This window comes from Carcharodon carcharias, chromosome 6, assembly GCF_017639515.1.
Source record: "Carcharodon carcharias isolate sCarCar2 chromosome 6, sCarCar2.pri, whole genome shotgun sequence".
NCBI classification, from domain to species: Eukaryota; Metazoa; Chordata; class Chondrichthyes; order Lamniformes; family Lamnidae; genus Carcharodon; species Carcharodon carcharias.
The window spans coordinates 3874356-3946444 of NC_054472.1; the positions used below are offsets into that span (position 1 = coordinate 3874356).

At 44.7% G+C, this 72089-nt stretch overlaps 1 long non-coding RNA gene across 1 annotated transcript; it reads left to right on the top strand.

The window, feature by feature from the left end:
- Positions 1 to 3811: 3811 nt before the first annotated feature.
- LOC121278662 lies at positions 3812 to 29062 on the top strand. The gene is made up of 2 exons (XR_005943253.1): positions 3812 to 3935; positions 28804 to 29062. It is a non-coding gene; the product is annotated as an uncharacterized LOC121278662 (long non-coding RNA).
- Positions 29063 to 72089: the final 43027 nt, after the last annotated feature.

The window sequence follows — 72089 nt, forward strand, 5'->3', positions numbered from 1 at the left end:
CCACTGCAATCTGAGGCACAGGTCTCCAAGGCCACTGCATGCTGAGGCACAGGTCTCCAAGGCCACTGCATTCTGAGGCAGAGAATTCCAAGGCCACTGCATTCTGAGGCACAGGTCTCCAAGGCCACTGCATTCTGAGGCAGAGAGTTCCAAGGCCACTGCATTCTGAGGCACAGGTCTCCAAGGCCACTGCATTCTGAGGCACAGGTCTCCAAGGCCACTGCATTCTGAGGCAGAGAGTTCCAAGGCCACTGCATTCTGAGGCACAGGTCTCCAAGGCCACTGCATTCTGAGGCAGAGAGTTCCAAGGCCACTGCATTCTGAGGCAGAGAGTTCCAAGGCCACTGCATTCTGAGGCAGAGAGTTCCAAGGCCACTGCATTCTGAGGCAGAGAATTCCAAGGCCACTGCATTCTGAGGCACAGGTCTCCAAGGCCACTGCATTCTGAGGCAGAGAGTTCCAAGGCCACTGCATTCTGAGGCACAGGTCTCCAAGGCCACTGCATTCTGATGCAGAGAGTTCCAAGGCCACTGCATTCTGAGGCACAGGTCTCCAAGGCCACTGCATTCTGAGGCAGAGAGTTCCAAGGCCACTGCATTCTGAGGCACAGGTCTCCAAGGCCACTGCATTCTGAGGCAGAGAGTTCCAAGGCCACTGCATTCTGAGGCACAGGTCTCCAAGGCCACTGCATTCTGAGGCAGAGAGTTCCAAGGCCACTGCATTCTGAGGCAGAGAGTTCCAAGGCCACTGCATTCTGAGGCACAGGTCTCCAAGGCCACTGCATTCTGAGGCACAGGTCTCCAAGGCCACTGCATTCTGAGGCAGAGAGTTCCAAGGCCACTGTATTCTGAGGCACAGGTCTCCAAGGCCACTGCATTCTGAGGCAGAGAGTTCCAAGGCCACTGCATTCTGAGGCACAGGTCTCCAAGGCCACTGCATACTGAGGCACAGGTCTCCAAGGCCACTGCATTCTGAGGCACAGGTCTCCAAGGCCACTACATTCTGAGGCACAGGTCTCCAAGGCCACTGCATTCTGAGGCACAGGTCTCCAAGGCCACTGCATTCTGATGCAGAGAGTTCCAAAGTCACACAACCCTCTGAGAGAAAAAAAATTCTCCTCATCCCTGTTCTAAAAGGGCGACCCCTAATTTTAAAACAGTGCCCCCTAGTTCTGGACTCACCCACAAGAGCAAACACTTTTTCCAATATAACTGACCCAGATTCGCTTTAACTGAAGCTACATTACGAACATACAAACATAGAAATAGGAGCAGAAGTAGGCCATTTAGCCCCTCGTTTGCTTCGCCATTCATTAAAATCATTACTGACCTGTTTGTGTTTCGAATTCCACATTCCCATCTACCCCTGATAACCTTTGCTTCCCTTGCTTAACAAGAATCTATCTATTGCTGCCTTAAAAATATTCAATGGCCCTGCCTCCACCACTTTCTGAGGCAGAGAATTCCATAGTTGCACAACCCTCTGAGAGAAAAAATTCTCCTCACCTCTGTCCTAAAAGAGCCACCCTTAATTTTAAACCTGTGCCCCCTAGTTCTTGACTCACCCACAAGAGGAAACATCCTTTCCATGTCCACCTTGTCAAGGCCGTTCAGGGCTTGTATACTTCAATCAAGTATAATGTGTGGAATATAATGTGGGCAAATGTGGAATCATTCATTTTGGCAGGAAGAATAAAAAAGAAGCTTATTATCTAAATGGTGAAAGATTGCGGAGCTCTGAGATTCAGAGGGATCTGGGTGTCCTAGTGCATGAATCACAGAACGTACTGCAGGTAATTAGGAAAGCTAATAGAATGTTATCATTTATTGTGAAGGGAATTGATTACAGAAGTAGAGAGGTTATGCTTCAGTTGTACAGGGCATTGGTGAGACCACATCTGGAATACAGTGTGCAGTGCTGGTCACCTTATTTAAGGAAAGATGTAAATGTGTTAGAAGTAGTTTAGAGAAGGTTTATCAGACTAATACCAGGAATGGGTGGATTATCCTATGAGGAAAACCTGGACAAGTTAGGCTTGTATTTGCTGGACTTTAGAAGAGTAAGAGGCAACTTAATTGAAACACAAGATCCTGAGGGGTCTTGACAGGGTGGATGCGGAGAGAATGTTTCCTCTTGTGGAAGAATCTAGAACTAGGGGTCACTGTTTAAAAATAAGGGGTCAGTCATTTAAAACAGAGATGAAGAGAATTTTTTTCTGAGGGTCATGACTCTTTGGAACTTTTCCTCAAAAAGCAGTGGAAGCAGAGTCTTTGAATATTTTTAAGGCAGAGCTAGATAGATTATGGATAAACAAGGGGGTGAAAGGTTATTGGGGGTAGGCAGGAATGTGGGGTTGAGGTTACATTCAGATCAGCCATGATCTTAGTGAATGGCGGAGCAGGCTCGAGGGGCTGAGTGGCCTTCTCCTGTTCCTAATGCTTATGTTCGTATAGTCACTAATAAATCCAACAGGGAATCTAGGAGAAATTTCTTTATCCAGGGAGTGGTGAGACTGTGAAACTCGCTCCCATAGGGAGTGGTTGAGGTGAGTAGCGTTGAAGCATTTAAAGGGAAGTTGGATAAACATGAGGGAGATAGGAATAGAAGGATATACCGGTAAGGTGAGATGAAGAGAGGTGTGAGGATGTTTGTATGGAATGTTAGCACTGGGACAGGCCTGTTTCTGTGCTATAGATTACAGCTGTTTCCTTCTCTCCTCTTGAATTGAAATTCTTCTTCTCCTTCCCTTTTTCAGCAGCCAATCAAAGATGACACTGGGATTGAACCTCTGAAGCAGACCTTTTTTAATTGATCCACAAAGATGGCACTGGGTCCTGACTGGCTCCGGTATCCCAGAATCTTGTAAATCTCCTGTTGTCAACTGCTTTGTCAGTGACACCATAGAGCCATAGGCACAAGGCAAGGTCAGAAACCTACCTGGGCCTCAGTTCTACTCTCTCTCTATCAGTGGACTGCCTTTCCATATTACATCTACTCCATCCCGGTGTTTAGGCAACATGGTGGGCTGAATGGCCTCCAGTGCTGTAACCAATCTGTGATTCCAGGCGAACTTCCTCCCACCCTATTTCACTTCACCTCCTCAACATATCCTTCTCTTCCTTCTTCCCTTACGTGTTTATCCAGCTTCCCCTTAAATGTCCCTATACTATTCACCTCAACCACTCCCTGTGGGAGCGAGTTCCACATTCTCACCACTCTCTGGGTAAAGAAGTTGCTCCTGAATTTCCTATCGGATTTATGAGTGACTGTCTTATATTTGTAATCTCTAGTTCTGGTTTCACTCACAGGAAAATATCTTCTCTCTGTCTACACTATTAATCCCATTCCTAATTTCCAAGGCCTCTATCAGGTCACCCCTCAGCCTTTCCTAGAGAGGAGAGCTGCAGCCTGTTCCAAGTAAAGATCTAAAAGCCCAGACAGGCACTCTGGGAGTTTTCAGCTAAAGTCAACAAAAAAGAAGCTTTTAAGAGTCTGAATTAAAATTCACTTCCCAATGGATATGAACACAACACAAAGCCATCTGTAAATAAGCACTAACTGAGCAATATCAGTACAAGGCCATGAGGGTGGAATATGCTTTAAAAGGAACAGCACAAGTGCTGTGCTAGAGATTCCGATCATTTCAGCAGAAGACTATACTTTGGTTAATGGAGCACAGCTTATGTGGTTGTGAAGTGTTTCAGCTTCACAGTGAAACCAAATGTGTGGTGTGATCCTGCTGTGAGATAAATTTTGATACCAGGTGTGAAGACTGTATATCGAGGAGGTTGTCTCTCACTGTTTCAGATTTTCACTGACGGCAACTTACCATCAGTACAACTGCAAAGTCAACTTCATTAAACCAAAACCTGGGTTCCTGTCACTTAGAAATGGAAATACTGGATGGATGGAAGTTGAAGATGTATAAAGGAAAGGTAAGGAAAGCTTTGAAATTGTTCTTAATTCTATTAACAGATCCAGGCACTGTCTAATAATGTAGTCAGATACAAAAAGTCCCAGAAGGAGAGAAAGGTGAAAACTCTCAGGAGGCAGTTTGACTGTTATGGAGAATCTTAGTGTAAAGGACTTTCTGTCAGGAGAGTGGATAGCAATGTATGTGTAAAGGCATGGCGAGAGAAGCAAGAGAAAACTTTCATTTCTATAGCAGCTTTCATGACCCATGACATCCTAAAGCACTTTACAGCTAATGAAGTACTTTGGAAGTGTAGGTCAATGTCTGTCTGGACAAACCTACTCACTGATCATATCACTTTTCGAAGTTATTATAAACCTCTTTGCAAGTTTCTAGCTTGAACTTTTGAGAAGTCTCCCAAAAGTAACATCTTGTTGAAAAGAGGGGACACTTCTGGGCATTCTCGCCACTCAGGTTCTCGAGCTTTTATCTCTTTGCTTCTTCTTGGATGGAATTTTTCTCTTGGGGCTTTCTGCTTCTGCCTCTTTGCTTGAAATGCTGTGAAAATTCATGAATACATTTATAACGACTAAAATCTCAATAAATATTTAATTGAATGTCAAACACTGGGAATTGCTAAAGTTCCAATTTGGAGTGAGATCTTTAGAATATAAGGATTTACCCCAGGAAAACAACAGGTACCTTAATTACACTAAGTGTATATACATACCAGAGGATCCAGCTATCAGGAAGAACTGAGCAGGCTGGAGTTCCTTTCTCTAGAAAGACAAAAGCTGAGGAATGATCTTATCGAGGTCTTAAGCAGTTTGATAGGGTAAACGTGGGGATGTTTCCACAAGTGTGTGAGATCAGAACTAGGGGCCATCAATATAAGAGAGTCAATAATAAATCCATCAGGGAATTCAGGAGAAACTTCCTTACCCAGGGAGTGAGAATGTGAAACTCGCTGCCAGGGAGAGAAATCATGGGCCCTGGTGCACCTCTGGTTTCTAGGCCCCTTATTTCTCTCCCTCCCTCCCCCTCAATCATGCATAATTCTTTTCCCCCTTTCAAGATTCACCAATCAATTCACCAAACAATCACAGAAAGATCTTCATAAAATGATAACATCCATTGTTGGCATCTGGTTACAAATATCGTCCGATTATATATGCAGCGTGGGTCATTAATATTATGACAACAATAATATAATGCAGTGTTAGTTTGTGTGTGCCCCATAGGTGATGCCCACTGCAACTATTAAACAAACCAGAAAGTACAAATTTTACTTTATCAGCATCATGTAATATTATTAACTTGACAGGAAAATACCCCATTAGTTATGTATAAAACTGTGCAGACGATAACACTGATTTTGGTGACTGCCTCAGCCCTCATTAATATGTTCTACACATTGCACCATATGGACACGGTGACAGTAAATTCATATTTGAGAAGAAAGATTCAATACTGGCAACACAGCTAAACCACACAAGATCTTTTCCATTCTGTAGAAGAATTAGAAGACTTTCTCTGGGTGCATGAGATTATTCAATATAACTATTTCATACAAGGAGTGGAATTGAATTCTGTTTTATCGATAATCTCACAGGGTAGAAAGAACAAATGACTCCTGAGCAACAAAGTGGAATGATTGAGTAACATGGGTCTTTACTGTCAGTGAGAAGCATTGGAAATCTCAGGTATCTTTGTGTAACACAACTTTTAATAGGCCTGAGGACAAAGACTGAATGGTTTGCAATTGTATCCGTGTTTCTTGCTCAGCAAATCTGAAAATTCTGCTGATTGCTGTTTCTCACTACAATAGATTTTCAACATCAACTATGCAACACAACTTTATCATGATATTTCTATAGCTCAAAAATACTCAAAAAGCACCAAGATAGATGGGATAATAAATAAGCAGACAAAAGGATAACATTAAAGTCAATGGAAAAGACTCTTGAGAATCATGTGCTGCTTAAATAAGTTACTGATTCACTATGGGCCCATTACCCCTGTCCTGGCAATCTCACCCCTCAAAGCCCACTCACAGTAAACTTTCATTAGCAGCAAAATAATCAAAACTCCAGCCATGGTTTTACCCACCCTCTATCTGCAAGATATTTATGGATGACAAGGCCATTTAGCCCAGTTCATCTCATCCATCCCTAAATGACATACGAACATAGGTACTAGGAGCAGGAGTAGGCCATTTGGCCCCTCGAGCCTGCTCTGTCATTTGATAACATCACCTATATTACACCTGTGACTGCAACTCAAAAGTACTGAATTGGCTGTGAAGCGATTTGGGACATTGGGAAAGGTGCTATACAAATGTAGGTTTTGTCTTTCTTTCATTACATCTGCATGCAGTAGGCAGAGTGACTGTAACAATGGTGAATCTGGAGGCCCAGTGCCAAGTCTCTAAGGATTATTAATCACAGAACAAATCAACTGATGTTAGGAAAGTGGCTGCACAGAAATCACCACATTTACAAAATATAATTCAACTCTAATGAAGACAACCTTACTGTTGTGACCTGTCTGGTGCCAATCCACAATAGACCATAAATGGCACCTGCTCCTTTTAAGCTAATGACACTATCCCCAGGATTTGCCAATCAGAGAACCACCAACAGTTAGGAAACATCCACAGTGAATTGTTCATTTAAATTTTTCAGAGAAGAATAATAAATGGTACAAAATTCAATATGGTCTTAAGTCAAAACTGGTTTGTTTCTCCTTTCCCCAGAACTGTTGCACAAATAGTGTTGTACAGAGTGAATTTGCAGCCTATCTGGTGTGAACCTAGGTTGGAGCAGAGATTTGTAAAACCTTTCTTTAAGCAATCTCCTGGTGACAAATAAGGATTTCATTCCCAGGCTTTGCCAGACTAATAAAACTGGGCCTAGTGTCAACACCCTGTTTTGCATCACTCCCGCTTTTCAGTTCTTACATTTATTTTGATGAGGCCCAAGATTCTCAAGCCTCTGGTACATCAACACCCGTGTGATCAGTATTGTGTCTACTTTAGGGCATAATGAAAATTTAGGCTGCTATTTATATGCTGGCTCAAATTCAAAACAGAAGTTAAGGAAGACCACAAATTTTATGGCCCTAAACTTTTAAAGAAGCCCCCCTTCAACCCATCACCACCCCCTCACCCCCTCAACTCTCATTCCTTCCCTCACCCCACTGTGCCTCCCCACGGAGAGGGGACAGGAGACGTGAACAGGAACTGCTTCCGACCTTCGGGCAGCTTCTGGAGGGATTTTTGTTGTAAAAAGTGGGACCACAGCTCTGCCCGACAGTCGGAAACAGCAGGGCAGTTTAAAATTCCGATCTGGCGACCTTTTCGCATCAACCCAATTCTGGAATGAGCCCAGCTTCTCTGAATTCTCAGTATTAACTCACTGTAGAAGATAAGCTTTCTACAGGAGATATTCTGCCTTGATACAGTCGTTATGCAGAAATGTTTAGCTATATATTTGCAAGTCTCCCTTGCCATTGTTCTCAGTAAGTTGAATGATGTGCTGCTTCCTAAGACCGGGGTGGTTCAGTAGGTCACTCAGTGCATTGGACCAGAGAAATTTACAATACAGAAGGAGGTCATTCAGCCCCTTGTACTAGCTCTTTGGTAGGACATTCTAAAACTAATCTCTGTAGCTGCATCCTCTCCGTATCCTACACCTCCCTTTGTTTCAGATCTTTATCTAATATTTCCCCAAGCCATTTACTGTGGCAAAAACTTTCTCTTAAACTTTCCCCTCAGCCCCATTATAAATTGCCATTGACTCCACAACTGAAGGAAATAATCTCTTCCCCATTCCTTCTATATTTAAAAAACCTCCATTAAGTCATCTTTTAGCCTCCTTGTGTAAGTTGAGAAAAAATCCCAATATCTCGGGTCTTTCTGCATAACTGCACATCCTGATGAATCTACACTGTCTGTTTTACAACGAGGCTCCCATGAATGCGCAGTCTTTAACTGTATCTTAACCACTAGTTTCCTGTAAAAAATTATACACTTTGAGAGATTGAATGTAAGTGAACAGCCTTTAGATTTGTAAGGACTATTATTTACAGCTGTACTGAGCAAACTATACCCAGGCAATCTCATACATTGATTTTCAAACTAATGTCTCTTAACGAGCCCAATGTTTTCAGACCTGTATACACTCAGCATGAGATTTCTGGAATGCTTTGTATTGGTAGATATATAAAGGCAATTATTTCTGTAGCTGTATGAGGTTAACTTAATATCTAACAGAAAGAAATTAGGAGTTATGGTTGGGGGAGGGGCTGGGCTGGGAATGTGGGGAGGTGGGGGAGCGGTGGAGGGTGGGGGGGGTGGTGCGAATGTCCCAGGGATGGTGCCCGTGTTTGAGGTGTCTTGTCCATTCAGGGCAAATTTGATTAGCACTGAATCCCAGCAAGTTAACAGCAGCATTAACGCTGAGGCTATCAACAAAACTTAGTGAAATCCCAACTAGGTGCATTTTCCACACAGTTTTCAATTAAATTAAATGTGTGAATAATCCTTAAATTGCCAGCTGTACGAGATTTCCGGTACCCTTGGCAGCTGTAAATGGTTACTGAGATTTGAGAGAAGGTAGTGATCTTTTGAGATTTTTTTTGGAAGCTGAAAAGTCATGAATAGTTCACCTCGGTGCCTGGATTGAGATGGAAGAGGAGTAACAGAATGGCTGCCATACATTATAACACTCAAAGATAATTCATTACACCTGATTCTGTCTGACACTTGAGAGTTGTGAAGGTGTCAGTCGTGAGTTTCACCCTGTGGACCAGAGCATGGGGATAGCATGGTTTACATGACAAGAGCAATGTATAAAAGTCAGCATCAAGGCAACAGCTTGTTACCGCTTCCACATCACCCCCTCCCCCTCCAGTGTTGACCCTCTTTATCCTGTGCCATGCACTGTCCAGGAATATGGCAATTTGCCATTTTCTCTGTTGGTTAAAGAGTTTACTGGCCCTGGTTTCTCTTCTTACACTGGAAAAATGTCCCAATTCTGTTAGAATCTTTTATCCCCTTAACCAACATTGTGAATTCACCACAGAGCAAACTGTGCAGGATACCCTGCAGCTCACCTTCTTGTGTTAACAGCATACCCACGCCAACAAGACACTCAGTTATTCTTGGTAATGGTATTAATTTGTTCACCTTGGACAGTTTTACCTGAGCAGCAAGGTTTGATTTGTGAATTGAATCACTCCATCAGATTGAACAGTTCAGTTCCCCTTGACACAAAAGATCAATAAATAAACAGCACAAAGCAAGATCACGTTGTATCGAGAAAACACTAACCTCTCTCTCATCGATTTCTGAAACTCAGTTAACAATGAAACCAATAGTAACTGGAAAAGTGTGGAGACTATCGCAGGATCTTCTCTCAACTAATACAGGCATGTATTAATATTGCAATTACTCACTTTCATTCAGGCCCACATTGCACACAGTGAATGTTGCTGACATTTAATCAGAGCAGGTTTGAGCTGACTCTATTCAAGCTTTCAAAGAAAGGACCCTTTCATAATGGCTGCATTTCAAATAGTAAAGGAAAATTAAATGTAGAACATTGTATCAAAAATTAAGAGGTGAACTGTTCTCTGAAATATCACACGGAACTAAATGTTGATGTGAGGCCGAATTTGCTTTATTATTATCAGTTTCTTTCTGGCAGTTGGAGCACAGGGGGTTGAGAAAGTTAAATTTTGACAGGGCAGAACTTCAATTTTTGGAAGAGCTTCAATAATGCAAAGTGCCATCCAATCAGTATCACGGAAACCTGCAGCACTGAAGGAGGCCTTTCTGCCCATCCCGCTTGTGCTGGTTCATTGAAAGTGCAGTCATGCTTAGCACCATACTCTCACTTATTGTATAATCTTCAAGAAGCTGCCCAACTCCCTTTTAAAATTATTTATAGAATCAGCTTCCACCATCTTTTCAGGTAGAAGACACCACATTCCAACAACTGAGAGAAAAACAATCACTTTATCTTCCCTCCAGATCAATTTGCAATGATTTTAAATCCATGACCTCTGCTTGTTGATCCATTCACTTTAGAACATGAATATGGAACCCGCTCCCACAGAGAATGGTTGAGGTGAATAGTATAGATGTATTCAAGGGGAAGCTAGACAAGCCCACGAAGGAGAAGGAAATAGAGGAGTGAAGTGGTAGATTTAGATGAGAAAAGATGGGAGGAGGCTCGAGTGGAACATAAACAGTCATGGGCTGATTGGCCTGTTGCTGTTACTCCATCAAAACATTACATCACCGTAAACTTTTATTAAGTCACCTCTTAACCTTCATTCCAAGGACAAAGGTCAAACTTTGGATTGGGAGAGGAGGACATTGGGCTCCATGTGGGTGTTGGGTTGAGTTAGTCTGTTTGGGTTGAGTCAGGTTGGACTCCTACAGGCAGAGCTGAATGGGTGAAAAAGCCTTTTCTGGTCCTTGATCCTTCCTTGTCTTAGGATTACAAAGGATATAGGGCAAAGAAAGGCCATTCAGCCCAACCAGTCGATGCTGGTGTATATGCTCCATTTGAGCCTCCTCCCATTTTTCCTTATCTAACTCTATCATGGTAACTCTCTATTCCTTTTTCCCTCGTATGCTTGCCTATCTTCCCCTTATACCATTCACTTCCACCACTTCTTACGCGAGTGAGTTCCACATTCATGCCATAAAGCACTAGATGCACACCCACTGATGTCCTGTTGCCCACCCAAAAGTGTTTAGCGATTTAAAACTATTGTATTTCTGGGAGTGGAATTTTGGGCAGCTTTGTAACTGGATCTGGGATCAAATTTGGGAATTCCCCTCTTGTTTACTGCTCAATGTCCTTTCAGGGCAGCTCGTCACTTTCATCCAACTTATTCAATGCATTGTGAACACATCCATTAATCCAACAATATCCCCCGGCTTGGATTGTTTCTGAGTACTGAACATCAATACAGGCAGATATCAGAGCATGTATCTATTTGAATATCAGTACAGGGTGTATCTCTCTATTTGAACATCAATACAGGTGGATATCAGAGCATGTATCTATTTGAATATTACAGGGGTGTATCAAAGTGTGTCTCTATTTGATTATCAGAACAGGGTTATCAGAGTGTGTCTCTATTTGAACATCAGACCAGGCGGCTATCAGAGTGTGTCTCTATTTGAATATCAGTAGAGGAGTGTATCAGAGTGTGTCTCTATTTGAACATTAGTACAGGGTGTATCAGAGTGTGTCCCTATTTGAACATCAGTACAGGGTGTATCAGAGTGTGTCTCTATTTGAATATCAGTACAGGTGGATATCAGTGTGTCTCTATTTGAACATCAGTACAGGTGGATGTCAGAGTGTGTCTCTATTTGAACATTAGTACAGGTGGATATCAGTGTGTCTCTATTTGAACATCAGTACAGGTGGATGTCAGAGTGTGTCTCTATTTGAATATCAGTGCAGGGGTGTACCAGAGTGTGTCTCTATTTGAACATCAGTACAGGTGGATATCAGAGTGTGTCTCTATTTGAATATCAGTGCAGGGGTGTACCAGAGTGTGTCTCTATTTGAACATCAGTACAGGTGGATATCAGAGTGTGTCCCTATTTGAATATCAGTACAGGTAGATATCAGAGTGTGTCTCTATTTGAATATCAGTACAGGGTGTATCAGAGCGTGTCTCTATTTGAACATCAGTACAGGCGGATATCAGAGTGTGTCTCTATTTGAACATCAGTACAGGCGGATATCAGAGTGTGTCTCTATTTGAACATCAGTACAGGCGGATATCAGAGTGTGTCTCTATTTGAACATCAGTACAGGCGGATATCAGAGCGCGTCTCTATTTGAATATCAGTACAGGGTGTATCAGAGCGTGTCTCTATTTGAACATTAGCACAGGGTGTATCAGAGCGTGTCTCTATTTGAACATTAGTACAGGCGGATATCAGACTGTGTCTCTATTTGAATATCAGTACAGGTGGATATCAGTGTGTCTCTATTTGAACATCAGTACAGGGTGTATCAGAGTGTGTCTCTGTTTGAACATTAGCACAGGATGTACCAGAGTGTGTTTCTATTCGAATATCGGTACATGGGAATATCAGAGCATGTCTCTATTTGAACATCGGTACAGGGTGTATCAGGTTGTGTCTCTATGTGAACATTAGTACAGGCGGATATCAGAGTGTGTCTCTATTTGAACATTAGTACAGGTTGTATCAAGTGTGTCTCTATTTGAACGTTAGTACAGGTGGATATCAGAGTGTGTCTCTATTTGAACATTGGTACATGGGAAAATCAGAGTGTGTCTCTATTTGAACATTAGTACAGGTTGTATCAGAGTGTGTCTCTATTTGAACGTTAGTACAGGCGGATATCAGAGTGTGTCTCTATTTGAACATTAGTACAGGGTGTATCAGAGTGTGTCTCTATTTGAACGTTAGTACAGGCGGATATCAGAGTGTGTCTCTATTTGAACATTAGTACAGGCGCATATCAGAGTGTGTCTCTATTTGAACGTTAGTACAGGCGGATATCAGAGTGTGTCTCTATTTGAACATTAGTACAGGCGGATATCAGAGTGTGTCTCAATTTGAACATTAGTACAGGCGGATATCAGAGTGTGTCTCTATTTGAACATCGGTACATGGGAATATCAGAGTGTGTCTCTATTTGAACATTAGTACAGGTTGTATCAGAGTGTGTCTCTATTTGAACGTTAGTACAGGCGGATATCAGAGTGTGTCTCTATTTGAACATTAGTACAGGCGGATATCAGAGTGTGTCTGTATTTGAACATCGGTACATGGGAATATCAGAGTGTGTCTCTATTTGAACGTTAGTACAGGCGGATATCAGAGTGTGTCTCTATTTGAACGTTAGTACAGGCGGATATCAGAGTGTGTCTTTATGTGACCTGACAACAGACTGGCACCTTCTCAAACAATGAGAAATCCATCGAGTAAAGCTGTTCTCCCTGAATGCCAATCCAGTGACAAATGCACGACTGGTTTTGTCCCTGACCTTATCCAATGCCAGCTAACGGGATCTCCTTCTGTTTAGCTTTTTAATTATTTAAGTGAAATGTCTCCCACTTTCACAGCTATCACTGATCTATCTTTGCATGCGACACTGTCACGTCACTTGCACTTTGGTTGACTGCTCTCCCTGCTCGTTTAAGCTTTTATTGTCGCTTCTCCTGAGGATTTGAGGATGGACAGGAGCAACATTTTCTCGAAAACCTGTTAAGTTGGGAGTTATTGTCACTTCACTTGCATTTGAAATTCATTAACATGGAGTTATGAAGATGATTACATTTAGGACGGTTTCCCTGAATAAAACACAGCAAGCACATCAGTGTCTGATTATATTTTTGTAGTATCGTCTCTTGGCAAGTTTATTTATCTACAAAGTTTTCCCGGACAGCATCTACTTCACTGCTGTCATATTCCTGCAGATATCTGTTTCTTCTCTCTGGCTTCTGTTGAAAACTGAGTTGATCTTTTACCAAGTCCCACAACCCATCAGCAACCCTTATATGAGTCACTGCACAATCCTGTCTCTTGTACACCTCAATTACCAAACCACAAAATATAACATATTATACACAGGTATAATACAATATACATATAATACTATATATAAAGTATGCACATATACTGTATACCTATAGAGCACTATATATAAAATATACTCTATCTACTGCTGAAAGATTGTTGCATCTGGGAGATCTGAATGAACCTCCTCTTGCCAATCCTCAGCATTGGAAAGAAGGAACTTGCATTTCTATAGCACCTTTCACAACCTCAGGAGATCCCAAAGTACTCTAAAGCCAAAGAAGTACTTTTTGAAATGTAATCGCTGTTGTAGGAAACATGGCAGCCAATTTGCACACAGCAAGCTCCCACAAGCAGCAATGTGATAATGACCACATTATCTTTCTTGTGACATTGATTGGCTGGTAAACTCCCCTGCTCTTTTTTCAAAAGTGCCAAGACATCACTTACAGCTGAAAGAGCCTGGTTTAACATCTCATCCAAAATATGGCAACGTTGACAGTGTAGCACTCCCTCGGTATTGCACTCGAGTGTCAGCCTAGATTGTGTACTCATTTCCCTGCACTGGGATTCGAACCCACAGCCTTCCGGCACTGAGGAGAGGGTGCAGCCCACTGAGCTGCAGCTGACCAGCTCTCCCATGTCCAACATGCCCAGGTGTAGACCCAAGTAAATCCCCTGTCTGCTCTATTCTACACTGCGGCCACCTCTTCTAAGCTGTAACTGCAGCTCCTAACGGACAATGTCTCCCACTATTCTTTCTCAGGAAACTCCAATCCAGACTGGCATCTTACTGTAAATATGAAGTTGAGGCCAAGCCTAGAGTTGGATCAGCTGTTGTGTGAAATTAAACCTTGCCATACTCCCAGAGACTGCAGGCAGCAATTCAAGATGCCAACTGACCATTCTGAATTTGTGAATTTCACCTTCACCCTAGGGATGTGAGCTTCCCTGCTGAAGCTGCCACGTTTTTTGCCCATCCCCTAGTTCCAAAGTTGTCTGACTGGCGAGGCCATTTCAAAGGGTCAACCACATTGCTGTGGGTCTGGATTCACATGTAGGCCAGACCAGGTAAATACGGAAGATTTCCTTCCCTAAAGGATATTAGTGAACCGGATGGGTTCTATGATAATCCGATAGTTTAAATGAAGAATTGAGGAGAAACTTCTCTACCCAGAGAGGGGTGAGAATGTGGACCTTGAGGTGAATAGTGTTGATGCAGTTAATGTAAAGCTAGAGTAAAGGGTTAATTCTAATGATAGCCATCAGGCTTGTGTTTAAGGAGCTGTGTCACAGTGATACCACTCACTGAGAGGAGATGAATGTGAAACAGCTCCAAGTGTAGCTCCAGCTATGTTTTGGTCTTATTTAACACTTGTAAATAATTAGCATGTGAATAAATGTTTTTGAACACAATCCTATTGCCTCCAGCACTAGAGTAGAAGCCAGTGAATCCTGAGATAAATCCACAATAACAGGAAAACTTGAGGGAGAACGAATAGATGGATATGAACATAGGAACAGGTGGAGGCCATTCAGCCCTACAAACTTGTTCTGTCTTTCAATGAGATCATGGCTGATCTGTGACCTAACTCCATACACCTGCTTTTGTCCCATCTCTGTTAAAACTTTAAATAACCCAAATCTGTCAGCCTTGGATTCAAAATTAAAGATTGATCAAGCATCAATTGCCAGTTATGGAAGAAAGTTCCAAAACGTTCCCATCCTTTGTGTCTACAAGTGTTTCCTAATGATTTGCTGATAGGGTGAGATGATGAGGGGCAGCAGGAGGTTGGTGTGGAGCAGAGAGACCTGGCCCAGCTTTTTCATGATTCCAGCTCTTTTATGTGGAGATTGTTTTTTTTTTAAAAGTTGAATTCAAATGTTCCAACTGGCAAAGTGGGATCTGAACTTGGAACATAACCTCTCCGATCCTGTACCCATTTGATATAAACCGGCAAAGTTATAGGGAAGCATCTTTTTATATTACTGGTTACCACTTGTTTACACAGCAAGTCAGGAGACTGGAGTTTGCCAGCTGGTTATTTTCAGTCCCCAGCTCAGTATTGTGCTCAGGAGAAAGGCTTTGCTTTAATCCCTGGGGGTTCTGGCAGTGCAAGCAGAATGGAGGTGGCAGGTGAAGTGTCTGTGATATTATCGTCAGGATTGACAGGCAGCATTGACACGTGCTGGATGAGGTGCAAAGAGCTGTTTGGGAATGGAGTAGGATCTCTCCATACTCGCTCCCAGCTCAGGAGTGCTATCTCCAACTACAAGTCTAACATTAATCGCTGTCTCAGCTCAAAAGACAGTAATTGCTTCTTTCTGAGGGATGCTGGTTGTAGGACTGACTGACGATGAAATTAGCAGCACACAAAGATAAACGCCGCAGAATTCGACTAATGCTTTTATCAACTGTTTGGATTGAGCATTCAGTCGATGGATTTTGAAGAGGCCCAGAACTCACTGCTGAACAACAAACCAAGTGACAGAACTCTTTGATTCTCACACTGCACAAGTTAACCTCAGTAACTTGCTTGTATAAACTTGTGTAAGTGTCATTATTGTTCACCTTTATTATCTTCCAACTTTTCCCAGAAATCAATCCCATTCTGTCGAGTGTCAGGAGACTTTGGGGCAATGGTTTTTCTGGCCTATGTATTATATGGAAAACAAAACAAACTGCACAAGAGTATCAATCAAATGTACAGCTGCATTTCCCAACCTTTTCTTTTCCAGTGTACACGTTGTACCAGGGTCATTTTGGTATTTCTTGCTGCAAAGATCCATTAATATTGTCTTCACCTTAGAGCCAGGTTGTCAACTCTAACTGAATTATCAATTGCTCTGGGATGCCTCATGGTCACCTCTCCTTGGGACCAATATTTATCCCTCAATCAACAATAACATGGATTATCTGGGCATTTATCTCACTTCTGTTTGTGGGATCATACTGTGCAGAATCTGGCTGCCTACATTACCACAGTGACTACACTTCGCATAGCCATTCATTGGCTGTAAAACATGTTGACATGCCTTGATGTTGTGAGAAGTGCTATAGAAATGCGAGTCTTTCATTTGACATCTAGTTCTTAATTTGATGAGATTAGCTATTTTAAAATTAACTAGCTTATGGGGTGACTGATGACACTGAGCCTGGACCCATCTCTGCGTCAGTTGGATTGGTTGTTTTTAGCACATTGTGTCACCACTTTTTTTCTACTATGGTGTCCTCTCTGTGAATAATCCCTCGTCCTTTCGCTCTCTGACCAAAGTTTGCTATTTGTCTGAAGGCGACTAGACACCAACTCCTCAAAGTGATGTCCAGTGTACAATCCTGTACCAACTGAGATTCCAGCCTGGGAGGCTGAATCCAATTTCTGCAGACGCAGAGTGTATTATAACTCTGGCATTGGGAGAATCTGGGGCAGATTTCCAGCTTCCTGCGCTTGTTTAGATGCAATGCAAAGAGGATATTGGAGGGGAAAAGACCACAAATAGGAGTCAGAAGTTAACAAGTTGACTGCAATAAACACTGGTCTTGCCAGGAATATCGGAATCCTGTGAGTGAGTGAAAAGGATTCCTGTTCTCTTTGCACTGAGTCCAGTTTAACTGCCCTGGCTGTTTGGGGCTGGGTTTGCTCCTCCTGGCTCCCACTGCAAACTGTGGGCCTCTTTCCCACCTCCCACAATGACAGGAAACTCCTGGCCCTTGTTGCACCTGACTACAAGCCTCACAATGCGGCCTGTTCCCTCAAGTATCTCGTCAACCCCATCAGCCTGGGATCACTTAAACAAGAATATCCCTCTCTTCACACTGGGATCATCCCACGCACTTCCTACTCTCTAAAACCCCTCCCCCTACCCCCCCCTCCAAATGTAGCCAGGTCCCTGTACTCATCTTCAGGGTTGTAAACAGGGATTATTGGGTGCAGAAGTATCGGCTGGGTTTACTCACCAGCAGAGTTTTGTTTTGATGTAACAGTAAATCAGAGATGCACCCCAATCACAACATCTTGCAAAACTGGATTTCTCCAAATTTAAAACCAATTTTTACAAGAGTTTTTAAAGGTTAGGAACAAGAGCCCAGATAAGATTCTGAGCTGCTTTAAGTAGTGATGATGCCTGGCACATAATTAGGGTGCAAGTTGGCACAAACTGTAACTAAAAGTTCCTATTGTAATATCTCATCACCAGGTGACCATGCCAGGGTGTAAAACAGACAATAGGGAGACACCCCTTCCTATTTTTAATTCCGTTGACTTCAAACATTTTAAACCTTCACACACAGTTCCGGATGATCCATGCTATTGCCCACTGAAGCATTCAGCTGTAATTGTAGAAATGGGCTGAGGTTTTCCTCATTTCGCAAACACCCCACTGGTGTTTTATTGCAGTGCCAGTTTACTGGGTGATATGCTGCGGGTTGTGGAGTTAACTCCTGATCTCCAGCCTGCCTCTATCTTAATCCTGCTCATCACTTCTGTCTCTTTTGCTCTCTGCATCTCTGAGTCTGAAAGAAAGAGAGAATCACAGAATGGCTACAGCACAGAAGGAGGCCATTTGGCCCATCATGTCTTTGCTGGCTCTGACTTCCTCTTCAACCTGCGGGGCTATTGATTACAAGGCCTGAGATTCTGCAGTGCTGGGCCTGCTCTTAAGGGCTGGGATTATTCTGCGCTGGAAGTGGTCAGTTTTTTTTTTATCTTTATTCTTTCACAGGATGTGGGTGTCACTGACAAAGCCAGCATTTGTTGCCCATCCCTAATTGCCCTTGAATCGAGTGCTTGAAAGTTAAGAGTCAACCACATTGCTGTGGGTCTGGAATCACGTGTAGGGCTGGACACATGTGGGCCCGAAGGTAAAGGTCCTGGGTGTGTAGGTAGGGGCAGTGTTGTGGGAGTCAGGGAGGGGTGGAGGGGCAAGGTTGAGAAGCCCAGGATTCCTCATGGACCCCAGTCCTGAGACACAGCTCGATAACAGACTGGCCTGGGGCCTCACACAGGCCCAGGGTTAAAATTCTGCATGTTTAAAGGAGAATCTCACTGCCTTTGATAGTCTGATGATTGGACTGACCAAACACCTCATAACTTGTTTGAGCAGAAGCCTTGTTTCAGGACTGGCTCCCTGTTCAATATTGCAGACAATGTGTCAACATGAGGCTGGCTTCTTTGACAATGCCTATTTATGTGGCTAATAGTCCCAAAACATCCAAAATACTGGAGTAGAAAATATTCAAAGGACAGTGTTAAGTATATTCACTCATTAAACCATTTTGAAGATGTCGGTTTATAATTGCCTGCTGGAGTGACAGTCAATGCTTATCTCCATGTCTCTGATGCTCCCTAGCAGTGTCCCATCAGCAGAACAGGCTCAGTGTTGGCTTGTGGGTGGTGGGCTGGCAGATTCAGTCGCTCTGACCCGCAGTGAAGGACTGGCAGTGATTTGGAGAGCTGGAGGCTGTGAACTGCAGAGTGTTAAACAGGACCCAGCAGAACTCTCTGACTGGGGGGGCTCCCAAGATCAGGCTGTGCCTCTCACCTGCTTCATTGGGTGGGTGGGTGGTGGGAGGGAGGAGGTATGGGGGGCGGGGGGGTGGGGGGGTGGTGCGGTCATGATTGCAGTAGGGAAGGGTGCATTGGGTACAGCTCAAGGCAACCGGGGCCCAGGTTTGTGTGAGGCGCAGAGAAAACCCATCGGATCATCGAAGGCAGTGAGATCCTCCTTTAAACACACTCCCCACCCCGAGGCACGCTCGATGGGTTATTTGTTCAGCTTTGTCCATCCTTCGGTTCTAACAAAGGTCCTCTCTAACAAGAGAGTGAGGGAGACAAGATTTGTAACTAATAAACAGAGCGGGTGGTGGTGGGTTAATCACTTGAGGCCACATGCCCTGCACTCAGAGGGCATGGCTTTGCTAAGGAGGAACAACTCGTTTAAAGTGAATGCAAACCAAGTTTCTCCTCACTGCTTCATGTCTTTGGCAGTGAGACATGAGGGGATTTTCACACACACACAAACACACACACACACACACACACACACACATACACACCACCCACAGCAGTTTCCCAGCTGAGCTGCCTTATCAATTGTTGATGAGCTTCTGTCCGGGCCAGGAGACAGCCTGCTTCCTGCCCTCTCTGGAGCCAGTAAAGGAGGTGATAAGCCATGGGGAAGATTTTTCAGGAGCCTGGAGCCTGGTCTATCGGCTGCTCCAAGTGGCATCGGGACATTTTCCACAGTTGCCCTCACAGATATGCTTTTGAATGTCGATAAGGGCAAGGGGGAAGATGGAGAGTGACCGCAGACGGCTTCCCTTTCGGATTCCCGGCACAATGAAAGATTTCAAGTTCCCATTTTCCTGTGGCAGACAGGGTGGTCGGCTTGTCACCTCCAGCTTCCCAACAGATGAAAGCTTAACAGTTAGTGTTTAGATTGACCAGGTCCCAGTATCAGGCCCTGATAGAGGAGGTGATTATGTTAAGATACTGGGAGCTGGGACATGCTGATAGATTTGTTCTACACAGTAGCATTAGTTTGGCCTTTTTTCATCAGGTACTGATGAGCAGTTTAAGACAGTGATTGAAGCAATTCTCAGTCCTGGGCCCTGTTACACCCACATGTGCCTGGATGTCCCAGTGCTGTCGCTTTGAGAATATTTTTATTAGTTTGGGAATGTTTTATTCCTGTTCTTCACTCCCCAAGGTTAATTTCCATCCCATAATCATGTTGAATGAATGGAATGTCGAGTAATTGTTCCACCTCCATTTCACAGCGTTAGTGTAGGATGTTGCTGTGACTCCAAGGGGAGCACTCACGCTCTTCTGAGTCAATTCCTGCTTCAGAGACCTGAGCACAAAAACTAAGCTAACATTGCCGGAGTTGCCAACTTTCAGATGACAGGTTAAACTGAGGTCCTGTCAGCCCCCTCAGGAGAGCATAAAAGACCCCATGAGTTATTTCAAAGAGGAACAGGGGAATTCTCCCCAGTGCCCTGGTCAATATTTATCCATCAATCAATATCACAAAAAACAGATTATCACTTTGCCTGTAAATTGGCTACTGTTTTTCCCACATTGCAATAGTAAAAATACACTTAGAAACACCTGATTGGCTGTAAAATGCTTTGGGATGTCTTGAGATTGTGAAAGGTTCCATTGGTGTTGGGTTAAACATCCCTTGCCACGAGAATCTTTTGGATTTTCATATAAAACAACATAATATCAGTGATAAAAAACTCTTTACAGGCTGAGTACACAATCTGTTTCAAAATTTGTGGCTGATTTCAATCGTCATTCCAGAATGCTGAGATTCAAGTGTGCTCAGTGTGACCACAATGTCTTCACCAGTAGAGAGCAGCTGGAGTCTTTATCCAGTCCATTACTACCCAGTGTTTGAGTGTGAGAACCTGGCTCTTGTTAGTGATCACATTTCACCCCGAAACACTAATTTCTGAATTCCACTAAATATTGAAAAGAAAATGTTGTTTTTGACCATCTCTCTAAAATTCTCATCAAATATTTGATCCTTGGTGCGTCACCGTCTTGTCCAATCCTGCCTTCTGACCACACTCATGTTTTCCAGTAGGGGTAATGGATTGGGATCAAGAATCTGGGCTTCCTCCCTTCCTCCCTGCCTCTCAGGGTGCTGAGCCCAGTGTACCCCTGACTATGGACCCATTTGCCTCGGTCAGTCCTCTCTTTGGGGTTTCAGTACCACACAGGACCTGCTCACATTAGATTCTAACCTTTAATCTTTGCCACAGGTTTCTGCAGACACTGAGCTGGATTAGTCAGTAACAGTGAAGACTCCCAGTAAACAAGGGTGGTAATTATGAATTTGTATGTTAGTGGAAGATTAATGGAATACTGGCTTCTATGTCTACAAGACTATAAAACAAGTCTTGTTTTAGCTGTACAAAGCCCTGGTTAAACCACACATGGAGTCACTGTGAGCAGATCTGGGCACCACACCTTAGCAAGGATGGATTGACTTTGGAGGGAGCATAGTGTGGATTTACCAGAACGAGACCTGGACTCCAAGGGTTAAATTACAAGAAGAGATTAAACAAACTAAGGCTGTATCTCCTGGAATTTAGAAGTTCAAGGGGTGATTTAATCAAAGTTTTCAAGATATTAAGGGGAACTGAGAGGGTCGATAGAGCGAAGCTATTTCTGCAGGTTGAGGGGGGGGGGGGGTGTCGAGGACTAGGGGGTCAGAGTCTAAAAATGAGAGGCAGACCTTTCAGGAGTGAATTCAGAAAATACTTTTACACATGAAAAGGTGGGGAAGTTTGCAATTCTTTTCTGTAAATGGTAATTGATGCCAGATCAATTGATCATTTTAAATCAGATTTATAGATCTTTGTTAACCAATGGTATTAAGGGTTATGGGGCCAAGGTGGGTATGTGGAGTCAGGTTGCATCATCAACGATGATCTCACTGAATGGTGAAAGATGCTTGAGGGGCTGAACGGCCTCATCCTGTTCCTATATTTCTTGATAATCACGACAACACTGAATTAACCGCCCAGTATACACCTCGTCTGACTGTCCTTTCTATTTAGTCACTGGTGCTAAATCTTGACTTTGTGCAAAGCTGTAAGACCATTGAGGTTGAGTCAATCCAGTTTACATCTCTTCCCCGCTTGTTCCTTTCATTGAAGTCAACCGTGGAAAGATATAATGCGGACAGCAGATTCTCTGTCACCTGTCTTCTACTATCAAACTAGATGAATATCTACCCCAGTGATAGGTAAAACCAGGCAGGCTGCATCTTGGAAAGCAAGTTGCATTACGATCACTTTACATCAATGTTACCAACGAGCCCAGTAATGCCTTCCAAAAATTGAAACCGAACCTGGTTCACACTGAGACCTGAGGTTGATGCAGGAAAATTGAATACAATAGACAAACACCTTTAAAGACGTTTAAAATGAAGACTCTGGATGGAAAATGACAGCACACTGTTGGTGATGTGTCAATGCAATATGTCTGTTATCTCCATTCACCAGCATGCTGAGGTCATCCTGGACATTGAGCAGAATCTTGCATTGCCGACACTCTGCTCTCTCACTCTCTCACTCTTCCCACTGTTATTTCTTTGCGTGACAATCGTTCTACTAATTACTGCAGAGACTGCTTAGAGTCAGTCAGACTCCCACTTACTGCGAGAAATTGGCAACTGATACAGAATGGGAGAGGGGGAGGGTGTGGGGGGGGGTGGGTGGGAGGGGGAGGAAAGGGGCCTGCGTCTCCACAGCCCAGCCTCTCAGACAGACCATGTGAAGAGCCTGCTTGCATTAGGAGAGAAGGGTGCTGGAGAGGAGAGAGGAGCCAGGAGATAAGAGAGGGCAGAGGGGAATGTTCTGTTGATGGAAGAGAAATACAGCTCAGATTGATCCTGTAGTGTCAGTGATATTTTAATTTGTTTCAGGGTCAAACACTGACTGAACTATTGCTGGTGACCCTTGAATCATTAACTTGAGACAATTCTGGAAAAACACTTAGAATATTCTGCTCATTGTGCAGTGAATAAAAGAACGTGAAAGAAGCAGATTATGGGTTGAAAGTAGCTGTGATTATCTGAGAGGTGAACACTCTGAATGAACAGATCCACTTGGTGCATTTAAGAGTCAAAGATGATTTCTCTTAGCTTCTGCATTGAGCAGTGTCAATTCTGGATTCGACAGGTAGTGGGTGATGTGGACACAGACTGTTTACCTCCACCTCTTCTGGATGCAAGTGTTGGTCAAGACTGTTTTAACTGATTGCTCCCATTTTCCGAGAGTTTTCCAGTGGGAGGGCCATTTACTGTCCTAAGTATCTCCAAACACTGATCACTTACTGCTCATTAACAACCCACCACTTCACACCATTTAAATTATGTACAGAAGTCCTCACAGTGTGAATCGGCTTAAACTGCTGACCTAGTGTCTGTGCAGTGTGAGAGGGAGAACACAAGGAATCATGCCCCTGAATTGTTACACGTTACAATGGCTCCCAAAGACATCTCGATCCACTTTCACCCAATCTCAAATTCAGATTAAACCCTTTCACTCCAGGCTTACAAAAAAAAGTCAGCTCTGAAGAAGAGTCACACGAACTCGAAATATTAACTGCTTCTCTCTCCGCAGATGCTGCCAGACTGGTTGAGCTTTTCCAGCATTTTCTGTTTTTATTTTTATTTCAGTTTTCCAGCCTCTGCAGTATTTTGCTTTTATTACAAAAAAGGCTTTCCAAATGGAGCCACAAAATTCTGTAATTAGAAAACAGCATCATGCACATTAAAATATAACCACTTACTTGTATTTGTATAAAATATAAAAAATGAGTACTTTATGTAAAATATATTAAAATATAAACAACCTGTATTTATATAAAATACATATAGATGTGCACTATATATAAAATACATTAAAATATAAACGATAATTTGTATTTATAAAGCATCTTTAACATATTAAACACCCCAAGGTCTTTCACAGGAGCATAATCCGAGGCAAATTGACACTATGTGAGAGGAGATGTAAGGACAGGTCATCAATAGCTCAGTCAAAGAGGGTGGTTTTGAGGAGCGTTTTAACAGAGGAGAGGGAGTGAGAGAGGTTTAGGGAGAGAATTCCAGAGCTTGTGGGCCCAGGCAGCTGAAGACACGGCCGCCAATGGTGGAACAATGGAAGTTGGGGCGTGTGTTATGTAAATGCAGATTATTGTTGGAGGATTCTCTCACTATCCAATCCCTGTCTTGATTGTAGTTGCAGTCCGGATGTAACAATAACATCTGATCAGGTTGTTTTTGTTTTTCAAACGTGTCTCTACGTTCTGTATAAAGGCTGATTAAGAGAGGTCTTGGTACCATGTGATCACATACAAGGCATTAAGCTGTTTTATCCCACCAGCACCAAACTCCAAAACGTGAGCAGCATCAGACATGTTTGTAGTTATGTTCTTGGGCTAATGATCCCGTGAACATGAGCTCAAATTCCACTGTGAAATAAAATAAATCTATTGGCAGTGAGGGGTGACCGTGAAAATGTCGGATTGTCCTGATAACCCACCTGCTTCACTCATGCCCCTTGGAGGGGGGAATCTGCCATCCTTACCTGATCCGATGACTTCAGTCCCACACCAATGCAGTTGACTCTAACTGTCCTCTGAAGTGACCACACAATTGTATCAAAACAGATCAAGAAGGGCCACCATCACCTGGCAACTGGAGTTGGGTGATAAATGCCCACCCTGCCAGTGACACCCATATCCTGAGAAGGATTCAGTTCAAGGGGCATTAAAACCATTAGAACAGGCGTTTTCAGTCATACTTTAAACTAATCCAGCTCCACCCACCGGCATGACAGAAATAATCGAAAGGACGTTAAAGTCAACACCATGTTCCAAGAGACTGTATGATTTAAAACGGAATTCAGTAAAATAAATTAAACATAATAAAAGTGACTGTAGGCAAGGGTTTCGATTACAGGCTACTCAGAAATAAAGTGTTAAGGATGGCTCCAATAACCTAAGGAGTAACTCGAGCTCATTATTTATATGATCAGTTGCTGGATAGTGAAGAAACATTGTTTGGCTCAAAGAAGCCTGTCAGCGGAGCAGTTAGTGAATGTGAGACGGCTTGTGTTTCTGTAGCATCTGAATCGTTCCTGGGTTCCTGGGGTCTGTGTGACTGTCATTACTAATTTAATTCTCACTCCAGCTGCACTCCGATTGCTTACCGCTGATTTTATACTGAGCAGGATCAGGCAGCAACTCTTTAAAACTCACGTGGGGACACCAGGCAAGCAACGTCTTTGATATTACTAGCTGGAGAAAATTGTAATTAATCCATCTGGGACTGGATGTTGGATAAGCACTCCAACAAAACAGAGGCAAATGAGGGGTCGGAAGAGGTGAAGGAGAGGTAGAGCTGGGTGTCCTCAGCCTACATGTGGAATCCCATCCCCGTGTTCGCAGATGTTATTGTTGAGCAGCAACATGAGAGAGGAGCCAAGGATGGATCCTCTGAGCACACCAGAGGTAACAGTACAAAAGCAGGAAGAGAAGTCATTGATGGTGATTCTCAGGCTGCAATTAGAGAGATAAGAGCGGAACCAGGTGAGAGCAGTCCCACACAGTTAGACAACAGTGGAGAGGGGCTGGAGGCAGATGGTGTGGTCAGTTGTGTCAAAGGCCACAGACAGGTTGAGAAGGACGAGGAGGGAAAGTTTACCTTTGTCACAGACACAGTTATTTGTGACTTTGATGGGAGCTGATTAGGTCCTGTGTCAGGGGCAGGAACCTGATTGGAGGGATTCAAACATGGAGTTCTGGGAAAGATGGGCTTGAATTTGGGAGGTGACAACACATTCAAGGACTTTGGAGAGGAAAAGGGAGGACAAAGATTGTATTTGTGAGGATGGAAGGGTCAAGATTTGAGAGAGAAGAACTGAAGACAGTTGGCAATATCCACTAAGATATGGAGAGCAGGGTGGAGAAGTTGGGTGCTCAGCAGTTTTAGTGGGAATGGGAGGTGGGTCTCATGGACAAGGTAAGCTGGAGAAGGCATCAGGGGAGGCAGGAGAGAAACTAGAGAGACAGGTGAGTTTAGGACTAGGACTCAGGGTGAGGTTTGCTTTGGCTGGGAGGAGGGAAAGCAGTAACTCAATGAATGGATGGTTTTGAAATTAGCAACAAAGAATTCTCTAATCTTTTCACACTTACTGTTGGAAGTGAGTGTGGATGGGGTGCTGGGGGAGACAGATAGTTTGTTGTGGTGAAAAGTAGCCAGGAGTTACCCTTACAGTAAGGATGATCCCAGAATAATGGGCGGTTTTAGTTTAGGCAGCAATGGTGATTGATGTGGTTCAGTTGGACCTGGTGGTGATGAATGTCTAAGCCATTTCTGCACCTGATATGGTTATGGGCCTGTACTACTGGAGCAGAAGCAGAGCTCCCAGGGTGACACTAATCAAACAGAGGCGGCTTCAGTGGATCGGGCATGGTCACAGGATGGAAGATGGTCACATACCCAAGGAGCTTCTGTACAGTGAGGCTGCCAGAGCAAGATGAGCAGTAGGAGCCCGAAGGCTTCACTTCAAGGATTCTTGCACATGTGACATGAAGGCCCAAAACATTGACTGTTGCAACTGGGGGTCACTAGCTGGCGAAAGAGGGAAATGGCAACAAATTCTGTGGGTTGGTGTGCGCCACCACCACGACCAGTGGCTGCAGAAGCTTGGCAACAGGTTCCAATGCCAAAAACAACCACCCACAATGCCACCTGGCAGCTTCATGTGTGGCACTAATGGCAGAATCTGCCTCTCAAAGATTGGCTCCTTCACCGTCTGCAGACCCCTTATCTGAAAGGGATTGCTTGCTGTGTGTCCATCATCTCTGGTAGAGATGCCCAGCTAACTAAGTGTGGAAGCAAACAGTGTGGGGCAGACTTACTGAAGGCAGGAGCATCATAGATGGTGGTGAGAGAGTGATTGTGTTAAAATCGGTGGCTGGAGAAACACTGTCAAAACTTGGAAAATACTGACATGTTAAAATGAAGATGTAATGCCAACTCACCAGCAATGAAACTGAAGCTAAATCTTTCATTACAAAGAAGACATGAGGCTCAAAAATATCCTGAGTGTTAGATCTTGTCTTTCTGAATGTGGGGGAGGTGAGCTGGAGAGCAGGTCTGAAGGAATTATTCAAGTTCTGATAGCAGCTTGAGAGGAGAACTCTTTTTGGGCAGTGTTTTGTCATCTGGCCCTTGTTGAAGGTATAATGTACTTTTTGGCAAATTAGCAGTGTGGAAAATGTGGTAAAAATGTGCTTTAAAGTAGGTTCATTGATGTCTCTTTATTTGGCAGATATTTAACTGCCTGACTGACTTTGAAGTGATTGATGCCCTCCCTGACCTTGATTAACCTTATACTTGTTGTGTTTTGTACAAATATGTCACCCGAGTTTATCAATCTGCCAACAAGTCCTTTGGTTGCTGTTGTTACCACATGTTAGATCAGAGGCTGTTGTGTCCTGTACAGGACCAGTGTACCAGTCACTCTCACCCTCTGACTGCAACACGAGTGTGTGCTGGTTCTGGCCTTCAGTTTGTTTATTCACTTCAAATATTTATACAGAGTAGTCTGTTAAAACACAAGCCACTGAAAAATGCTCTACCCTATGAACCCGTGTGAACAGATCCAGATATATCAATCTCATACTCCAGCTTCTGGAGTAAAAGGTCATCAAAGTAAATGAGTTTTGAAGAGGGATCAAATTGAAGTGTGTCCCCATCTGTATAATCTCCCAGTATAAAATGCTGAGATTCACCCAGGGAGCAATTTCTTTCTCCAGTGGAAGGGTAAAGCATCCTCCTAGAATTTATTTATAATGATTGAATATGTCTGTTTGAACAGAATCCAACTGTGTGGGACTGCTCTCACCTGGTTCCGCTCTTATCTCTCTAACTGCAGCCTGAGAATCACCATCAATGACTTCTCTTCCTGCTTTTGTACTGTTACCTCTGGTGTCCTCAGAGGATCTATCCTTGGTCCCTTCCAATTTCTCAACTACATGCTGCCCCTCAGCAACATCATCCGAAAACATAGCGTTAGTTTTCACATGTACACCGCTAACACCCAGCTCTATCAGACCAGCACTTCTCTCATTGTTGATAAATTATCAGGCTGCTTATCTGACATCAAATACAACATAAGCAGAAATTTCCCCCAATCAAACATTGGGAAGATTGAAGCCTTTGTTTTCAGCCCCCGATCCAAACTCCATTCCCTAACTACCAACTCCATCCCTCTCCATGGCAACAATTGGGGATGGCGGGTGTTGGTGTGTTGGGGGTGCTGGTGGCGCTTGGGAAGATAGAAGGGGTTCTGGGGGTGGGGGATTGGGCATTGGGGGAAGTGGAGAGGCTTCCTGTGGGTGGGAGGTGGGGGTCAGTCAGGTTTGGGGTGAAGGGGGTTCTGGGGATACTCATGGGGAGTGTTTGGAGGTTGAGGTTGAGGGAGTAGAGAGGTTCTCGGGGCACTGGTTGGGGTTGGGGTTGGGGGTGGAGGGGTTCTAGGGCACTGGTTGGGTTAGAGGTGGAGAGGTTCTCAGGCCGCTGGTGGGGAGTGGTTGGGTGTAGGCGGGGTTGGGGGTGGAGAGAATAGAGAGGCTCTGGGATGCTGGTTTTTGCTTGTCTCTTTTGGGTATGAGTGATCAGCTATTAGTTAATTGTTTCAGTGGAAGCTATCAGCACTGATGTGGTTTCCGTTTTCTCTGCTGGTCTCTCACTTTCTCCATTCTTTACAAATCTCCAGATGCAGAATAGATGATCCAGAGAATTCATCAGCCATTCTCACAGTCTAACAGCGGTGGCCCTGTCTCACTCTAATTGCCTGTTTCCCGAGAGTTTGCTGTCAGTATGTTGGAATGGCTGAGTACGACTCTACGTGTTTGTTATGTATCAGTTTCATCAAAGCCCAGCTTGTAGATTTGGACAGAGGGTCTGTTGCAAAGTTCTCCAAATAAATGTCTGCAGCTCTGTTGCTGACACTGGCTCCTTAACCAATTGTAAAATGGTGTAGTGGTATTGTTACTGGGCTAGTAATCCAGAGACCCAGGGTAATGCTTTTAAGGACCTGGGTTCAAATCCTGACATTATAAGTCTAATGATGACCATGAAACAGTTGTCGATTGTTGGAAAACTCATCTTTAGGGAAGATGGGTTTTTACCTGGCCTGGCCTACACGTGACTCCTGACCCACAGTGATGTGGTTGCCTCTGAAATGGCCTAACAAGACACTCAGTCGTATCAAACCACTACAAAGTCTCAAAAAAGGAATGAAACTGGAAGGACCACCCAGCATCGACCTAGGCATCAGAAACGACAACGGCAAACAACCCTGTCAGCCCTGCTTACTTACTAATTAAAGTCCTCCTTACTAACTGGGGGCTAGTGCCAAAATTGGGAGAGCTGTGTCACAGACTAGTCAAGAAACACCCTAACACAGTCATCCTCACGGAATCACACCTTACAGATAATGTCCCACACACCACCATCACCGTCCCTGGGTATATCCTGTCCCATCAACAGGACAGGCCCAGCAGAGGTGGGGGCACAGTGGTATACAGTCGGGACAGGGTTACCCTGGGAGTCGTCAACATCGACTCCGGACCCAGTGAAGTTTCATTGCATCAGGTCAAACATGGGCAAGGAAACCTCCTGCTGATTACCATGTACCGCCCTCCCTCAGCTGCTGAATCAGTGCCTCCTCCATGTTGAATACCATTTAGAGGAAGCACTGAGGGTGGCAAGGGTGTAGCATGTACTCTGGCTGGGGTTCTTCAATGTCCATCACCAAGAGTGGCTTGGTAGCTCCACTACTGACCGAGCTGGCTGAGTCCTAAATGACATAGCTTCTAGACTGAGTCTGCAGCAGGTGGTGAGGGAGCCAACAAGAAGGAAAATCATACTTGACCCCATCCTCACCAACCTGTCTGTCACAGATGCATCTGTCCATGACAGTATCGGTAGGAGTGACCACCACACAGTCATTGTGGAGACGAAGTCCCGCCTTCACATTGAGGATACCCCCCATCGTGTGGTGTGGCACTATCACTGTGCTAAATGGGATAGATTTCAAATAGATCTAGCAACTCAAGACTGGGCATCCATGTGGTGCTGTAGGCCATCAGCAGCAGCAGAACTGTACTCAAACACAATCTGTAACCTCATGACCTGGCATATCCCCCACTCTACCATTACCATCAAGCCAGGGGATCAACCCTGGTTCAATGAAGAGTGCAGGAGGGCATGTCAGGAGCAGCACCAGGCATACCTAAAAATGAGGTGTCAACCTGGTGAAGCTATAACACAGGATTATTTGTGTGTCAAACAGCATAAGCAGCAAGTGATAGACAGAGCTAAGCAATCCCACAACCAACGGATCAGATCTAAGCTCTGCAGTCCTGTCACATCCAGTTGTGAATGGTGGTGGACAATTAAACAACTCACTGGAGGAGGAGGCTGCACAAATATCCCCATCCTCAATGATGGAGGAGCCCAGCACATCAGTGCAAAAGATAAGGTTGAAGCATTTGTTACAATCTTCAGCCAGAAGTGCTGAGTGGATGATCCATCTTGGACTCCTCCAGAGGTCGCCAGCATCACAGATGCCAGTCTTCAGCCAATTCAATTCACTCCACGTGATATCAAGAAACAGCTGAAGGCACTGGATACTGCAAAGACTATGGGCCCTGACAATATTCCAGCAATTGTAGTGAAGACTTGTGCTCCAGAACTTGCCGCACCCCTAGCCAAGCTGTTCCAGTACAGCTACAACACTGGCATCTATCCAGCAATGTTGAAAATTGCCCAGGTATGTCCTGTACACAAAAAGCAGGACAAATCCAACCTGGCCAATTACCACCCCATCAGTTTACTCTCGATCAGTAAAGTAATGGAAGGGGTCATTAACAGTGCTATCAAATGACACTTGCTTAGCAATAACCTGCTCACTGACGCCCAGTTTGAGTTCCACCAGGGTCACTCAGCTCCTGACCTCATTACAGCCTTGGTTCAAACACGGACAAAAGAGCTGAACTCCCGAGGTGAGGTGAGAGTGACTACCCTTGACCTCAAGGCAGCATTTGACCAAGTGTAGAATCAAGGAGCCCTAGCAAAACTGGAGTCAATGGGAATCAGGGGAAAACTCTCTGCTGGTTGGAATCATACCTAGCACAAAGGAAGATGGTTGTGGTTGTTGGGGATCAATCATCTCAGCTCCAGGACATCACTGCAGGAGTTCCTCAGGGTAGTGTCCTCGGCCCAACCATCTTCAGCTGCCTCATCAATGACCTTCCTTCCATCATAAGGTCAGGAGTGGGGATGTTCGCTGATGACTGCACAATGTTCAGCACCATTCACAACTCCTCAGATACTGAAGAAGTCCATGTCCAAATGCAGCAAGACCTGGACAATATCCAGGTTTGGGTTGACAAGTGGCAAGTACCATTCACACCACACAAGTGCCAGGCAATGACCATCTCCAACAAGAGAGAATCCAATCATCTCCCCTTGATGTTCAATGGCATTATCATCACTGAATCCCCCACTATCAACATCCTGGAGGTTACCATTGACCAGAAGCTGAACTGGACTAGCCATATAGATACTCTGGCTACAAGAGCAGGTTAGAGGCTAGGAATCCAATGGAGAGTAACTCGCCTCCCCAAAGCCTGTCCACCATCTACAAGGCACAAGTCATGAGTGTGATGGAATACTCCCCACTTGCCTGGATGAGTACAACTCCCACAACACTCAAGAAGCTCGACACCATCCAGGACAAAGCAGCTGCTTGATTGGCACCCCATCCACAAACATTCTCTCCCTCCATCACCAATGCACAGTAGCCGCAGTGTGTACCATCTACAAGATGCACTGCAGGAATTCACGAAGGCTCCTTAGGCAGCACCTTTCAATTCCATGTCCTCTACCATCTAGAAGGACAAGGGCAGCGGGTGGATGGGAACACCACCACCTGGAAGTTCCCTCCAAGTCACTCACCATCCTGACTTGGAAATATATCGCCGTTCCTTCACTGTCACTGGGTCAAAATCCTGGGACTCCCTGCCTAACAGCACTGTGGGTGTACCTACACCACATGGACTGCAGCGGCTCAAGAAGGCAGCTCACCACCACCTTCTCAAGGGCAACTAGGGGATGGGCAATAAATGCTGGCCCAGCCAGTGATGTCCACATCCCATGAATGAATATAAAAAACCTCCCTCAGTACTGCTTCTCTGAAACACTGGGCAGATTCTGGGGAGGTGATGGTTTGTTTCCCGCTGGCCAGAGAGCTGGTGAAATGGGCAACTAGTGCCCTTAAGGGCCTCATCACTCTGCGATTGGCATAAAGCCCACCACAGGCATGTCATCTCCAGGTCGGGTGCCTTCTGGACTCCGATGTGGCTCACTCATTTAAAGACACCCAGCAATGGAGAGTAGGGGGTGGTGTACTGCTGAGAGGATTCCCCAAGCCTTGTTGCCAACATCCCCACCATCATTCCCCATTAGCCCAAGATGTGATTCCCCTTCCTGCCCTCACTCACCAGTGGCCTGGGATCCAGGGACAATCCGAGGCCTTGGGTAGGTGTTGTATCAGCAGCTACCACTGCTGCCTCAGTGACACTGTCGTTGCAGAGAGCGGCAGGCCCCTGAATGGCCAGTAGCTCTCAGCAGGTGTGGCTTCTGGCCTGAACTCCTTGAGCATGTGGACAACCATTAGCCTCTTAAGTGCCGAAGAGGAACAAGATGCAGCGGCCTTCCGAGAGTGGAGAGGGACTTCCAACAGCTTTCGAGACAGTGGGCAAGAATCCATTACCTCCACAGAATCCATTCAGTGTATCAGACTGACAACATAGAGGGAAGGTTACACTGACACAGGGACTGTATTGAGCGAAAGTTACACTGACAAAGGGACAGCATGGAGGGAAGGTTACACTGACACAGCGACAGTATAGAGGGAAGGTTACACTGACAGAGGGACAGTATTGAAGGAAGGTTACACTGACACAGGGACAGTATTGAGCGAATGTTACACTGACACAGGGACAGTATTAAGGGAAGGTTACACTGACACAGGGACAGTACTGAGGGAAGGTTACACTGACACAGGGACAGTATTGAGCGAATGTTACACTGACACAGGGACAGTATTAAGGGAAGGTTACACTGACAGGGACAGTACTGAGGGAAGGTTACACTGACACAGGGACAGTATTGAGCGAATGTTACACTGACACAGGGACAGTATTGAGGGAATGTTACACTGACACAGGGACAGTATTGAGAGAATGTTACATGACACAGGGACTGTATTGAGGGAATGTTGCACTGACACAGGGACAGTATTGAGGAAAGGTTACACTGACACAGGGACTGTATTGAGGGAATGTTACACTGACACAGGGAAAGTATTGAGCGAATGTTACACTGACACAGGGACAGTATTGAGGGAAGGTTACACTGACACAGCGACAGTATAGAGGGAAGGTTACACTGACACAGGGACAGTATTGAGGGAAGGTTACACTGACACAGGGACAGTATTGAGGGAAGGTTACACTGACACAGGGACAGTATTGAGCGAATGTTACACTGACACCGGGACAGTATTGAGGGAAGGTTACACTGAAACAGGGACAGTATTGAGAGAATGTTACACTGACACAGGGACAGAATTGAGAGAATGTTACACTGACACAGGGACAGTATTGAGGGAAGGTTACACGGACACAGGGACAGTATTGAGCGAATGTTACACTGAAACAGGGACAGTATTGAGGGAAGGTTACACTGACACAGCGACAGTATAGAGGGAAGGATACACTGACACAGGGACAGTATTGAGGGAAGGTTACACTGACACAGGGACAGTATTGAGGGAAGGTTACACTGACACAGGGACAGTATTGAGGGAAGGTTACACTGAAACAGGGACAGTATTGAGAGAATGTTACACTGACAGAGGGACAGAATTGAGAGAATGTTACACTGACACAAGGACAGTATTGAGGGAAGGTTACACTGACACAGGGACAGTATTGAGTGAATGTTACACTGACAAAGGGACAGTATTGAGGGAAGGTTACACTGATAGAGGGACAGTATTGAGGGAAGGTTACACTGATACAGGGACAGTATTGAATGAATGTACACTGACACAGGGACAGTATTGAATGAAGTTTACACTGACACAGGGACAGTATTGAATGAATGTTACACTGACACAGGGACAGTATTGAGGGAAGGTTACACTGACACAGGGACAGTATTGAGCGAATGTTACACTGACACAGGGACAGTATTAAGGGAAGGTTACACCGATAGAGGGACAGTATTGAGGGAAGGTTACACTGACACAGGGAGATTATTGAGGGAAGGTTACACTGACACAGGGACAGTATTCATGGAAGCTTACACTGACACAGGGACAGTATTGAGGGAATGTTACACTGACTCAGGGACAGTATTGAGGGAATGTTACACTGATACAGGGAAAGTATTGAAAGAATTTACACTGACACAGGGACAGTATTGAGTGAAGTTTAGACTGACAAAGTTACAGTACTGAGGGAACGTTACACTGATACAGGGACAGCATTGAACGAATGTTACACTGACACAGGGACATTATTCAGGGAAGGTTACACTGACACAGGGAGAGTATTGAGAGAAGGTTACACTGACACAGGGACAGTATTGAGGTAAGGTTACACTGACACAGTACCAGTATTGAGGGAAGGTTACACTGACAGAGGAAGAGTACTGAGGGAAGGCTACACAGACACAGGGACAGTTCTGAGGCAATGTTACACTGACACAGAGAAAGAATTGAGGGAATGTTACACGGACACAGGAACAGTATTGAGGGAAGGTTACACTGACACAGGGACAGTATTGAGGGAAGGTTAGACTTATTCAGGGACAGTATTGAGGGAAGGTTAGAATGACACAGGGACAGTATTGAGGGATTATTACACTGACACAGGGACAGATTTGAGGGAAGGTTAGACTGACACAGGGACAGTATTGAGGGAAGGTTACACTAACATATGGACAGTGTTGAGGGAAGGTTACACTGACACGGGCAGTATTGACGGAAGGTTAGACTGACACATGGATATGATGGTTGGACTGTTACACTGACACAGGGACAGTATTGAGGGAATGTTGCACTGAAACAGGGACAGTTCTGAGGGAAGATTACATTGACACAGGGACAGTAATAAAGGAAGGTTACCCTGACAAAGGGACAGCACTAAAGGAAGGTTACACTGACACAGTGACAGTACTAACGAATGGTTACACTGATATAGGGACAGTATTGAGGGAAGGTTACACTGAGACGGTTAGTAATGAGGGAAGTTTACAATGACAGAGGGAGAGTACTGAGGGAAACTTACACAGGCAGTTACAGTATTGAAGGAAGGTTACACTGATAGAGGGACAGTACTGAGGGAAGGTTACTCTGGCAGACGGACAGTACCGAGGGAAGGTTACTCTGGCAGAGGGAGAGTATTTAGGGACGGTTACACTGAAACAGGGACAGTATTGAAGGAATTTTACACTGACACAGAGAAATTATTGAGGGAAGGTTACACTGACACAGGGAAAGTATTGACTGAAGGTCACACTAACAAAGGAACAGTATTGAGGGAAGGTTACACTTACACAGGGACAGTATAGAGGGAAGGTTACACTGACACAGGGACAGTATTGAGCGAATGTTGCACTGACACAGGGACAGTATTGAGGGAAGGTTACACTGAAACAGGGACAGTATTGAAAGAATGTTACACTGACACAGGGACAGAATTGAGAGAATGTTACACTGACACAGGGACAGTATTGAGGGAAGGTTACACTGACACAGGGACAGTATTGAGAGTATGTTACACTGAAACAGGGACAGTATTGAGGGAACGTAACACTGACGCAGGGACAGTATTGGGGAAGGTTACACTGATAGAGGGACAGTATTGAGGGAAGGTTACACGGACACTGGACAGTATTGAGGGAATGTTACACTGAGACAGGGACAGCATTGAGGGAAGGTTACACTGACACAGGGACAGTATTGAGAGAATATTACACTAACACAGGGACAGTATTGAGGGAAGCATACACTGACACAGGGACAGTATTGAGGGAAGGTTACACTGACACAGGGACAGTATTGAGGGAAGGTTACACTGACAGAGGGACAGTATTGAGGGAAGGTTACACTGATAAAGGGATAGGATTGAACGAATGTTACACTGACACAGGGAGAGAATTGATGGCACGTAACACTGACACAGGGAGAGTATTGAGGGAAGGTTACACTGACTCAGGGACAGTACTGAGGGAAGGTTACACTGAGACAGGGACAGTATTGAACGAATGTTACAATGACACAGGGAGAGTATTGAGGGAAGGTTACATTGACACAGGGAGAGTAATGAGGGAAGGTTACACTGACACAGGGACAGTCTTGAGGGAAGGTTACACTGACAAAGCGACATTATTGAGGGAAGGTTACACTGACACAGGGACAGTATTGAGGGAAGGTTACACTGACTCAGGGACAGTATGAGGGAATGTTACACTGATACAGGGATGTATTGAAAGAACTTACACTGACACAGGGACAGAACTGAGTGAAGTTTACCCTGGCACAGGGACAGTACTGAAGGAACGTTACACTGATAAAGGGACAGCATTGACTGAAGGTTACACTGACAAAGGGACAGTATTGAGGGAAGGTTGCACTTACAAAGGGACTGTATTGAGGGAAGGTTACACTGACACAGGGACAGTATTGAGGGAAGGTTACACTGAGACAGGGACAGCATTGAGGGAAGGTTACACTGACACAGGGACAGTATTGAGAGAATGTTACACTAACACAGGGACAGTATTGAGGGAAGGATACACTGACACAGGGACAGTATTGAGTGAATGTTACACTGACAAAGGGACAGTATTGAGGGAAGGTTACACGGACACAGGGACAGTATTGAGGGAATGTTACACTGACTCAGGGACAGTATTGAGGGAAGGTTACACTGATACAGGGACAGTATTGAATGAATGTACACTGACACTGGGACATTATTGAGTGAAGTTTACACTGACACAGGGACAGTATTGAATGAATGTTACACTGACACAGGGACAGTATTGAGGGAAGGTTACACTGACACAGGGACAGTATTGAGGGAAGGTTACACTGACAGAGGGACAGTATTGAGGGAAGGTTACACTGATAATGGGATAGGATTGAACGAATGTTACACTTACACAGGAAGAGAATTGATGGCACGTAACACTGACACAGGGAGAGTATTGAGGGAAGGTTACACTGACTCAGGGACAGTACTGAGGGAAGGTTACACTGAGACAGGGACAGTATTGAACGAATGTTACAATGACACAGGGAGAGTATTGAGGGAAGGTTACATTGACACAGGGAGAGTAATGAGGGAAGGTTACACTGACACAGGGACAGTCTTGAGGGAAGGTTACACTGACAAAGGGACATTATTGAGGGAAGGTTCCACTGACACAGGGACAGTATTGAGGGAAGGTTACATTGACTCAGGGACAGTATTGAGGGAATGTTACACTGATACAGGGATGTATTGAAAGAATTTACACTGACACAGGGACAGGATTGAATGAAGTTTACCCTGGCACAGGGACAGTACTGAAGGAACGTTACACTGATAAAGGGACAGCATTGAGGGAACGTTGCACTTACAAAGGGACTGTATTGAGGGAAGGTTGCATTACAAAGGGACTGTATTGAGGGAAGGTTACACTGACACAGGGACAGTATTGAGGGAAGGTTGCACTTACAAAGGGACTGTATTGAGGGAAGGTTACACTGACACAGGGACAGTATTGAGGGAAGGTTACACTGAGACAGGGACAGCATTGAGGGAAGGTTACACTGACACAGGGACAGTATTGAGAGAATGTTACACTAACACAGGGACAGTATTGAGGGAAGGATACACTGACACAGGGACAGTATTGAGTGAATGTTACACTGACAAAGGGACAGTATTGAGGGGAGGTTACACTGATAGAGGGACAGTATTGAGTGAAGGTTACACGGACACAGGGACAGTATTGAGGGAATGTTACACTGACTCAGGGACAGTATTGAGGGAAGGTTACACTGATACAGGGACAGTATTGAATGAATGTACACTGACACAGGGACATTATTGAGTGAAGTTTACACTGACACAGGGACAGTATTGAATGAATGTTACACTGACACAGGGACAGTATTGAGGGAAGGTTACACTGACACAGGGACAGTATTGAGGGAAGGTTACACTGACAGAGGGACAGTATTGAGGGAAGGTTACACTGATAAAGGGATAGGATTGAACGAATGTTACACTGACACAGGGAGAGAATTGATGGCACGTAACACTGACACAGGGAGAGTATTGAGGGAAGGTCACACTGACTCAGGGACAGTACTGAGGGAAGGTTACACTGAGACAGGGACAGTATTGAACGAATGTTACAATGACACAGGGAGAGGATTGAGGGAAGGTTACATTGACACAGGGAGAGTAATGAGGGAAGGTTACACTGACACAGGGACAGTCTTGAGGGAAGGTTACACTGACAAAGGGACATTATTGAGGGAAGGTAAAACTGACACAGGGACAGTATTGAGGGAAGGTTACAATGACTGAGGGACTGTATTGAGGGAATGTTACACTGATACAGGGATGTATTGAAAGAATTTACACTGACACAGGGACAGAATTGAGTGAAGTTTGCCCTGGCACAGGGACAGTACTGAAGGAACGTTACACTGATAAAGGGACAGCATTGACTGAAGGTTACACTGACAAAGGGACAGTATTGAGGGAAGGTTGCACTTACAAAGGGACTGTATTGAGGGAAGGTTACACTGACACAGGGACAGTATAGAGGGAATGTTACACTGACACAGCGACTGTATTGAGAAAAGGTTACACTGACACAGGGACAGTATTGAGGGAAGGTTACACTGACACAGGGACAGAATTGTGGGAAGCTTACTCTGACACAGGGACAGTATTGAGGGAAGGTTACACTGACACAGGGACAGTAATGAAGGAAGGTCACACTGATACAGGGACAGTAATGAATGAATTTAAACTGACACAGGGACAGTGATGAGTGAAGTTTACACTGACACAGGGACAGTATTGAACGAATGTTAAACTGACACAGGGAGAGTATTGAGGGAAGGTTACACTGACACAGGGACCTGTATTGAGGGAAGGTTACACTGACAAAGGAACAGTATTGAGGGAATGTTAAACTGACACAGTAACAGTATTGAGGGAAGGTTACACTGACACAGGGACAGTATTGAGGGAAGGTTACACTGACAAAGGAACAGAATTGAGGGAATGTTAAACTGACACAGTAACAGTATTGAGGGAAGGTTACACTGACAAAGGGACAGTATTGAGGGAAGGTTACACTGACACAGGGACAGTATTGAGGGAAAGTTACACTGATAAAGGGATAGGATTGAACGAAAGTTACACTGACACAGGGAGAGAATTGATGGCACGTAACACTGACACAGGGAGAGTATTGAGGGAAGGTTACACTGATAGAGGGACAGTATTGAGGGAAGGTTACACTGACACAGGGACAGTATTGAGGGAAGGTTACACTGACTCAGGGACAGTACTGAGGGAAGGTTAAACTGAGACAGGGACAGTATTGAACGAATGTTACAATGACACAGGGAGAGTATTGAGGGAAGGTTACATTGACACAGGGAGAGTAATGAGGGAAGTTTACACTGACACAGGGACATTATTGAGGGAAGGTTACACTGACACAGGGACAGTATTGAGGGAAGGATACACTGACTCAGGGACAGTATTGAGGGAATGTTACACTGATACAGGGATGTATTGAAAGAATTTACACTGACACAGGGACAGTATTGAGTGAAGTTTACCCTGGCACAGGGACAGTACTGAAGGAACGTTACACTGATGAAGGGACAGCATTGACTGAAGGTTACACTGACACAGGGACAGTATTGAGGGAAGGTTACACTGACACAGGGACAGAATTGTGGGAAGCTTACTCTGACACAGGGACAGTATTGAGGGAATGTTAGACTGACACAGGGACAGTAATGAGGGAAGGTCACACTGATACAGGGACAGTATTGAATGAATTTAAACTGACAAAGGGACAGTGATGAGTGAAGTTTACACTGACACAGGGACAGTATTGAATGAATGTTAAACTGACCCAGGGAGAGTATTGAGGGAAGGTTACACTGACACAGGGATCCGTATTGAGGGAAGGTTACAATGACACAGGGACAGTATTGAGGGAAGGTTACACTGACAAAGGAACAGTATTGAGGGAATGTTAAACTGACACAGGGACAGTATTGAGGGAATGTTACACTGACACAGGGACAGTATTGAGGGAATGTTACACTGACACAGGGACAGTATTGAGAGAATGTTACACTGACACAGGGACAGTATTGAGGGAAGGTTACACTGACACAGGGACAGAATTGTGGGAAGCTTACTCTGACACAGGGACAGTATTGAGGGAAGGTTACTCTGACACAGGGACAGTATTGAGGGAAGGTTACACTGACACAGGGACAGTAATGAGGGAAGGTCACACTGATACAAGGACAGTATTGAATGAATTTACACTGACACAGGGACAGTGATGAGTGAAGTTTACACTGACACAGGGACAGTATTGAACGAATGTTACACTGACAAAGGGAGAGTATTGAGGGAAGGTTACACTGACAAAGGAACAGTATTGAGGGAATGTTAAACTGACACAGTAACATTACTGAGGGAAGGTTACACTGACAGAGGATGAGTACTGAGGGAAGGCTACACAGACACAGGGACAGTGCTGAGGGAATGTTACACTGACACAGGGAAAGTATTGAGGGAATGTTACACTGACACAGGAACAGTATTGAGGGTATGTTACACTGACACAGGGACAGTATTGAGGGAAGGTTAGAATTACACAGGGACAGTATTGAGGGATGATTACACTGACACAGGGACAGTTTTGAGGTTTGGTTAGACTGACACAGGGACAGTATTGAGGGAAGGTTACACTAACATATGGACAGTGTTGAGGGAAGGTTACACTGACACAAGGACAGTATTGACGGAAGGTTAGACTGACACAGGGACAGTACTGAGGGAAGGTTACATTGACACAGGGACAGTAATAAAGGAAGGTTACGCTGACAGAGGGACAGCACTAAAGGAAGGTAATACTGACACAGGGACAGTACTAACGGAAGTTTGTACTGACATAGGGACAGTATTGAAGGAAGGTTACACTGAGATGGTTAGTAATGAGGGATGTTTACAATGACAGAATGAGAGTACTGAGGGAAACTTACACTGACAGATACAGTATTGAGGGAAGGTTACACAGAAACAGGGACAATATTGAAGGAATACTGACATAGTGTCAGTATTGAGGGAATGTTACACTGACACAGGGAAATAATTGAGGGAAGGTTACACTGACACAGGGACAGTATTGACAGAAGGTTACACTGACAAAGGGACAGTATTGAGGGAAGGTTACACTGACACAGGGACAGTATTGAGGGAAGGTTACACTGACACAGGGACAGAATTGAACGAATGTTACACTGACACAGGGATAGTTAATAGGGAAGGTTAGACTGACACAGGGACAGTACTGAGGGAAGGATACACTGTCACAGGTACAGTGTTGAGGGAACCTAACACTGACGCGGGGACAGTATTGAGGGAAGGTTACACTGATACAGGGACAGGATTGAGGGAAGGTTATACTGACACATGGACAGTATTGAGGGAATATTACACTGATAGAGGGACAGTACTGAGGGAAGGTTTCTCTGGCAGAGGGAGAGTACTGAGGGACGGTTTCTGAAACTGGGACAGTATTGAGAGGATGTTACACTGACCCAGGGTCAGTATTGAGGGAATGTTACACTGACACAGGGAAATTATTGCGGGAAGGTTACACTGACACAGGGTCAGTATTGACTGAAGGTTACACTAACAAAGGAAAAGTATTGAGGGAAGGTTACGCTTACAGAGGGACAGTATAGAGGGAATGTTACACTGACACAGCAACTGTATTGAGTGAAGGTTACACTGACACAGGGACAGTATTGTGGGAAGGTCACACTGACACAGGGACAGTATTGACAGAAGGTTACACTGACAAAGGGACAGTATTGAGGGAAGGTTACACTGACACAGGGACAGTTGTGAGGGAAGTTTACACTGACACAGGAACAGAATTGAACGAATGTTCCACTGACACAGGGATAGTTAATAGGGAAGGTTAGACTGACACAGGGACAGTACTGAGGGAAGGATACACTGTCACAGGTACAGTGTTGAGGGAAGCTAACACTGACACAGGGACAGTATTGAGGGAAGGTTATACTGATACAGGGACAGGATTGAGGGAAGGTTATACTGACACAGGGACAGTATTGAGGGAATGTTACACTGATAGAGGGACAGTACTGAGGGAAGGTTACTCTGGCAGAGGGAGAGTATTGAGGGACGGTTACACTGAAACTGGGGCAGTATTGAGAGGATGTTACACTGACCCAGGGTCAGTATTGAGGGAATGTTACACTGACACAGGGAAATTATTGAGGGAAGGTTACAATGACACGGACAGTATTGACTGAAGGTTACACTAACAAAGGAAAAGTATTGAGGGAAGGTTCGCTTACACAGGGACAGTATAGAGGGAATGTTACACTGACACAGCAACTGTATTGAGTGAAGGTTACACTGACACAGGGACAGTATTGTGGGAAGGTCACACTGACACAGGGACAGAATTGAACGAATGTTACACTGAACCAGGGACAGTATGAGGGAATGTTGCACTGACACAGAAATAGTACTCAGGGAAGGTTACACTGACACAGGGACAGCACTGAGGGAATGTTACATTGACACAGGGATAGTTAATAGGGAAGGTTAGACTGACACAGGTACAGTGTTGAGGGAAGGTTACACTGATACAGGGACATGATTGAGGGAAGGTTACACCGATAGAGGGACAGTATTGAGGGAAGGTTACACTGACACAGGGAGATTATTGAGGGAAGGTTACACTGACACAGGGACAGTATTCATGGAAGCTTACACTGACACAGGGACAGTATTGAGGGAATGTTACACTGACTCAGGGACAGTATTGAGGGAATGTTACACTGATACAGGGAAAGTATTGAAAGAATTTACACTGACACAGGGACAGTATTGAGTGAAGTTTAGACTGACAAAGTTACAGTACTGAGGGAACGTTACACTGATACAGGGACAGCATTGAACGAATGTTACACTGACACAGGGACATTATTCAGGGAAGGTTACACTGACACAGGGAGAGTATTGAGAGAAGGTTACACTGACACAGGGACAGTATTGAGGTAAGGTTACACTGACACAGTACCAGTATTGAGGGAAGGTTACACTGACAGAGGAAGAGTACTGAGGGAAGGCTACACAGACACAGGGACAGTTCTGAGGCAATGTTACACTGACACAGAGAAAGAATTGAGGGAATGTTACACGGACACAGGAACAGTATTGAGGGAAGGTTACACTGACACAGGGACAGTATTGAGGGAAGGTTAGACTTATTCAGGGACAGTATTGAGGGAAGGTTAGAATGACACAGGGACAGTATTGAGGGATTATTACACTGACACAGGGACAGATTTGAGGGAAGGTTAGACTGACACAGGGACAGTATTGAGGGAAGGTTACACTAACATATGGACAGTGTTGAGGGAAGGTTACACTGACACGGGCAGTATTGACGGAAGGTTAGACTGACACATGGATATGATGGTTGGACTGTTACACTGACACAGGGACAGTATTGAGGGAATGTTGCACTGAAACAGGGACAGTTCTGAGGGAAGGTTACATTGACACAGGGACAGTAATAAAGGAAGGTTACCCTGACAAAGGGACAGCACTAAAGGAAGGTTACACTGACACAGTGACAGTACTAACGAATGGTTACACTGATATAGGGACAGTATTGAGGGAAGGTTACACTGAGACGGTTAGTAATGAGGGAAGTTTACAATGACAGAGGGAGAGTACTGAGGGAAACTTACACAGGCAGTTACAGTATTGAAGGAAGGTTACACTGATAGAGGGACAGTACTGAGGGAAGGTTACTCTGGCAGACGGACAGTACCGAGGGAAGGTTACTCTGGCAGAGGGAGAGTATTTAGGGACGGTTACACTGAAACAGGGACAGTATTGAAGGAATTTTACACTGACACAGAGAAATTATTGAGGGAAGGTTACACTGACACAGGGAAAGTATTGACTGAAGGTCACACTAACAAAGGAACAGTATTGAGGGAAGGTTACACTTACACAGGGACAGTATAGAGGGAAGGTTACACTGACACAGGGACAGTATTGAGCGAATGTTGCACTGACACAGGGACAGTATTGAGGGAAGGTTACACTGAAACAGGGACAGTATTGAAAGAATGTTACACTGACACAGGGACAGAATTGAGAGAATGTTACACTGACACAGGGACAGTATTGAGGGAAGGTTACACTGACACAGGGACAGTATTGAGAGTATGTTACACTGAAACAGGGACAGTATTGAGGGAACGTAACACTGACGCAGGGACAGTATTGGGGAAGGTTACACTGATAGAGGGACAGTATTGAGGGAAGGTTACACGGACACTGGACAGTATTGAGGGAATGTTACACTGAGACAGGGACAGCATTGAGGGAAGGTTACACTGACACAGGGACAGTATTGAGAGAATATTACACTAACACAGGGACAGTATTGAGGGAAGCATACACTGACACAGGGACAGTATTGAGGGAAGGTTACACTGACACAGGGACAGTATTGAGGGAAGGTTACACTGACAGAGGGACAGTATTGAGGGAAGGTTACACTGATAAAGGGATAGGATTGAACGAATGTTACACTGACACAGGGAGAGAATTGATGGCACGTAACACTGACACAGGGAGAGTATTGAGGGAAGGTTACACTGACTCAGGGACAGTACTGAGGGAAGGTTACACTGAGACAGGGACAGTATTGAACGAATGTTACAATGACACAGGGAGAGTATTGAGGGAAGGTTACATTGACACAGGGAGAGTAATGAGGGAAGGTTACACTGACACAGGGACAGTCTTGAGGGAAGGTTACACTGACAAAGCGACATTATTGAGGGAAGGTTACACTGACACAGGGACAGTATTGAGGGAAGGTTACACTGACTCAGGGACAGTATGAGGGAATGTTACACTGATACAGGGATGTATTGAAAGAACTTACACTGACACAGGGACAGAACTGAGTGAAGTTTACCCTGGCACAGGGACAGTACTGAAGGAACGTTACACTGATAAAGGGACAGCATTGACTGAAGGTTACACTGACAAAGGGACAGTATTGAGGGAAGGTTGCACTTACAAAGGGACTGTATTGAGGGAAGGTTACACTGACACAGGGACAGTATTGAGGGAAGGTTACACTGAGACAGGGACAGCATTGAGGGAAGGTTACACTGACACAGGGACAGTATTGAGAGAATGTTACACTAACACAGGGACAGTATTGAGGGAAGGATACACTGACACAGGGACAGTATTGAAAGAATGTTACACTGACACAGGGACAGAATTGAGAGAATGTTGCACTGACACAGGGACAGTATTGAGGGAAGGTTACACTGACACAGGGACAGTATTGAGAGTATGTTACACTGAAACAGGGACAGTATTGAGGGAACGTAACACTGACGCAGGGACAGTATTGGGGAAGGTTACACTGATAGAGGGACAGTATTGAGGGAAGGTTACACGGACACTGGACAGTATTGAGGGAATGTTACACTGAGACAGGGACAGCATTGAGGGAAGGTTACACTGACACAGGGACAGTATTGAGAGAATATTACACTAACACAGGGACAGTATTGAGGGAAGCATACACTGACACAGGGACAGTATTGAGGGAAGGTTACACTGACACAGGGACAGTATTGAGGGAAGGTTACACTGACAGAGGGACAGTATTGAGGGAAGGTTACACTGATAAAGGGATAGGATTGAACGAATGTTACACTGACACAGGGAGAGAATTGATGGCACGTAACACTGACACAGGGAGAGTATTGAGGGAAGGTTACACTGACTCAGGGACAGTATTGAGGGAAGGTTACACTGAGACAGGGACAGTATTGAACGAATGTTACAATGACACAGGGAGAGTATTGAGGGAAGGTTACACTAACACAGGGAGAGTATTGACGGAAGGTTACACTGACACAGGGACAGTCTTGAGGGAAGGTTACACTGACAAAGGGACAGTATTGAGGGAAGGTTACACTGACACAGGGACAGTATTGAGGGAAGGTTACACTGACTCAGGGACAGTATGAGGGAATGTTACACTGATACAGGGATGTATTGAAAGAACTTACACTGACACAGGGACAGAACTGAGTGAAGTTTACCCTGGCACAGGGACAGTACTGAAGGAACGTTACACTGATAAAGGGACAGCATTGACTGAAGGTTACACTGACAAAGGGACAGTATTGAGGGAAGGTTGCACTTACAAAGGGACTGTATTGAGGGAAGGTTACACTGACACAGGGACAGTATTGAGGGAAGGTTACACTGAGACAGGGACAGAATTGAGGGAAGGTTACACTGACACAGGGACAGTATTGAGAGAATGTTACACTAACACAGGGACAGTATTGAGGGAAGGATACACTGACACAGGGACAGTATTGAGTGAATGTTACACTGACAAAGGGACAGTATTGAGGGAAGGTTACACTGATAGAGGGACAGTATTGAGGGAAGGTTACACGGACACAGGGACAGTATTGAGGGAATGTTACACTGACTCAGGGACAGTATTGAGGGAAGGTTACACTGATACAGGGACAGTATTGAATGAATGTACACTGACACAGGGACATTATTGAGTGAAGTTTACACTGACACAGGGACAGTATTGAATGAATGTTACACTGACACAGGGACAGTATTGAGGGAAGGTTACACTGACACAGGGACAGTATTGAGGGAAGGTTACACTGACAGAGGGACAGTATTGAGGGAAGGTTACACTGATAAAGGGATAGGATTGAACGAATGTTACACTTACACAGGAAGAGAATTGATGGCACGTAACACTGACACAGGGAGAGTATTGAGGGAAGGTTACACTGACTCAGGGACAGTACTGAGGGAAGGTTACACTGAGACAGGGACAGTATTGAACGAATGTTACAATGACACAGGGAGAGTATTGAGGGAAGGTTACATTGACACAGGGAGAGTAATGAGGGAAGGTTACACTGACACAGGGACAGTCTTGAGGGAAGGTTACACTGACAAAGGGACATTATTGAGGGAAGGTTCCACTGACACAGGGACAGTATTGAGGGAAGGTTACATTGACTCAGGGACAGTATTGAGGGAATGTTACACTGATACAGGGATGTATTGAAAGAATTTACACTGACACAGGGACAGAATTGAATGAAGTTTACCCTGGCACAGGGACAGTACTGAAGGAACGTTACACTGATAAAGGGACAGCATTGAGGGAACGTTGCACTTACAAAGGGACTGTATTGAGGGAAGGTTGCACTTACAAAGGGACTGTATTGAGGGAAGGTTACACTGACACAGGGACAGTATTGAGGGAAGGTTGCACTTACAAAGGGACTGTATTGAGGGAAGGTTACACTGACACAGGGACAGTATTGAGGGAAGGTTACACTGAGACAGGGACAGCATTGAGGGAAGGTTACACTGACACAGGGACAGTATTGAGAGAATGTTACACTAACACAGGGACAGTATTGAGGGAAGGATACACTGACACAGGGACAGTATTGAGTGAATGTTACACTGACAAAGGGACAGTATTGAGGGGAGGTTACACTGATAGAGGGACAGTATTGAGTGAAGGTTACACGGACACAGGGACAGTATTGAGGGAATGTTACACTGACTCAGGGACAGTATTGAGGGAAGGTTACACTGATAAAGGGATAGGATTGAACGAATGTTACACTGACACAGGGAGAGAATTGATGGCACGTAACACTGACACAGGGAGAGTATTGAGGGAAGGTTACACTGACTCAGGGACAGTACTGAGGGAAGGTTACACTGAGACAGGGACAGTATTGAACGAATGTTACAATGACACAGGGAGAGTATTGAGGGAAGGTTACATTGACACAGGGAGAGTAATGAGGGAAGGTTACACTGACACAGGGACAGTCTTGAGGGAAGGTTACACTGACAAAGGGACATTATTGAGGGAAGGTAAAACTGACACAGGGACAGTATTGAGGGAAGGTTACAATGACTCAGGGACTGTATTGAGGGAATGTTACACTGATACAGGGATGTATTGAAAGAATTTACACTGACACAGGGGCAGAATTGAGTGAAGTTTACCCTGGCACAGGGAGAGTACTGAAGGAACGTTACACTGATAAAGGGACAGCATTGACTGAAGGTTACACTTACAAAGGGACTCTATTGAGGGAAGGTTGCACTTACAAAGGGACTGTATTGAGGGAAGGTTACACTGACACAGGGACAGTATTGAGGGAAGGTTGCACTTACAAAGGGACTGTATTGAGGGAAGGTTACACTGACACAGGGACAGTATTGAGGGAAGGTTACACTGAGACAGGGACAGCATTGAGGGAAGGTTACACTGACACAGGGACAGTATTGAGAGAATGTTACACTAACACAGGGACAGTATTGAGGGAAGGATACACTGACACAGGGACAGTATTGAGTGAATGTTACACTGACAAAGGGACAGTATTGAGGGGAGGTTACACTGATAGAGGGACAGTATTGAGTGAAGGTTACACGGACACAGGGACAGTATTGAGGGAATGTTACACTGACTCAGGGACAGTATTGAGGGAAGGTTACACTGATACAGGGACAGTATTGAATGAATGTACACTGACACAGGGACATTATTGAGTGAAGTTTACACTGACACAGGGACAGTATTGAATGAATGTTACACTGACACAGGGACAGTATTGAGGGAAGGTTACACTGACACAGGGACAGTATTGAGGGAAGGTTACACTGACAGAGGGACAGTATTGAGGGAAGGTTACACAGATAAAGGGATAGGATTGAACGAATGTTACACTGACACAGGAAGAGAATTGATGGCACGTAACACTGACACAGGGAGAGTATTGAGGGAAGGTTACACTGACTCAGGGACAGTACTGAGGGAAGGTTACACTGAGACAGGGACAGTATTGAACGAATGTTACAATGACACAGAGAGAGTATTGAGGGAAGGTTACATTGACACAGGGAGAGTAATGAGGGAAGGTTACACTGACACAGGGACAGTCTTGAGGGAAGGTTACACTGACAAAGGGACATTATTGAGGGAAGGTAAAACTGACACAGGGACAGTATTGAGGGAAGGTTACACTGACTCAGGGACAGTATGAGGGAATGTTACACTGATACAGGGATGTATTGAAAGAATTTACACTGACACAGGGGCAGAATTGAGTGAAGTTTACCCTGGCACAGGGACAGTACTGAAGGAACGTTACACTGATAAAGGGACAGCATTGACTGAAGGTTACACTGACAAAGGGACAGTATTGAGGGAAGGTTGCACTTACAAAGGGACTGTATTGAGGGAAGGTTACACTGACACAGGGACAGTATAGAGGGAATGTTACACTGACACAGCGACTGTATTGAGAAAAGGTTACACTGACACAGGGACAGTATTGAGGGAAGGTTACACTGACACAGGGACAGAATTGTGGGAAGCTTACTCTGACACAGGGACAGTATTGAGGGAAGGTTACACTGACACAGGGACAGTAATGAAGGAAGGTCACACTGATACAGGGACAGTAATGAATGAATTTAAACTGACACAGGGACAGTGATGAGTGAAGTTTACACTGACACAGGGACAGTATTGAACGAATGTTAAACTGACACAGGGAGAGTATTGAGGGAAGGTTACACTGACACAGGGACCTGTATTGAGGGAAGGTTACACTGACAAAGGAACAGTATTGAGGGAATGTTAAACTGACACAGTAACAGTATTGAGGGAAGGTTACACTGACACAGGGACAGTATTGAGGGAAGGTTACACTGACAAAGGAACAGAATTGAGGGAATGTTAAACTGACACAGTAACAGTATTGAGGGAAGGTTACACTGACACAGGGACAGTATTGAGGGAAGGTTACACTGACACAGGGACAGTATTGAGGGAAAGTTACACTGATAAAGGGATAGGATTGAACGAATGTTACACTGACACAGGGAGAGAATTGATGGCACGTAACACTGACACAGGGAGAGTATTGAGGGAAGGTTACACTGATAGAGGGACAGTATTGAGGGAAGGTTACACTGACACAGGGACAGTATTGAGGGAAGGTTACACTGACTCAGGGACAGTACTGAGGGAAGGTTAAACTGAGACAGGGACAGTATTGAACGAATGTTACAATGACACAGGGAGAGTATTGAGGGAAGGTTACATTGACACAGGGAGAGTAATGAGGGAAGTTTACACTGACACAGGGACATTATTGAGGGAAGGTTACACTGACACAGGGACAGTATTGAGGGAATGTTACACTGATACAGGGATGTATTGAAAGAATTTACACTGACACAGGGACAGTATTGAGTGAAGTTTACCCTGGCACAGGGACAGTACTGAAGGAACGTTACACTGATGAAGGGACAGCATTGACTGAAGGTTACACTGACACAGGGACAGTATTGAGGGAAGGTTACACTGACACAGGGACAGAATTGTGGGAAGCTTACTCTGACACAGGGACAGTATTGAGGGAATGTTAGACTGACACAGGGACAGTAATGAGGGAAGGTCACACTGATACAGGGACAGTATTGAATGAATTTAAACTGACAAAGGGACAGTGATGAGTGAAGTTTACACTGACACAGGGACAGTATTGAATGAATGTTAAACTGACCCAGGGAGAGTATTGAGGGAAGGTTACACTGACACAGGGATCCGTATTGAGGGAAGGTTACAATGACACAGGGACAGTATTGAGGGAAGGTTACACTGACAAAGGAACAGTATTGAGGGAATGTTAAACTGACACAGTAACAGTATTGAGGGAAGGTTACACTGACACAGGGACAGTACTGAGGGAAGGTTACACTGACACAGGGACAGTATTGAGTGAATGTTACACTGACACAGGGACAGTATTGAGGGAATGTTACACTGACACAGGGACAGTATTGAGAGAATGTTACACTGACACAGGGACAGTATTGAGGGAAGGTTACACTGACACCGGGACTGTATTGAGGAAATGTTACACTGACACAGGGACAGTATTGAGCGAATGTTACACTGACACAGGGACAGTATTGAGGGAAGGTTACACTGACACAGCGACAGTATAGAGGGAAGGTAACACTGTCATAGGGACAGTATTGAGGGAAGGTTACACTGACACAGGGACAGTATTGAGCGAATGTTACACTGACACATGGACATAATTGAGGGAAGGTTACTCTGACACAGGGACAGAATTGAGAGAATGTTACACTGACACAGGGACAGTATTGAGGGAAGGTTATACTGACACAGGGAAAGTATTGAGAGTATGTTACACTGACACAGGGACAGTATTGAGGGAACGTAACAGTGACGCAGGGACAGTATTGAGGGAAGGTTACACTGATAGAGGGACAGTATTGAGGGAAGGTTACACTGACACAGGGACAGTATTGAGGGAAGGTTACACAGAGACAGGGACAGCATTGAGGGAAGGTTACACTGACACAGGGACAGTATTGAGAGAATGTTACACTAACACAGGGACCGTATTGAGGGAAGGATACACTGACAAAGGGACAGTATTGAGTGAATGTTACACTGACAAAGGGACAGTATTGAGGGAAGGTTACACTGATAGAGGGTTGGTATTGAGGGAAGGTTAAACGGACACAGGGAAAGTATTGAGGGAAGGTTACACTGATACAGGGACAGTATTGAATGAATGTACACTGACACAGGGACAGTATTGAGTGAAGTTTACACTGACACAGGGACAGTATTGTACGAATGTTACACTGACACAGGGACAGTATTGAGGGAAGGTTACACTGACACAGGGACAGTATTGAGGGAAGGTTACACAGACAGAGGCACAGTATTGAGGGAAGGTTACACTGATAAAGGGACAGGATTGAACGAATGTTACACTGACACAGGGAGAGAATTGATGGAACGTAACACTGACACAGGGAGAGTATTGAGGGAAGGTTACACTGACAGAGGGACAGTATTGAGGGAAGGTTACACTGACACAGGGACAGTACTGAGGGAAGGTTACACTGAGACAGGGATAGTATTGAATGAATTTACACTGACACAGGGAAAGTGAAGAGTGAAGTTTACACTGACAGAGGGACAGTATTGAATGAATGTTACAATGTCACAGGGAGAGTATTGAGGGAAGGTTACATTGACACAGGGAGAGTAATGAGGGGAGGTTACACTGACACAGGGACAATCTTGAGGGAAGGTTACACAGACACAGGGACAGTATTGAGGGAAGGTTGCACTGACACAGGGACAGTATTGAGGGAAGGTTACACTGACTCAAGGACAGTATTGAGGGAATGTTACACTGATACAGGGAAAGTATTGAAAGAATTTACACTGACACAGGGACAGTATTGAGTGAAGTTTACACTGACACAGTGACAGTACTGAAGGAACGTTACACTGATAAAGGGACAGCATTGACTGAAGGTTACACTGACAAAGGGACAGTATTGAGGGAAGGTTGCACTTACAAAGGGACAGTATTGAGGAAAGGTTACACTGACACAGGGACAGTAGAGAGGGAATGTTACACTGACACAGCGACTGTATTGAGAAAAGGTTACACTGACACAGGGACAGTATTGAGGGAAGGTTACACTGACACAGGGACAGAATTGTGGGAAGCTTACTCTGACACAGGGACAGTATTGAGGGAAGGTTACACTGACACAGGGACAGTAATGAGGGAAGGTCACACTGATACAAGGACAGTATTGAATGAATTTACACTGACACAGGGACAGTGATGAGTGAAGTTTACACTGACACAGGGACAGTATTGAACGAATGTTACACTGACAAAGGGAGAGTATTGAGGGAAGGTTACACTGACAAAGGAACAGTATTGAGGGAATGTTAAACTGACACAGTAACATTACTGAGGGAAGGTTACACTGACAGAGGATGAGTACTGAGGGAAGGCTACACAGACACAGGGACAGTGCTGAGGGAATGTTACACTGACACAGGGAAAGTATTGAGGGAATGTTACACTGACACAGGGACAGTATTGAGGGAAAGTTACACTGATAAAGGGATAGGATTGAACGAATGTTACACTGACACAGGGAGAGAATTGATGGCACGTAACACTGACACAGGGAGAGTATTGAGGGAAGGTTACACTGATAGAGGGACAGTATTGAGGGAAGGTTACACTGACACAGGGACAGTATTGAGGGAAGGTTACACTGACTCAGGGACAGTACTGAGGGAAGGTTAAACTGAGACAGGGACAGTATTGAACGAATGTTACAATGACACAGGGAGAGTATTGAGGGAAGGTTACATTGACACAGGGAGAGTAATGAGGGAAGTTTACACTGACACAGGGACATTATTGAGGGAAGGTTACACTGACACAGGGACAGTATTGAGGGAAGGATACACTGACTCAGGGACAGTATTGAGGGAATGTTACACTGATACAGGGATGTATTGAAAGAATTTACACTGACACAGGGACAGTATTGAGTGAAGTTTACCCTGGCACAGGGACAGTACTGAAGGAACGTTACACTGATGAAGGGACAGCATTGACTGAAGGTTACACTGACACAGGGACAGTATTGAGGGAAGGTTACACTGACACAGGGACAGAATTGTGGGAAGCTTACTCTGACACAGGGACAGTATTGAGGGAATGTTAGACTGACACAGGGACAGTAAAGAGGGAAGGTCACACTGATACAGGGACAGTATTGAATGAATTTAAACTGACAAAGGGACAGTGATGAGTGAAGTTTACACTGACACAGGGACAGTATTGAATGAATGTTAAACTGACCCAGGGAGAGTATTGAGGGAAGGTTACACTGACACAGGGATCCGTATTGAGGGAATGTTAAACTGACACAGTAACAGTATTGAGGGAAGGTTACACTGACACAGGGACAGTACTGAGGGAAGGTTACACTGACACAGGGACAGTATTGAGCGAATGTTACACTGACACAGGGACAGTATTGAGGGAATGTTACACTGACATAGGGACAGTATTGAGGGAAGGTTACACTGACAAAGGAACAGTATTGAGGGAATGTTAAACTGACACAGTAACAGTATTGAGGGAAGGTTACACTGACACAGGGACAGTACTGAGGGAAGGTTACACTGACACAGGGACAGTATTGAGCGAATGTTACACTGACACAGGGACAGTATTGAGGGAATGTTACACTGACACAGGGACAGTATTGAGAGAATGTTACATGACACTGGGACTGTATTGTGGGAATGTTACACTGACACAGGGGCAGTATTGAGGGAAGGTTACACTGACACCGGGACTGTATTGAGGAAATGTTACACTGACAAAGGGACAGTATTGAGCGAATGTTACACTGACACAGGGACAGTATTGAGGGAAGGTTACACTGACACAGCGACAGTATAGAGGGAAGGTAACACTGTCATAGGGACAGTATTGAGGGAAGGTTACACTGACACAGGGACAGTATTGAGCGAATGTTACACTGACACATGGACATAATTGAGGGAAGGTTACACTGACACAGGGACAGAATTGTGGGAAGCTTACTCTGACACAGGGACAGAATTGAGAGAATGTTACACTGACACAGGGACAGTATTGAGGGAAGGTTATACTGACACAGGGAAAGTATTGAGAGTATGTTACACTGACACAGGGACAGTATTGAGGGAACGTAACAGTGACGCAGGGACAGTATTGAGGGAAGGTTACACTGATAGAGGGACAGTATTGAGGGAAGGTTACACTGACACAGGGACAGTATTGAGGGAAGGTTACACAGAGACAGGGACAGCATTGAGGGAAGGTTACACTGACACAGGGACAGTATTGAGAGAATGTTACACTAACACAGGGACAGTATTGAGGGAAGGATACACTGACAAAGGGACAGTATTGAGTGAATGTTACACTGACAAAGGGACCGTATTGAGGGAAGGTTACACTGATAGAGGGTTGGTATTGAGGGAAGGTTAAACGGACACAGGGAAAGTATTGAGGGAAGGTTACACTGATACAGGGACAGTATTGAATGAATGTACACTGACACAGGGACAGTATTGAGTGAAGTTTACACTGACACAGGGACAGTATTATACGAATGTTACACTGACACAGGGACAGTATTGAGGGAAGGTTACACTGACACAGGGACAGTATTGAGGGAAGGTTACACAGACAGAGGCACAGTATTGAGGGAAGGTTACACTGATAAAGGGACAGGATTGAACGAATGTTACACTGACACAGGGAGAGAATTGATGGAACGTAACACTGACACAGGGAGAGTATTGAGGGAAGGTTACACTGACAGAGGGACAGTATTGAGGGAAGGTTACACTGACACAGGGACAGTACTGAGGGAAGGTTACACTGAGACAGGGATAGTATTGAATGAATTTACACTGACACAGGGAAAGTGAAGAGTGAAGTTTACACTGACAGAGGGACAGTATTGAATGAATGTTACAATGTCACAGGGAGAGTATTGAGGGAAGGTTACATTGACACAGGGAGAGTAATGAGGGGAGGTTACACTGACACAGGGACAATCTTGAGGGAAGGTTACACAGACACAGGGACAGTATTGAGGGAAGGTTGCACTGACACAGGGACAGTATTGAGGGAAGGTTACACTGACTCAAGGACAGTATTGAGGGAATGTTACACTGATACAGGGAAAGTATTGAAAGAATTTACACTGACACAGGGACAGTATTGAGTGAAGTTTACACTGACACAGGGACAGTACTGAAGGAACGTTACACTGATAAAGGGACAGCATTGACTGAAGGTTACACTGACAAAGGGACAGTATTGAGGGAAGGTTGCACTTACAAAGGGACAGTATTGAGGGAAGGTTACACTGACACAGGGACAGTATAGAGGGAATGTTACACTGACACAGCGACTGTATTGAGAAAAGGTTACACTGACACAGGGACAGTATTGAGGGAAGGTTACACTGACACAGGGACAGAATTGTGGGAAGCTTACTCTGACACAGGGACAGTATTGAGGGAAGGTTACACTGACACAGGGACAGTAATGAGGGAAGGTCACACTGATACAAGGACAGTATTGAATGAATTTACACTGACACAGGGACAGTGATGAGTGAAGTTTACACTGACACAGGGACAGTATTGAACGAATGTTACACTGACAAAGGGAGAGTATTGAGGGAAGGTTACACTGACAAAGGAACAGTATTGAGGGAATGTTAAACTGACACAGTAACATTACTGAGGGAAGGTTACACTGACAGAGGATGAGTACTGAGGGAAGGCTACACAGACACAGGGACAGTGCTGAGGGAATGTTACACTGACACAGGGAAAGTATTGAGGGAATGTTACACTGACACAGGAACAGTATTGAGGGTATGTTACACTGACACAGGGACAGTATTGAGGTAAGGTTAGAATTACACAGGGACAGTATTGAGGGATGATTACACTGACACAGGGACAGTTTTGAGGTTTGGTTAGACTGACACAGGGACAGTATTGAGGGAAGGTTACACTAACATATGGACAGTGTTGAGGGAAGGTTACACTGACACAAGGACAGTATTGACGGAAGGTTAGACTGACACAGGGACAGTACTGAGGGAAGGTTACATTGACACAGGGACAGTAATAAAGGAAGGTTACGCTGACAGAGGGACAGCACTAAAGGAAGGTAATACTGACACAGGGACAGTACTAACGGAAGTTTGTACTGACATAGGGACAGTATTGAAGGAAGGTTACACTGAGATGGTTAGTAATGAGGGATGTTTACAATGACAGAATGAGAGTACTGAGGGAAACTTACACTGACAGATACAGTATTGAGGGAAGGTTACACAGAAACAGGGACAATATTGAAGGAATACTGACATAGTGTCAGTATTGAGGGAATGTTACACTGACACAGGGAAATAATTGAGGGAAGGTTACACTGACACAGGGACAGTATTGACAGAAGGTTACACTGACAAAGGGACAGTATTGAGGGAAGGTTACACTGACACAGGGACAGTTGTGAGGGAAGTTTACACTGACACAGGAACAGAATTGAACGAATGTTCCACTGACACAGGGATAGTTAATAGGGAAGGTTGGACTGACACAGGGACAGTACTGAGGGAAGGATACACTGTCACAGGTACAGTGTTGAGGGACGCTAAACTGACACAGGGACAGTATTGAGGGAAGGTTATACTGATACAGGGACAGGATTGAGGGAAGGTTATACTGACACAGGGACAGTATTGAGGGAATATTACACTGATAGAGGGACAGTATTGAGGGAATGTTACACTGACACAGCAACTGTATTGAGTGAAGGTTACACTGACACAGGGACAGTATTGTGGGAAGGTCACACTGACACAGGGACAGTATTGACAGAAGGTTACACTGACAAAGGGACAGTATTGAGGGAAGGTTACACTGACACAGGGACAGTTGTGAGGGAAGTTTACACTGACACAGGAACAGAATTGAACGAATGTTCCACTGACACAGGGATAGTTAATAGGGAAGGTTAGACTGACACAGGGACAGTACTGAGGGAAGGATACACTGTCACAGGTACAGTGTTGAGGGACGCTAAACTGACACAGGGACAGTATTGAGGGAAGGTTATACTGATACAGGGACAGGATTGAGGGAAGGTTATACTGACACAGGGACAGTATTGAGGGAATGTTACACTGATAGAGGGACAGTACTGAGGGAAGGTTACTCTGGCAGAGGGAGAGTATTGAGGGACGGTTACACTGAAACTGGGGCAGTATTGAGAGGATGTTACACTGACCCAGGGTCAGTATTGAGGGAATGTTACACTGACACAGGGAAATTATTGAGGGAAGGTTACAATGACACGGACAGTATTGACTGAAGGTTACACTAACAAAGGAAAAGTATTGAGGGAAGGTTCGCTTACACAGGGACAGTATAGAGGGAATGTTACACTGACACAGCAACTGTATTGAGTGAAGGTTACACTGACACAGGGACAGTATTGTGGGAAGGTCACACTGACACAGGGACAGAATTGAACGAATGTTACACTGAACCAGGGACAGTATGAGGGAATGTTGCACTGACACAGAAATAGTACTCAGGGAAGGTTACACTGACACAGGGACAGCACTGAGGGAATGTTACATTGACACAGGGATAGTTAATAGGGAAGGTTAGACTGACACAGGTACAGTGTTGAGGGAAGGTTACACTGATACAGGGACAGGATTGAGGGAAGGTTACACCGATAGAGGGACAGTATTGAGGGAAGGTTACACTGACACAGGGAGATTATTGAGGGAAGGTTACACTGACACAGGGACAGTATTCATGGAAGCTTACACTGACACAGGGACAGTATTGAGGGAATGTTACACTGACTCAGGGACAGTATTGAGGGAATGTTACACTGATACAGGGAAAGTATTGAAAGAATTTACACTGACACAGGGACAGTATTGAGTGAAGTTTAGACTGACAAAGTTACAGTACTGAGGGAACGTTACACTGATACAGGGACAGCATTGAACGAATGTTACACTGACACAGGGACATTATTCAGGGAAGGTTACACTGACACAGGGAGAGTATTGAGAGAAGGTTACACTGACACAGGGACAGTATTGAGGTAAGGTTACACTGACACAGTACCAGTATTGAGGGAAGGTTACACTGACAGAGGAAGAGTACTGAGGGAAGGCTACACAGACACAGGGACAGTTCTGAGGCAATGTTACACTGACACAGAGAAAGAATTGAGGGAATGTTACACGGACACAGGAACAGTATTGAGGGAAGGTTACACTGACACAGGGACAGTATTGAGGGAAGGTTAGACTTATTCAGGGACAGTATTGAGGGAAGGTTAGAATGACACAGGGACAGTATTGAGGGATTATTACACTGACACAGGGACAGATTTGAGGGAAGGTTAGACTGACACAGGGACAGTATTGAGGGAAGGTTACACTAACATATGGACAGTGTTGAGGGAAGGTTACACTGACACGGGCAGTATTGACGGAAGGTTAGACTGACACATGGATATGATGGTTGGACTGTTACACTGACACAGGGACAGTATTGAGGGAATGTTGCACTGAAACAGGGACAGTTCTGAGGGAAGGTTACATTGACACAGGGACAGTAATAAAGGAAGGTTACCCTGACAAAGGGACAGCACTAAAGGAAGGTTACACTGACACAGTGACAGTACTAACGAATGGTTACACTGATATAGGGACAGTATTGAGGGAAGGTTACACTGAGACGGTTAGTAATGAGGGAAGTTTACAATGACAGAGGGAGAGTACTGAGGGAAACTTACACAGGCAGTTACAGTATTGAAGGAAGGTTACACTGATAGAGGGACAGTACTGAGGGAAGGTTACTCTGGCAGACGGACAGTACCGAGGGAAGGTTACTCTGGCAGAGGGAGAGTATTTAGGGACGGTTACACTGAAACAGGGACAGTATTGAAGGAATTTTACACTGACACAGGGAAATTATTGAGGGAAGGTTACACTGACACAGGGAAAGTATTGACTGAAGGTCACACTAACAAAGGAACAGTATTGAGGGAAGGTTACACTTACACAGGGACAGTATAGAGGGAAGGTTACACTGACACAGGGACAGTATTGAGCGAATGTTGCACTGACACAGGGACAGTATTGAGGGAAGGTTACACTGAAACAGGGACAGTATTGAAAGAATGTTACACTGACACAGGGACAGAATTGAGAGAATGTTACACTGACACAGGGACAGTATTGAGGGAAGGTTACACTGACACAGGGACAGTATTGAGAGTATGTTACACTGAAACAGGGACAGTATTGAGGGAACGTAACACTGACGCAGGGACAGTATTGGGGAAGGTTACACTGATAGAGGGACAGTATTGAGGGAAGGTTACACGGACACTGGACAGTATTGAGGGAATGTTACACTGAGACAGGGACAGCATTGAGGGAAGGTTACACTGACACAGGGACAGTATTGAGAGAATATTACACTAACACAGGGACAGTATTGAGGGAAGCATACACTGACACAGGGACAGTATTGAGTGAATGTTACACTGACAAAGGGACAATATTGAGGGAAGGTTACACTGATACAGGGACAGTATTGAATGAATGTACACTGACACAGGGACAGTATTGAGTGAAGTTTACACTGACAGAGGGACAGTATTGAACGAATGTTACACTGACACAGGGAGAGAATTGATGGCACGTAACACTGACACAGGGAGAGTATTGAGGGAAGGTTACACTGATAGAGGGAAAGTATTGAGGGATGGTTACACTGACACAGGGACAGTATTGAGGGAAGGTTACACTGACTCAGGGACAGTACTAAGGGAAGGTTACACTGAGACAGGGACAGTATTGAACGAATTTACACTGACACAGGGACAGTGAAGAGTGAAGTTTACACTGACAGAGGGACAGTATTGAACGAATGTTACAATGACACAGGGTGAGTATTGAGGGAAGGTTACATTGACACAGGGAGATTAATGAAGGAAGGTTACACTGACACAGGGACAGTCTTGAGGGAAGGTTACACTGACACAGGGACATTATTGAGGGAATATTACACTGACACAGGGACAGTATTGAGGGAAGGTTACACTGACACAGGGACAGTATTGAGGGAATGTTACACTGATACAGGGAAAGTATTGAAAGAATTTACACTGACACAGGGACAGTATTGAGTGAAGTTTTCACTGACACAGGGACAGTACTGAAGGAACGTTACACTGATAAAGGGACAGCATTGACTGAAGGTTACACTGACAAAGGGACAGTATTGAGGGAATGTTGCCTTTACAAAGGGACAGTATTGAGGGAAGGTTACACTGACACAGGGACAGTATAGAGTGAATGTTACACTGACACAGCGACTGTTTTGAGAAAGGGATACACTGACACAGGGATAGTATTGAGGGAAGGTTACTCTGACACAGTGACAGAATTGTGGGAAGCTTACTCTGACACAGGGACAGTATTGAGGGAAGGTTGCACTGACACATGGACAGTAATGAGGGAAGGTCACACTGATACAGGGACAGTATTGAATGAATTTACACTGACACAGGGCCAGTGATGAGTGAAGTTTACACTGACACCGGTTCAGTATTGAACGAATGTTACACTGACACAGGGAGTGTATTGATGGAAGGTTACAATGACACAGGGACAGTATTGAGGGAAGGTTACACTGACAAAGGAACAGTATTGAGGGAATGTTAAACTGACACAGTAACAGTATTGAGGGAAGGTTACACTGACAGAGGAAGAGTACTGAGGGAAGGCTGCACAGAAACAGGGACAGTGCTGAGGGAATGTTACACTGACACAGGGACAGTATTGAGGGAATGTTACAGTGACACAGGAACAGTATTGAGGGAAGGTTACACTGACACAGGGACAGTATTTTGGGAAGGTTAGACTTACACAGGGACAGTATTGAGGGAAGGTTAGAATGACACAGGGACAGTTTTGAGGGATGATTACACTGACACAGGGACAGTTTTGAGGTTTGGTTAGACTGACACAGGGACAGTATTGAGGGAAGGTTACACTAACATATGGACAGTGTTGAGGGAAGGTTACACTGACACAGGGACAGTATTGACGGAAGGTTACACTGACACAGGGACAGTATTGACGGAAGGTTAGACTGACACATGGATATTATTATTGGAATGTTACACTGACACAGGGACAGTTCTGAGGGAAGGTTACATTGATACAGGGACAGTAATAAAGGAAGGTTACACTGACAGAGGGACAGCACTAAAGGAAGGTAATACTGACACAGGGACAGTACTAACGGAAGTTTGTACTGACATAGGGACAGTATTGAAGGAAGGTTACACTGAGATGGTTAGTAATGAGGGATGTTTACAATGACAGAGGGAGAGTACTGAGGGAAACTTACACTGACAGACACAGTATTGAGGGAAGGTTACACAGAAACAGGGACAATATTGAAGGAATGTTACACTGACACAGGGTCAGTATTGAGGGAACCTAACACTGACACAGGGACAGTATTGAGGGAAGGTTACACTGATACAGGGACAGGATTGAGGGAAGTTTACTCTGACACAGGGACAGTATTGAGGGAATATTACACTGATAGAGGGACAGTATTGAGGGAAGGTTACACTGACACAGGGACATTATTGAGGGAATGTTACACTGACACAGGGAGAGTATTGAGGGAAGGTTACACTGACACAGGGAAAGTAATGAGGGAAGGTTACACTGACACAGGGACAGTCTTGAGGGAAGGTTACACTGACACAGGGACAGTATTGAGGGAATGTTACACTGATACAGGGAAAGTATTGAAAGAATTTACACTGACACAGGGACAGTATTGAGTGAAGTTTTCACTGACACAGGGACAGTACTGAAGGAACGTTACACTGATAAAGGGACAGCATTGACTGAAGGTTACACTGACAAAGGGACAGTATTGAGGGAAGGTTGCCTTTACAAAGGGACAGTATTGAGGGAAGATTACACTGACACAGGGACAGTATAGAGTGAATGTTACACTGACACAGCGACTGTATTGAGAAAGGGATACAATGACACAGGGACAGTATTGAGGGAAGGTTACACTGACACAGGGACAGAATTGTGGGAAGCTTACTCTGACACAGGGACAGTATTGAGGGTTGCACTGACACAGGAAGAGTAATGAGGGAATGTCACACTGATACAGGGACAGTATTGAATGAATTTACACTGACACAGGGACAGTGATGAGTGAAGTTTACACTGACACAGGGACAGTATTGAACGAATGTTACACTGACACAGGGAGAGTATTGAGGGAAGGTTACACTGACACAGGGACCGTATTGAGGGAAGGTTACAATGACACAGGGACAGTATTGAGGGAAGGTTACACTGACAAAGGAACAGTATTGAGGGAATGTTAAACTGACACAGTAACAGTATTGAAGGAAGTTTACACTGACAGAGGAAGAGTACTGAGGGAAGGCTACACAGACACAGGGACCGTGCTGAGGGAATGTTACACTGACACAGGGAAAGTATTGAGGGAATGTTACAGTGACTAAGGAACAGTATTGAGGGATGATTACACTGACACAGGGATAGTTTTGAGGTTTGGTTAGACTGACACAGGGACAGTATTGAGGGAAGGTTACACTAACATATGGACAGTGTTGAGGGAAGGTTACACTGACACAGGGACAGTATTGACGGATGGTTAGACACACATGGATATTATTGTTGGAATGTTACACTGACACAGGGACAGTATTGAGGGAATGTTACACTGAAACAGGGAAAGTATTGAAAGAATTTACACTGACACAGGGACAGTATTGAGTGAAGTTTTCACTGACACAGGGACAGTACTGAAGGAACGTTACACTGATAAAGGGACAGCATTGACTGAAGGTTACACTGACAAAGGGACAGTATTGAGGGAAGGTTGCCTTTACAAAGGGACAGTATTGAGGGAAGATTACACTGACACAGGGACAGTATAGAGTGAATGTTACACTGACACAGCGACTGTATTGAGAAAGGGATACAATGACACAGGGACAGTATTGAGGGAAGGTTACTCTGACACAGGGACAGTATTGAGGGAAGGTTGCACTGACACAGGGAGAGTAATGAGGGAAGGTCACACTGATACAGGGACAGTATTGAATGAATTTACACTGACACAGGGACAGTGATGAGTGAAGTTTACACTGACACAGGGACAGTATTGAACGAATGTTACACTGACACAGGGAGAGTATTGAGGGAAGGTTACACTGACACAGGGACCGTATTGAGGGAAGGTTACAATGACACAGGGACAGTATTGAGGGAAGGTTACACTGACAAAGGAACAGTATTGAGGGAATGTTAAACTGTTTCAGTAACAGTATTGAAGGAAGGTTACACTGACAGAGGAAGAGTACTGAGGGAAGGCTACACAGACACAGGGACCGTGCTGAGGGAATGTTACACTGACACAGGGAAAGTATTGAGGGAATGTTACAGTGACAAAGGAACAGTATTGAGGGAAGGTTACACTGACACAGGGACAGTATTGAGGGAAGGTTAGACTTACACAGGGGCAGTATTGAGAGAAGGTTAGAATGACACAGGGACAGTATTGAGGGATGATTACACTGACACAGGGATAGTTTTGAGGTTTGATTAGACTGACACAGGGACAGTATTGAGGGAAGGTTACACTAACATATGGACAGTGTTGAGGGAAGGTTACACTGACACAGGGACAGTATTGACGGATGGTTAGACACACATGGATATTATTGTTGGAATGTTACACTGACACAGGGACAGTATTGTGGGAATGTTACACTGAAACAGGGACAGTTCTGAGGGAAGGTTACATTGACACAGGGACAGTAATAAAGGAAGGTTATACTGACAGAGGGACAGCACTGAAGGAAGGTAATACTGACACAGGGACAGTACTCACGGAAGTTTGTACTGACATAGGGACAGTATTGAAGGAAGGTTACACTGAGACGGTTAGTAATGAGGGATGTTTACAATGACAGAGGGAGAGTACTGAGGGAAACTTACACTGAGAGATACAGTATTGAGGGAAGGTTACACAGAAACAGGGACAATATTGAAGGAATGTTACACTGACACAGGGTCAGTATTGAGGGATCCTAACACTGACACAGTGACAGTATTGATGGAAGGTTACACTGATACAGGGATAGGATTGAGGGAAGTTTACTCTGACACAGGGACAGTATTGAGGGAATATTACACTGATAGAGGGACAGTATTGAGGGAAGGTTACACTGACACAGGGACATTATTGAGGGAATGTTACACTGATAGAGGGACAGTACTAAGGGAAGGTTACTCTGACAGAGGAAGAGTATTGAGGGACGGTTACAATGACCCAGGGTCCGTATTGAGGGAATGTTACACTGACACAGGGAAATTATTGAGGGAAGGTTACACTGACACAGGGACAGTATTGACTGAAGGTTACACTAACAAAGGAACATTATTGAGGGAAGGTTACACTTACACAGGGACAGTATAGAGGGAATGATACACTGACACAGCGACTGTATTGAGTGAAGGTCACACTGTCACAGGGACAGAATTGAACGAATGTTACACTGAACCAAGGACAGTATGAGGGAATGTTACACTGACACAGAAATAGTACTCAGGGAAGATTACACTGACACAGGGACATAACTGAGGGAATGTTACACTGACACAGGGATAGTTAATAGGGAATGTTAGACTGACACAGGGACAGTACTGAGGGAAGGATACACTGACACAGGTACAGTGTTGAGGGAATGTTACACTGATACAGCGACAGGATTGAGGGAAGGTTACACTGATAGAGGGACAGTATTGAGGGAAGGTTACACTGACACAGGGAGATTATTGAGGGAAGGTTACACTGACACAGGGACAGTATTGATGGAAACTTACACTGACACAGGGACAGTATTGAGGGAAGGTTACACTGACACATGGACAGTATTGAGGGAAGGTTACACTGACACAGGGACAGTATAGAGGGAATGTTTCACTGACACAGCGACTGTATTGAGTGAAGGTTACACTGAACACAGGGACAGTATTGAGGGAAGGTTTCACTGACACAGGGACAGTATTGAGGGAAGGTTACACTGACACAGGGACTGTATTGAGGGAAGGTTACACAGACACAGGGACAGTATTGAGGGAAGGTTTCACTGATTGAGGGACAGTATTGAAGGAAGTTTACACTGACACATGGACAGTATTGAGGGAAGGTTACACTGACACAGGGACTGTATTGAGGGAATGTTACACTGACACAGGGACAGTATTGATGGAAGGTTTCACTGATTGAGGGACAGTATTGAAGGAAGGTTACACTGACACATGGACAGTATTGAGGGAAGGTTACACTGACACAGGGACTGTATTGAGGGAATGTTACACTGACACAGGGACAGTATTGAGGGAAGGTTTCACTGATTGAGGGACAGTATTGAAGGAAGGTTACACTGACACATGGAAAGAATTGAGGGAAGGTTACACTGACACAGGACAGTACTGAGAGAATGTTACACTGACACAGGGACAGTAATGAGGGAATGTTATACTGACACAGGGACTGAACTTAGGGAATGTTACACTGACGCTGAGACATTATTGAGGGAATGTTAATCTGACACAGGAAGAGTATTGAGGGAAGGTTACACTGACACAGGGACTGTATTGAGGGAATGTTACACTGACTCAGGGACAGTATTGAGGGAACGTTACACTGACTCCGGGACAATACTGAGGGCATGTTACACTGACACAGGGACATTATTGAGGGAACGTTACACTGACACATGGACAGTACTGAGGGAAAGTTACACTGACACAGTGAAAGTATTGAGGGAATGTCACAATGACACAGGAACAGTATTGAGGGAATGTTACACTGACACAGGGACAATACTGAGGAAATGTTAAACTGACACAGGAAGAGTATTGAGGGAAGTTTAGACCGACACAGGGACATTATTGAGGGAAGGTTAGACTGACTATAGGGACAGTATTGAGGGAAGGTTACACTGACACAGGGACAGTATTGAGGGAATGTTACACTGACACAGGGACAGTATTGAGGGAAGGTTAGACTGACACAGGGACAGTATTGAAGGAAGGTTACACTGACACAGGGACAGTATAGAGGGAAGGTTAGACTTACAAATGAACAGTATTGAGGGAAGGTAACACTGACACAGGGAAAGTATTGAGGGAAGGTTACACTGACACAGGGACAGTATAGAGGGAAGATTAGACTGACAAAGCGACTTTATTGAGGGACGGTTACACTGAGACAGGTTCAGTATTGAGGGAAGGTTACACTGACACAAGGACAGTATAGAGGGAAGGTTAGACTGACACAGGAACAGTATTGAGGGAAGGTTACACTGACACGGGAAAACTAATGAGGGAATGTTACACTGACACAGGGACAGTGTGGAGGGAATTTTACACTGATGGAGGGACAGTATTGAACCAATGTTACACTGACACAGTGACAGTACTGAGTTAAGGTTGCACTGAACCAGGGACAGTATGAGGGAAACTCACACTGACACAGGGACAGTACTCAGGGAAGGTTACACTGACACAGGGAAAGAACTGAGGGAATGTGACACAGACAAAGGGACAGTATTGAGGGAAGGTTACACTGACACAGGGACAGTATTGAGGGTTGGTTACATTGAAACTGGGAGAGTACTGAGGGAAGGTTAGACTGACACAGCGACAATACTGAGGGAATCTTACACTGACACATGGAAGTATTGAGGGAAATTTACACTGACACAGGACCAGTGCTGAGGTACATTTACACCGACACAGCCAAAGTACTCAGGGCATGTAAAACTTAGACAGGGTTAGTAATGAGGGAAGGTTACACTGACACAGGGACAGTAGTGAGGGAATGTTACACTGAGACAGGTTTAGTAATGAGGGAAGAATACACTGACACAGGACAGTATTGAGGGAATTTTATACTGACACAAGGAAAGTATTAAGGGAAGGTTAAATTGACACAGGTTCAGTATTGAGGGAATGTTACACCGACACAGGGACAGTATTGAGGGAAAGTTATACAGGCACAGGGACAGTATTGAGGTAACGTTACACAGACAAAGGGACATTATTGAGGTAAGGTTACACTGACTTAGGGACAGTGTTGAGGGAATGTTACACAGACAGAGGGAAAGTATTGAGGGAAGTTAGACAGACACAGGGACAGTATTGATGGAATGTTACATTGACACAGGGACAGTACTGAGGGAAGGTTACACTGATACAGGGAGAGTATTGAAGGAATGTTCGACTGACACAGGGAGAGTATTTATGGAAGGTTACACTGACACATGGAGAGTATTGAGGGAATGTTACAATGACACATTTACAGTAATGAGGGAAGGTTACACTGACACAGGAACAGAATTGAACGAAGGTTACACTGACACTGGGAAAGTATTGAGGCAAGGTTAGACTGACAGAGACAGTATTGAGGGATGGTTACACTGACACAGGAACAGTATTGAGAGAAGGTTACACTGACACAGGGACAGTATTGAGGGAAGGTTACACTGACACAGGGACAGTGTTGAGGGAAGGTTACACTGACACAAGAATAGTATTGAGAGAAGGTTACACTGACACAGGGAAAGTATTGAGGGAAGGTTATTCTGAAACAGGGACAGTATTGAGGGAAGGGTTCATTGACAAATGGACAGTATTGAGGGAAGGTTACAATGTCACAGGGACAGTATTGAGAGAATGTTACAATGACACAGGGACAGTATTGCGGGAAGGGTACACTGACACAGGGACAGTATTGAGGGAAGGTTTCACTGACACAGGGACATTATTGAGGGAATGTTACACTGACACAGGGACAGTATTGAGAGAAGGTTACACTGTCACAGGGATAGTATTGAGGGAAGGTTACACTGACAGAGGGACAGAATTGAGGGAATGTAACACTGACAAAGGGACTGTATTGAACGAATGTTACACTGACACAGGGACAGTAATGAGGAAAGTTACACTGAACCAGGTACAGTATGAGGGAATGTTACACTGACACAGGGATAGTACTGAGGGAATGAAACACTGACACAGGGACAGCACTGAGGGAATGTTACACTGACACAGGGACAGTATTGAAGGAAGGTTGCACTGACACAGGCACAGTACTGAGGGAAGGATTCACTGACACAGGTAGTGTGTTGATGGAACGTAACACTGACACAGGGACAGTATTGAGGGAAGGTTACACTGATTGAGGGAAGTATTGAGGGAAGGTTACACTGACACAGGGAGAGTATTGAGGGAAGATTACACTGACACAGAGACAGAATTGAGGTAAGGTTACACTGACGCAAGGACAGTATTGAGGGAAGGTTACACTGAAACAGGGACATTATTGAGGGAATGTTACACTGACACAGTAACAGTATTGAGGGAACGTTACAGTGACACAGGGACAGTACTGAGGGAAGGTTACACTGATACAGGGACGGTATTGAACGAATGTTACACTGACACAGGGACAGTATTGAGGGAAGGTTACACTGACACAGGGACAGTATTGAGGGAAGGTTACGCTGACACAGGGACTGTATTGAGGGAAGGTTACACTGACACAGGGATAGTATTGAGGGAAGGTTACTCTGAAACAGGGACAGTATTAAGGGAAGGTTACACTGACACAGGGACAGTATTGAGGGAAGGTTACACTGACACAGGAACAGTATTGAGGGAAGGTTACACTGACACAGGGACAGTATTGAGGGAATGTTACTCTGAAACAGGGACAGTATTGAGGGAATGTTACATTGACACAGGGAAAGTATTGAGGGAAGGTTGCACTGACACAGGAACAGTATTGAGGGAAGGTTACACTGACATGGGGACAGTATTGAGGGAAGGTTAGACTGACACAGGGACAGTATTGAGGGAATGTTTGACTGACAGAGGGATAGTATTGGAGGAAGGTTACACTGACACAGGGACAGTATTGAGGGAAGGTTACACTGACATAGGGACAGTGTTGAGGGAAGGTTACACTGACCCAGGGACAGTAATAAAGGAAGGTTACACTGACACAGGGACAGCACTAAAGGATTGTTACACTAACAGAGGCACAATACTGAAGGAAGTTTACACTGACATAGGGACCGTTTTGAGGGAAGCTTACACTGACAGAGGGACATTATTGAGGGAAGGTTAGACTGAAATAGGGACTGTATTGAGATAAGTTTACACTCACACAGGAACACTAATGAGGGAATGTTACACTGACACATGGACAGTAATGAGGGAATGTTACACTGACAAAGGGACAGTATTGAACGAATGTTAGACTGACACAGGAACAGTAATGAGGAAGGTTATACTGAAGCAGCGACAGTATGAGGGAATATTAATCTGACACAGGGATAGTACTCAGGGAATGTTACACTGACACAGGGACAGCACTGAGGGAATGTTACTCTGACACAGGGACATTATTGGGGGAAGGTTACACTGACACAGGGACTGTACTGAGGGAAGGAATCATTGACACAGGCACAGTGTTGATGCAACGTAACACTGACACAGGGACAGTACTGAGGGAAGGTTACACTGACAGAGGGACAGTATTGAGGGAAGGTTAGACTGACAGAGACAGTATTGAGGGATGGTTACACTGACACAGGAACAGTATTGAGAGAAGGTTACACTGACACAGGGACAGTATTGAGGGAAGGTTACACTGACACAGGGACAGTGTTGAGGGAAGGTTACACTGACACAAGAATAGTATTGAGAGAAGGTTACACTGACACAGGGAAAGTATTGAGGGAAGGTTATTCTGAAACAGGGACAGTATTGAGGGAAGGGTTCATTGACAAATGGACAGTATTGAGGGAAGGTTACAATGTCACAGGGACAGTATTGAGAGAATGTTACAATGACACAGGGACAGTATTGCGGGAAGGGTACACTGACACAGGGACAGTATTGAGGGAAGGTTTCACTGACACAGGGACATTATTGAGGGAATGTTACACTGACACAGGGACAGTATTGAGAGAAGGTTACACTGTCACAGGGATAGTATTGAGGGAAGGTTACACTGACAGAGGGACAGAATTGAGGGAATGTAACACTGACAAAGGGACTGTATTGAACGAATGTTACACTGACACAGGGACAGTAATGAGGAAAGTTACACTGAACCAGGTACAGTATGAGGGAATGTTACACTGACACAGGGATAGTACTGAGGGAATGAAACACTGACACAGGGACAGCACTGAGGGAATGTTACACTGACACAGGGACAGTATTGAAGGAAGGTTGCACTGACACAGGCACAGTACTGAGGGAAGGATTCACTGACACAGGTAGTGTGTTGATGGAACGTAACACTGACACAGGGACAGTATTGAGGGAAGGTTACACTGATTGAGGGAAGTATTGAGGGAAGGTTACACTGACACAGGGAGAGTATTGAGGGAAGATTACACTGACACAGAGACAGAATTGAGGTAAGGTTACACTGACGCAAGGACAGTATTGAGGGAAGGTTACACTGAAACAGGGACATTATTGAGGGAATGTTACACTGACACAGTAACAGTATTGAGGGAACGTTACAGTGACACAGGGACAGTACTGAGGGAAGGTTACACTGATACAGGGACGGTATTGAACGAATGTTACACTGACACAGGGACAGTATTGAGGGAAGGTTACACTGACACAGGGACAGTATTGAGGGAAGGTTACGCTGACACAGGGACTGTATTGAGGGAAGGTTACACTGACACAGGGATAGTATTGAGGGAAGGTTACTCTGAAACAGGGACAGTATTAAGGGAAGGTTACACTGACACAGGGACAGTATTGAGGGAAGGTTACACTGACACAGGAACAGTATTGAGGGAAGGTTACACTGACACAG